Raw genomic sequence first — 72,089 nt, 5'->3', positions numbered from 1 at the left:
AATGCGGAATATGTGCTACACTTGAACATACAACTGATGCATGTCCCAGTTTGTATGATGATACTATGGATCATTTAGATGCTGTAGAAAATTTCACAGGTCTACCACAAAGGCGATATGACCCCTACGCTAACACTTACAACCGATGATGAACGGACCATCCCAACTTGAGTTATGTAACCAATCCATGGTATAACCAGCCATACCAAAATTGAGTTCCATAATAGCCATGAGATTCAGATAATTCTTTAGAAACTTTGGTCAATAAATTAGCAGCTAAGATGCTTGATTTTCAATAGAAAACCAAGGCATTTATAAGACAATTGACCACATCAATTGAGAAAATGAGTTCTCAAGGGAAGTTATCGTCGGAAATAGAACTAAACCTGAGACAAAACGTGAATGAAATGACGCTACAAAGTGGAAAGGTACTGGAACCGATTCTTGGCAGAAATCTTGGCCAAGAAATTGCCAAGGAAATGCCCAAAAATGACGAACAGGTCTGAGTGAAACCCCTATTGTCAAAAATTTAACCTTCATTTCCAGGACAATTAAATCAATGTTGAAAAGGTAAAGAAGACAAGAAGATCCTCGAAACATTCAGAAATGTTGAAACAATATACCACTGTTGGATGCGATAAGACAAATTTTGCGGTATGCTGAATTCCATAAAGAACTCTGCACCAACAAATGAAAATTAACAGGTAATGAAAAGGTAAGTATTGGTGAGAATGTATCTGTAGTGTTACAGCAAAAAATGCCAACAAAATGCAAAGATAGGGGCATGTTTGCAATACCATACAAAATAGGCCATTTGGGAATTCAGAAGGCTATGTGTGATTTATAGGCCTCAATAAATGTAATGTCTTTTTCTGTTTATGAATTACTTAATGCGGGTTTTTTGAAAAAAATAGGTGTTATCATTCAGCTGGCAGATAGGTCTATTGTGCATCCCAAAGGAGTCATCAAGGACGTATACGAACTTATTTTCAGCAGATTTTTATGTGATAAAAATGGAAGAGGACAACACTCTTGGATCTTCAGACCTCTTGTTGGGCCGACCTTTCCTTAGTACCGCTAGTACCAAAATTGACGTTCAAAGTGAAACTCTTACGATGGAATTTTATGGGGAGATCATGAAGTTCAATGTTTATGATGCTATTAGTCACCTAAGCAAAATCTTGAGTGTAAACCGTGTCGACATAATTGACTCATTAGTTGAAGAGACTTTTGAGTCCATTTATGAAGATAAATCTAAATTTATATTTGATGATTAAGAATCTGTTAATGAATTATTTTCTCTATCAAACACTAAACTTTTACCTTCTGTGGTGCAGACTCCAAATTTGGAATTAAAGCTACTTCTCAAACATCTTAAGTATGCATTTTTGGGGAAAGGTAATACTTTATTGATTATAGTTTCAAATACACCCTCTAAGCTCGAAGAAGAAAGTTTGATCTAGGTACTACAAATTCATAAGGAGGCGATTAGCTGCACCATTGTCGATTTAAAAGGGATAAGCCCTTTGACATGCACACACAGAATCTATTTAGAGGAAAATACAATACCAAGGTGAGAGGCACAAAGACGATTAAACTCGAATATGATGGAGGTGGTAAAAAAAGAGAAATCAAGCTGCTGGATGCTGACATAATCTACCTCATTTCTGACAGTAGATGGGTAAGTCCAATATAGGCTGTGGCCAAGAAAACGGGCGTGACAGTAAAGAAAAATGCTGAAGGTGATTGGTACCAGCCCAGTGCAAAATGGATGGCGGGTCTGCATTGATTATAGGAAATTGAACTCTTACACTAGAAAAGATCATTTCCCTCTTCCTTTTATAGATCAGATGCTTGAGCATTTAGCTGGTAAAACTCACTTTTATTGCCTTGATGGATACTCAGGTTTCTTCCAAATCCCAGTTGCACCAAAAGACCAAGAAAAGACCACTTTTACATGCCCATTCGGCACATTTGCATATAGAAGGATGCCATTTGAACTTTGCAATGCGCCGGCCACCTTCCAGAGATGCAAGATGAGTATATTGTGGAAAAAATTATCGAAGTTTTTATGGATGAGTTTACTGTGTATGGGAATTGTTTTGATGAATTTCTTAAAAATCTCACAATAATTTTGAATAGGTGCATAGAATTTAATCTTGTCTTGAATTATGAAAAGTGTCATTTTATGGTAGACAAAGGTTTGACTCTAGGTCATATAGTTTCAGCTAAGGGAATTGAGGTCGATAAGGCCAAAACTGACATTATAAATTTTCTGCCATATCCCTCTACTGTAAGGGAGATACGATCTTTCCTTAGCCATGCAAAATTTTATAGGTATTTTATAAAGAACTTCTCAAAAGTAGTTGAACCATTGTGCGAGTTATTACAGAAATACTAGAAATTCGAGTTCGACCCGAAATGCAAGGAGGCTTTTGATACACTAAAACAGAAGTTAGTGTCTGCTCCTATAGTATAAGCAGCACATTGGAATTACCACATTGAAATTGCGTGCGATGCAAGCGAACGCAGTGTGGGAGCCGTGTTAGGGAAAAAGATAGACAAAGAGCCTCATGTCATTTGCTATGCCTTAAAAACCCTAAATGCTGCTCAAAGCAACTACACAACCAACGAAAAAGAACTCTTAGCTGTTGTATTTGCTTTGGATAAATTTCGGTCATATTTATTGGGATCTAAGGTGATTATTTTCTCTGATCATGCAACTCTTAGGTACTTGATCACAAAGAATGAAGCAAAACCAAGGCTCATTAGATAAATTTTACTACTCCAAGAATTTGACATAGAGATTCATTACAAAAAGGGATGCAAAAACTTGGTAGCCGACCACTTGAGTAGGTTAAAAATACCTAATGATAATACTCCTATAAAGGATGAGTTCCCTGATGAGAGCTTATTTTCGACCGAAGCTCATTATCCATGGTATATGGATATAGTCAATCTCTTAGCCACAAGTTTGTTGCCTACTGAGTTAGCACGCTCCGTGAAGGATAAGCTTAGACGAGAGGCTCGATATTACATCTGGGATGACCCATACTTATGGAAACACTATTCAAATCAGATGACACGATGATGTGTTCCAGAAATCGAGGTAACCTATATCCATACTTTTTGTCATATAGAAGCTTGTGGAGATCACTTTAGCCCTAAACGGACTGCTTATAAGGTATTGGAGTGTGGGCTATATTGGCCCACAATTTTTCGGGACGCATATAATTTCTGTAAGTCTTGCAATAAATGCCAATATACAGGTAACATCACTAAACAAAATCAAATAAACCTATCCCGGTTCATGTATATGATATTTTTGATATATAGGGCATCGATTTCATGGGCCCATTTATTTCTTCATTTAGAAACGTATATATAATTCCTACAGTAGACTATGTTTCTAAGTGGATAGAAGCAAAGCCTACTCGTAATGATAATTCTAAAACTGTTGTGGAGTTTCTAAAACAAATTATTTTTTCTAGGTTTGTCACACTTCGAGCTCTAATCATTGATCGTAACACCCACTTTTGCAACAAAGTCATGCAGGCACTATTATTAGAATACGGAGCTCACCACCATATAGTTATAGCTTACCACCCCCAAATGAATGGTTAAGCAAAAGTCTCGAATAGGGAAATCAAGAATATTTTGGAGAAAGCAGTTCAACCCAACCGAAAGGATTTGAGTTTTCGGCTTAATGACGCTCTTTAGGTCTATCAGACGGCGTATAAAGGACTAATTGGCATGACCCCCTATCGACTTGTTTTTGGAAAAGCTTGCCATCTTCTGGTAGAGTTGGAACATAAAGCTTATTAGGATGTTCAACAATGTAACATGGAGTTAGAACCTACAAGAAAGGCAAGGAAATTAAACATCTAAGAATTAGAAGAAATTCGTCATGATGCCTACGAGAATGCTCACATTTATAAAGATAAGACAAAGTTGTTTCATGATAAGAAAATAACTCAGAAGCATTTTTCGATAGGACAAAATGTTTTGCTTTATAACTTCGTATTAAAGCTATTCCCAAGTAAGCTTCGATTTCAATGGCAAGGACCTTTATTGTGACTGAAGTATTTACACATTGTGCTGTTGAAATAGAAAGTGAAGAATCAGGAAAGCGGTTCATAGACAATAGCCAACAGTTAAAGCCATTTTACTAGAATTTTCAAGCTCACACAGTTGAAAAGATTCATTTGGAACCACTATAGAACCATTCACGGCGTCGAGCTAATGACGTTAAACAAGCGCTTGTTGGGAGGCAACCCAATTTTTGTTTTTATTTAGTTATCTTTATTTTATTTTATTTTATTTTTATTTTACTTTATTTTATTATTTATTATTTTATTTTTAGATGTTGATAAAATTTTCTTCTTCTGTCTAGGTAAACCGAAGCAAAAATAGGGACAAAAAGAAAGAGAAAAACAAAAATCTGAGGCCAAACAGCTTTTATTCTGTCCTTATTCCAGTGAGAAATAGTGCGTTCCTACCCCAGACTCCCCAAAACCTTTAGCCAAGCACCCATCAATAGCTAATCAAAACACCTAACCCTAAACATTTCACACCAATTTTTTTTTTCAAAAAAATTACAACACCCTCCCATCAGCCACCGAAACCCCTTCTCCTTGCCTCCCATTGCCAATTACCGCATACCATGGTGTAAACCTGTAGCCGTACCGTCATCGAGCCTTCTTTCACCGTCAACTCAAGCCAGTGCCGCTTATCTGCTCCCTAAGTCGTTGATTTGACCGACGGGGCGTCTTTCTCGTCTTCTTCTCTTTCACGAGTCTCCTTTCCATCGCTCCCGTACGACTCAACTTCCTCCCTGTCCTCCTCTCCACCGCATGTGTCGCCCCCTCTTTCTTCCTCTTTTACGCCGTACACAACAAACCCATCCCCTTACTCTTCTCCACTAGATGCATCCCCGCCTTCTCTCCGCTTCACGCGACACTGGTGTCCACTTCCTCTCCCCTGCGCGCCAACCACACACCATTACCCTCAACCCCTTTCCTTTGCCTTCCACCATCGTCGCCCCCACCCCTTACTTCGAACGCATCATTGCCACCCCCGGACGCGGCTCCTGAACCGTCGAGACGTCAAAATCGACGATGTCCACCACACTGTTCGACCCAACCAACAGAGGCACTCACAAGTTCTTCACACGACTCTGACGCCAGTGTCCCTGACTAGCCGGCTCGCTCCAATACTTCCGAGAGCCGCGAAGACAAGCAAACGCTGCCCCCTCGCAGCCGAACCTACCGATCTCGAGCAAATATTTTACCACCCGAGTGTCATTTTCACGGTAACTTAGAATTTGATACTACTACCAGCCGAAATAGGTATGATCATTTACGCCATAAACAACTCGTGCCTTGCAAATGTTTATCATTACCTGTTTTGATGCTTTACGTCTTGAAACTGCTGTTACTAATTATTTTCGCAATATTGGTTGGGCTGGAAATTTTGATATTACTCACTGTGCCTATTATGAGCTGGTTTTGGAATTTTATTCCACATTTCATTTTCAGCGATATGGTCAAATCTCATTGGATACACCCGGTGTTGTCAAATTTCGGTTACTGGGTACCATGCATAGTTTATCCCTTGCTGATTTTAATATTGAATCATCTTTTGTGACTGAGGACTATACTATGTCCACTAATTACAAAAGTAGCCTATGTACTTTTCTTGTAGATTTTAAGGCTGTCGAGGCCTTCGCTTTGTTAATTGATAATACCGAATTCATGTATAGCCCAAATCATCAAAGGATTTATGGTTTCGTAACCCCACCTTATGGTACATACAGTTATTTGGCTTACAATTTTTCAGACCATCGAGATGCTTTGGCTACCGTCTCGAAAATGGAATTATTCTTATTATAGTGTATGTATATCGGTCGTCCGGTAAATTTGGGCTATTGGTATGCGCTTCAATTTGAACATGTTATAAATGCAAAGCGTCCTCTAATTTTAGACACCTTTATTACACAACTGTTATTTTCTTTGCATTGTTCTAATGCTCCTATTGCAAATTTGCATTTTGCTTGTCAGGCTGATCCTTTGGATGCTCGATGCCTCGACTCGATGGGACTACTTCTTGGCACTCCAACTTCCTTCCATTTTGTCCCTCTAGGCGTTCGCTCCGCATCGACAGAACGAGTCTTTCGACAGTGAAATTAGAATGAAGTACCCACTCAAGCCCAACCTTCGATGATTGTTGAGCAACGCTTAGAGCGCATCGAGGCTCGACTCGACACTTTTAGCCAGCAACTAGCCAATCTCATTACTATTATACGTGAACGACAGTAATTACACAGGGAGTTCTAAACTTTTTCCACTTATTTGTTTATTTTCTTCCACATCGAAGGTAATGTGTTTTAAGTAGGGGGAGCTATTCCTCGTTATTATTGTCATTTTATCTGTTGTTTATGCCGTTATAATGTTGTTGCTTCTGAATCCTACCCATATTTTTTTTAGAATATTCTGCCTTTTTTCATGCCCAAGATTTTTTTCAGGAATTGCCCACTGTTTAACCTACAAGCATGACTTTTGTCTTCTGAGAAAATTATGATTTCGCTATAATTGATTTCAGCTCAACTATTTTATTTATATTATGTTAAAATAATTATGATTAATAGAGTTAACCCTAATTTACTTTTAGTAAATTTGATTAAGTCTAAATAAAAAGAGGACACTTAATACAATTGCATGCTTAAAGTATGTCCATGTCTGTTAAAGTGGTTGCTGAAATTTATTTTTGACACTTGATTGTTGCTCTTAAGTCCTCCAAAATTAAAATTTCGTTTAATAATAATAATGTTTCTGTGTATATGAGTGCAGCATAAGACGTAACTAGCTGAATAACCGGGGTAGGATGCTTGGGTTGTCATCCTTTTCGTGTCAAAAGGTTGTGTGACGTGTTAGGTAAAAATCTACTAACCGAAATTAATTTTTAAGAATGTGTTTGGCTGAGTAACCAGGGTGAGGTGCTTGGCTGTCATCTCTCTTTGCATCAAAAGGTTCGATACGTTCTTAAGGAAAATAAAAATTAGGAGTATGTTGGGCTGAGTAACCGGGGTGAGGTGCTTGGTTGTCATCTCTCTTTGCGTCAAAAGGTTCGATACGTTCTTAAACAAAATAAAAATTAGGAGTATGTTGGGCTGAGTAACCGGGTTGAGGTGCTTGACTGTCATCTCTCTTCGCATCAAAAGGATCAATATATGCTTAAGCAAGAATAAATAAATAAATAAATAAAAAGGAGATGTATTAATAAAATTTGGGGACTAAAGGTAGAAACAAATAGGGTGTCTTGATAGGTTTGGTAAATTACCTAATTTTCATGAAATAATCCATTACGATTTTGATTTTTGTGTGTATTAATTGGAAAACTTTTTCAGTTTTACTTAAAGCAAGCTAAGGGTTATCTTTATTTTTTATATGCATTTTGCCTAATTTTTATAAAACTTTGGAGTGGTACTTTTTTCATGGCAATTTCTAAATTTCACAGTGGATAGGAACCATACTTGAGGGGAAGCATCAGCTAAGTAGGGGGAATTTGATAATATTCTAGAACGACATATTTTTATGTGCTAATTGCATTTTTATTTTGAGTATGACCCTACTAATTTAAGCTATTTATCGTCTTTTATCTTTCAGGGACTAAATTTGAGGCAAAAGGGAACTTGAGAGCTAAAAGCGTGAATTTGAAGTTAAATTGGGCCAACATGCGAAGTAGGAGAGAAGTGGTGCCAAAAATTCAAAGTGTGAAAGATTTTGAGAGCAAAAGTGCAAAACAAGAGATTTTATAGCACAAGACTCTATTTACTGTTTAATTATATTAGGATAATTATTAAGTATTATTATTTAGATTTAATTTTAGGATTTACTTTCATATATCTTTAATTATTTTTAATTATATTTATTTATTTGTATTTATCTTTTAGAATTTAATTAGGAATAGGCTAGGGTTCTTAGTACTAAAATAGAGGATGGAGTGACACAAATTGGGGGAACCTTTTTTCTGTAAACACTCTCTCCCTCATAAGTTTAGCCTTTTTGTTCTTTTCATATTTTCTTCAATAAAAATTCTATTTTCATTATATTTATTTCTTTTTCCCCAAAAATCATGAGTTACTAAATTTATCTAGCCGAAGGTTGTCAAAGTTGCCCAGAAAAGGGTTCATGAGGCTTGGAATCCGTACATAGCCGTCTCAACAAATATTCATCATTTCTTCGCATTACGGGGCTGACGCTTCCGTCCTTATCCCTTAAAAGGTGATCTTTTCAACGTATGCAAAGACGGTCGCTTTGTATGTTTTGGGAAGGTTGCACAGTTGGTTCGTTAGCTTACTGCGTCAAAGGTCGATTCCCCCGAAGAAGTGCTTAACACTAAGGTTAACGAAAACCTGAATCTAGCACATAAACCAATGGCTCAAACGGTTCGACAACTGGCCGAAGCTCCAACAAAATAACTATCATTGTGCATCGCATATCCAACTATGGATACTAATTTTGAACTATAGTTAGGTTTAATCCAGCTACTACCAACTTTTTGTGGGTTGCAAAACGAAAATCCCTACAAACATCTAAAAGAGTTTCATATGGTTTGTCTTAGTATGAAACCTCACGGGTTAACTGAGGATCAAATTAAATTGCATGCTTTCCCTTTTTCCTTAAAAAATTTAGCTAGAGAATTGCTATTTTATTCACCTCTTGGATCTATTACAACTTGGGTTGATCTTTCTCGATTGTTTCTCAACAGATTTTTTCTAGCATCACGTGCGGCTAAGTTAAGAAGAGAAATCGTTGGAATAAGGTAGAAAGAAACAGTCTTTCTACGACTATTGAGAGTGATTTAAGAAGTAGTGTGCAAGCTGTCTACAACACGGTATAACAGAACAATCTCTTCTCCAATATTTTTATGAAGGCCTGAAACCCATGGAGATGAATATGGTAGACACCGCTAATAAATGAGCATTAGTCAACATAACTCCTTAACAAGCAAGAGACTTCATCTCCACGATGGCTGCAAATACTCAACAATTCTAAGCCAATCCTGAACCCCCTAAAAGGTTCACTAGCTAAGTAATTCAACCTTAGAAGATAAAGTTGATAGACTTACTAATATTGTGAATTCTCTTATTGCAGAAAAGGCAAAACCAGCCAGAGAATGCGGAATATATGCTATACTTGAACATACAACTGATGCATGTCCCAGTTTGTATGATAATACTATGGCTTATTTAGATGCTGTGGGAAATTTCCCTGGTCCACCACAGAGGCGATATGACCCCTACGCTAACACCTACAAACAGGATGGAGGGACCATCCCAACTTGAGTTATGAGACCAATCCACGGTATAACCAACCATACCAAAATTAGGTTCCACAACAGCCATGAGATTTAGGTAATTCTCTAGAAACTTTAATCAATAAATTAGTAGCTAAGATGCTTGATTTTCAACAGAATACTGAGTCATCTATAAGACAATTGACCACATCAATTGAGAAAATGAGTTCTCAAGAGAAGCTGTCATTACAAATAAAACTGAACCCAAGACAAAATGCGAATGCAATGACGCTGTGAATTGGAAAGGTACTGGAACCAATTCCTGGCAGAAATCTTGGCCAAGAAATTGCTCAGGAAAAGCCCGAAAACGATGAACAGGTCCGAGCAAAACCCCCATTACCGAAAATTCAACCTCCATTTCCAAGACGATTAAATCAATGTCGAAAAGGTAAAGAAAATAAAGAGATCCTCGAAAAGTTTAAAAATGTCAAAATCAATATACCATTGTTGGATGCCATAGGTCAAATTCTGCGGTATGCCAAATTCCTTAAAGAACTCTGCACCAAAAAATGAAAATTAACAGGTAATAAAAAGGTAAGCATTGATGAGAATGTATCTGCAGTGTCACAACAAAAAATGCCAGCAAAATGCAAAGATAGGGGAATGTTTGCAATACCATGCATAATAGGCCATTTGGGAATTCAAAAGGCTATGTGTGATTTAGAAGCCTCAATAAATGTAATGCATTTTTCTATTTATGAATCACTTAAAGCGGGTTTTTTTTACAAAAACAGGTGTTATCTTTCAGTTGGCAGACAAGTCTATTGTGCATCCCGAAGGAGTCATCGATGACGTATTGGTAAAAGTTAACAAACTTATTTTCCCTGTAGATTTGTATGTGATAAAAATGGAGGAGGACAGCACTCCTGGATCTTTAAACCTCTTGTTGGGTCTACCTTTCCTTAGTAATGCTAGCAGTAAAATCATCGTTTAAAGTGAAACTCTTACGATAGAATTTGGTGGAGAGATCGTGAAATTCAATGTTTATGATGCTATTAGTCACCTAAGCGAAATCTTGAGCGTAAAATGTGTCGACATAATTGACTCATTAGTTGAGGAGACTTTTGAGTCCATTTATGAAGATAAATTTGCATTTCTTTTTGATCATTATGAATCTGTTAATGAATTATTGTCTCCATCAAATACTAAACTTTTACCTTCTGTGGTGCAGGCTTCAAATTTGGAATTAAAGTCGCTTCCTGAACATCTTAAGTATGCGTTTATGGGGAAATGTAATACCCTACAGATTATAGTTTCAAATAAACTCTCTAAGCTCGAAGAAGAAAGTTTGATCTAGGTACTACAAAATCATAAGGAGGCGATTAGCTGGACCATTGCTGATTTAAAAGGGATAAGCCCCTTAACATGCACACACAGAATCTATTTGGAGGAAAATACAATACCAAGGCGAGAGGCACAAAGACAGTTAAACTCGAATATGATAGAGGTGGTAAAAAAAAGGAGGTAATCAAGCTGCTAGATACTGACATATTCTACCCCATTTCTAATAGCAGATAGGTAAGTCCGGTACAGGTCGTGGCCAAGAAAACGGGCGTAACAGTAAAGAAAAATGCTAAGGTGACTTGGTACCAACCCGAGTGCAAAATGGATGGCAGGTCTGCATTGATTATAGGAAGTTGAACTCTTACACTAGAAAAGACCATTTCCCTCTTCCTTTTATAGATCAAATGGTTGAGCATTTAGCTGGTAAAACTCACTTTTGTTGCCTTGATGGATACTCAGGTTTCTTCCAAATCCCAGTTGCACCAGAAAACCAGGAAAAGGCCACTTTTACATGCCTATTCGGTACATTTGCATACATAAGGATGCCATTTGAACTTTGCAACGCACCGACCACCTTCTAGAGATGCAAGATGAGTATATTTTCTGAATATGTAGAAAAAATTATCGAAGTTTTTATGGATGATTTTACTGTGTATGGGAATTGTTTTGATGAATACCTTAAAAATCTCACAATAATTTTAAATAGGTGTATAGAATTTAATCTTGTCTTGAATTATGAAAAGTGTCATTTTATGGTAGACAAAGGTTTGATTCTAGGTCATATAGTTTCAGCTAAGGGAATTGAGGTCTATAAGGCCAAAACTGACATTATAAGTTCTTTGCCATATCCCTCTACTGTAAGGGAGATACGCTCTTTCCTTGGCCATGCAGAATTTTATAGGTGTTTTATAAAGAACTTCTCAAAAGTAGCTGAACCATTGTAGAAAGACAAGAAATTCGAGTTCGGCCCAAAAGTATGGAGGCTTTTGATACACTCAAACAAATGTTGGTTTCCGCTCCTATAATACAAGCAACAGATTATAATTACCCCTTTGAAATTATGTGTGATGCAAGCAAACACAGTGTGGGAGCCGTGTTAGGGCAAAAGATAGACAAAGAGCCTCATTTCATTTGCTATGCCTCAAAAACCTTAGATGCTGCGCAAAGCAACTACACCACTAGAGAAAAAGAACTCTTAGCTGTTGTATTTGCTTTGGATAAATTTTGGTCATATTTATTAGGATCTAAAGTGTTTATTTTTTCTGATCATGCAGCTCTTACGTACTTGATCGCGAAGAATGATGCAAAGCCAAGGCTCATTAGTTAGATTTTGCTGCTCCAAGGATTTGACATAGAGATTCATTACAAAAAGGGATGCGAAAACTTGGTAGCCGACCACTTGAGTAGGTTGAAAATACCTGATGATGACACTCCTATAAAGGATGAGTTCCCTGATGAGAGCTTATTTTCGACCGAAGCTCATTATCTATAGTATGTGGATATAGTAAATCTCCTAACCACAGGTTTATTGCCTACTGAGTTAGCATGCTCCGTGAAGGACAAGCTTAGACGAGAGGCTCGATATTACGTCTGGGATGACCCATACTTATGGGAACACTATTTAGATAAGATGATACGATGATGTGTTCCAGAAACTGAGGTAACCTCTATCCTTACTTTGTTATACAGAAGCTTGTGAAGGTCACTTTGGCCCTAAACGGACTGCTCATAAGGTATTGGAGTGTGGGCTATATTGGCCCACAATTTTTCAGGACGCATATAATTTCTGTAAGTCTTGCAATAAACGCCAACAAACAGGTAACATCACTAAACGAAATCAAATGCCCCTATCCCCAATTTCTATAAGTCTTGCAATAAACGCATATAATTGATGTATGGGACATTGATTTCATGGGCCCATTTATTTTCTCATTTAGAAACGTATATAACATTCTTGCAGTAGACTATATTTCTAAGTGGATAGAACCAAAGCCTACTTGTAATGATAATGCTAAAACTGTTGTGGAGTTTTTAAAACGAACTATTTTTTCTAGGTTTGGCACACCTCGAGCTCTGATCATTGATCGTGGCACCCACTTTTGCAACAAAGTCATGGGGGCACTATTGTCAAAATACGGAGTTCACCACCGTATAGCTACAACTTACCACCCCCAAACGAATGGTCACATAGAAGTCTCGAAAAGGGAAATCAAGACTATTTTAGAGAAAACAGTTCGACCCAACCGAAAAGATTGGAGTCTTCGACTTAATGACGCTCTTTGGGCCTATCGGACGGCGTATAAGGGACCAATTGGCATGACCCCATATCGAAAGCTTTCCATCTTCTGGTAGAATTGGAACATAAAGCTTATTGGGTTGTTCGACAATGTAACATAGAGTTAGAACCCGCAGGGAAGGCAAGGAAATTGACATCCAAGAATTGGAGGAAATTCGTAATGATGCCTACGAGAATGCTCGTATTTATAAAGACAAGACAAATTTGTTTCATGATAAGAAAATAGCTCAGAACCATTTTTTGGTAGAACAAAAAGTTTTACTTTATAACTTCGCATTAAAGCTATTCCCAAGTAAGCTTCGATCTCGATGGCAAGGACCTTTTATTGTGACCGAAGTATTTACACATGGTGCAGTTGAAATAGAAAGTGAAGAATCAGGAAAGCGGTTCATAGTCAATGGTCAATAGTTGAAGCCATTTTACGAGAATTTTCAAGCCCACACAGTTAAAAAGATTCATCTGGAACCATCATAGAACCATTCATTGCGTCGAGCTAACGGCGTTAAATAAGCGCTTATTAAGAGATAACCCAATTTTTATTTTTATTTCTTTTACTTAATTTTATTTTATTTTTATTTTACTTAATTTTATTATTTATTATTTTATTTTTTTGACGTTGATAAAATTCTCTTCTTCTGTTTAGGTAAACTGAAGCAAAAATAGGGAGAAAAAGAAAGAGAAAAACAAAAACCTGCAGCCAAATAGCCTTTATTCCATTCTTATTCCAGCCAGGAATAGCGTGTTCCTGCCCTAAACTCCCCCAAACCTTTAGCCAAGTACCTACCATTAGCCAATCAAAACACCGAACCCTAAACATTTCACACCAACTTTTTTTTTCAAAAAATTACAACACCCTCCCATCAGCTGTCGAAACCCTTCTCCTTGCCTCCTATCATCGATTGCCGTATACCATGGTGAGAACCCGCAGCCGCGCTGCCGCCAAGTCTTTTTTCATTGTCAACTCACGTCGGCACCGCTTCTCTGCTCTCTAAGCCGTTGATTTGACAGACGAAGCGTCTTCCTCGTCTTTTTCTTCTTCGCGCGTCTCCTCCCTATCACCGAGGCACACTCAACTTCTTCCCTATCCTCCTTTCCATTGCATGTGTGGCCCCATCATTCTTCTTCTTTTCGGCTGCATGCAACAAACCCATCCCCTCCTCTTCCTCGCGAGACGCACCCACTGCCTTCTCTTCACTTCGCGCGACACTGGTGTCCACTTCCTTTCCCCCGCGCTCCGACCATACACCATTACCCTCAACCCCTTTCCTTTGCCTTCCACCACTATCGCCCCCACCCCTTGCTTCACATGTATTATCGCCACCCCCGAAAGTGGCTCCTGAACCATCACAATGTTGACGCCGACGATGTCTACCACACCTTTCGGCCCAACCAATTGGGGCACTCACAAGTTCTTCACACGACTCTGACACCAACATCCCCGACTAGCCCGCTCGCTCCAATACCTCCGAGAGTCACGACGACCAGCGACCGCTACCCCCTCGCGGCCGAACCTACAGATCTTGAGCAAATGTTTTACCACCCGAGTGCCATTTACACGATAATTTAGCATTTGATACTACTACCAGCCGAAACAGTTATGATCGTTTACGCCATAAATAACTCGTGCCTTTTAAATTTTTATCATTACCTGTTTTGAATACTTTACGTCTTGAAACTGCTGTTACTAATTATTTTCGCAATATTGGTTAGGTTGGAAATTTTGATATTACTCACTGTGCCTATTATAAGCTGGTTTTGGAATTTTATCCACATGTCATTTTTAGTAACATGGTCAAATCTCATTGGATACACTCGGTGTTGTCAAATTTCGGTTACTGGGTACCATGCATAGTTTATCCCTTACTGATTTTAATATTGCATTATCTTTTGTGACTGAGGACTATACTATGTCCACTAATTATAAAAGTAGTCTATGTACTTTTCTTGCAGATTTTAAGGTTGTCGAGGCCTTTGCTTTTTTAGCTGATAATGCAGAATCCATGTATAGCCCAAAACATCAAAGGATTTATGGTTTCATAACCCTGCCTTATGTTACATACACCGTTATTTGACTTACAATTTTTCAGGCCGTTGAGATGCTTTGGCTACCGTCTCGAAGACAGAATTATTCTTATTATGGTGTATGTATACTGGTCGTCCGGTAAATTTGGGCTATTGGTATGAGCTTCAATTTGAACATGTTATAAATGCAAAACGTCCTTTAATTATAGGCTCCTTTATTACACAACTGTTATTTTCTCTGCATGGTTCTAATGCTTCTATTTTAGATTTGCATGTTGCTTGTCAGGCCGGTCCTTTGGATGCTCGATGCCTCGACTCGATGGCACTCCATCTTTCTTCCATTTTGTCCCTCTAGGCATTAGCTCCGCATTGACTGAACGAGTACCGTACCGACTGAACGAGTCTTTCGACAGCGAAATCAGAACAAAATACCCACTCATGCCCAACCATTGATAACCGTTGAGCAACGCTTAGAGCGCATCGAGGCTCGACTCGACACTTTTATCTGGCAACTAGTCGATCCCATTACCATTATGCTCGAACGACAGTAATTACACAGGGAGTTCTTCTAAACTTTTTCCACTTATTTGTTTATTTTCTTCTACATCGAGGACAATGTGTTTTAAGTAGGGGAAGGTATTCCTTGTTATTACTGTCATTTTATCTGCTGTTTATGCTGTTATAATGTTGTTGCTGCTAAATTCTGCCCATATATTTTTTTTAGAATATTCTGCCTCTTTTCATGCTCAAGATTTTTACCAAGAATTGCCCACTATTTGACCTACAAGCATTATTTTTGTCTTCTGAGAAAATTATGATTTTGCTATAATTAATTTAATCTCTATTTTTTATTTATATTATGTTAAAATAATTATGATTAATAGAGTTAACCCTAATTTACTTATAGTAAATTTGATTAAGTCTAAATAAAAAGAGGACACTTAGTACAATTCCATGCTTAAAATATGTCCATGACTGTTAAAGTGGTTGCTAAAACTTATTTTTGACACTTGATTGTTGCTCTTAAGTCGTCCAAAATTAAAATTTTGTTTAATAATAATGTTTACGTGGTTATGAGTGCAGCTTAAGACGTGACTAGTTGAATAACCGGGGTAGGATGCTTGGGTTGTCATCCTATTTCTCGTTAAAAGATTATGCGACGTGTTAAGTAAAACTCCGCTAGCCGGAATTAATTTTTAAGAATGTGTTGGGCTGAGTAACCGAGGTGAGTTGCTTGGCTGTCATCTCTTTTTACGTCAAAAGGTTCGATATGTTCTTAAGGAAAATAAAAATTAGGAGTATGTTGGGCTGAGTAACCGGGGTGAGGTGCTTGACTGTCATCTCTCTTCACGTCAAAAGGTTCAATATATTCTTAAGCAAGAATAAATAAATAAATAAATAAAAATGAAAGGTATTAATAAAATTTGAGGACTAAAGGTAGAAACAAATAGGGTGTCTTGATAGGTTTGGTAAATTACCTAATTTTCATGAAATAATCTAAGTCGATTTTGATTTTTGTGTGTATTAATTGGAATAGTTTTTCAGTTTTACTTAAAAAAAGCTAAAGGTTATCTTTATTTTTCATATGCATTTTGACTAATTTTTATAAAACTTTGGAGTGGTACTTCTTTCATGGCAATTTCTAAATTTCACAGTGGATAAGAATCATATTTGAGGGTGATAAACCGTAATTTATACATATTTTTACCCCATGTTTAATGCATTTTATGGATGATTTCCCATTAGAATTGGTGAATTCGATGCTCCTAATGCTTTAATTTCATGTTTATACCTAGGAGAGCATAGGAAAGCGAAAGGAACGAGAAACGGGCCAAAAATAGAGAAAATGGGCCAAAGTACAAAATCAACACGCCCTGGACCTCCTCACACGGGCGGACCACACAGCCGTGTCAATTTGGCAGGCTCGAGCACGGCCTGAAGTAATCGCACACGGGCGTGTCCCTGCCGAGCCCAAGTTGAGTCCAATTCGGAAAAGGCTAATTTTAAGGACTCTTAGGCATTCCAAAGCATATAAATACACCCTAGAGGAGGAAGAAAAGGGACACACAGAATAGGGGGCAAGAAATTAACCCAAGAAAGCTGATTGATCCATCTCAGAAGCCGGATTCATCATCAAGACTGAAGATCTCTCCTCAATTTCCTTTCAGGAGTTTTGGGTTTTCTTTATGTTTTGTATTCTTTATTATTCTGAGATGTTTTCTTGTTTAGTTATGAGCTAAAACCCCTAAATACCTAAGGGGAATAAAACCTAAGACGAATCTTGTTATTATTTTCTAAATCGTATGACAAATATTTAACTTGTTCTTAATTATGTGTTCTTAATTCTTGTTTTGATATCCCAGAATACTGATTCAAGATAAGCCCTTATTCAGAGGAGGAATAGAACTTGTTTAAGAGTACATTTGTCATAATTAAGCAGAGTTGATTGCGCGCCTAGACATAGGGTGACAAGATTTTGCCGGATTAGGGTGAAACCTAATAAAGGGATCCATAGATCGAGTTAATGCAACCCTAGAGTGTTAATTAGAGAAAAGTATCAGATATTCAATCTAGGGATTAGACGTTATTAGTCTTGAATAGGGATAATAACATAACTTAGGGATCTTTACGGAACAAGTTAAATGAATAAATCGTCCGATTCGAAGCCAGAATAACAAGTACAGTCTAGGTGGATTTTTCCTTAGGTATTGCCTTCATTCAATCGATTTTCCCAAAAGCAATTTCCCAATTCTATTCTCTGTGAGTTCTTAGTTTACATAATTAGTTAGTTAAAACAAAAACCTCTTTATTCTTAGGCTAGATAATAAAAAGACAGTCATTACTAGTACTTTTAGTTCCTTTGGGTTTGACAATCAGGTCTTGCTAAAACTATACTACTGTTCAATAGGTACACTTGCCAACATCACGATAATAGTCAGTTTCAAGAACTAGTAATTATAAATATTTAAAACCTATCATGAAATCACGCGATCAGAAGGCAAGCATAAGCTAAGTAAGGGGAATTTGATAATACTCTAGAACAACATATTTTTATATGCTAATTGCATGTTTATTTTGAGTATGACCCTACTAATTTGAGCTATTTATGGTCTTTTATATTTTAGGGACTAAATTGGAGGGAATTTGAGGGCTAAAAGCATGAATTTGAAGTTAAATTGGGTCAACATGTGAAGTAGGAGAGAAGTGGTGCCAAAAATGTAAAGTGTGGAAGATTTTGAAAGCAAAAGTGCAAAACAAGAGATTTTATAGCACAAGACTCTATTTAATGTTTAATTATATTAGGATAATTATTAAGAATTATTATTTAGATTTAATTTTAGGATTTATTTTCATTTATCTTTAATTATCTTTAATTATCTTTATTTATTTGTATTTATCTTTTAGAATTTAATTAGGAATAGGCTAGGTTTCTTAGTACTATAAATAGGGGATGGAGTGACACAAATTAGGGGACCTTTTTTCTGTAAACACACACTCTCTCATAAGTTTAGCCTTTTTGTTCTTTCCATATTTTCTTCAATAAAAATTCCATTTTCATTATATTTATTTCTTTTTCCCTAAAAATCATAAGCCACTAAATTTATCTAGCTTAAGGTTGTCAAAGTTGCCCAAAAAGGGTTCATGAGGCTTAGAATCCGTACTTAGCCTTCTCGGCGAATATTCATCGCTTCTCCACATTACAGGGCTGACGCTTCCGTCCATATCTCTTAAAAGGTGATCTTTTCAACGTATGCAAAAACGACCACTTTGTATATTTTGGGAAGGTTGCATAGTCAGTTCGTTAGCTTACTGCGTCAAAGGTTGGCGAGCCTAAGAGACAAAATGGCATGGGATTCGCCATTGAGAAGTGATGATCTAGCATAAGATGATCCCACAGAAGCGATTGTTGTCTAGAGTCAGGTTCCGCTAAATTGTAAATCTAAATTCTTAGAGCTGGTGGTCGTAGGCGTCTTCTTCCACTATAACTGACTTATTCTGTAGAGAAGGGTCACCTAAAAGCCGAGGATTGAACCCAAGGCGGATAGAGACAACCGGAGGCTAGAATCTCTCTATAAGAACACCTTTTTTCAACTGTATTTATTTCTATTATTTTAATTAGAATTTCAATTAAAACTTTTAATTTTGTTTTTATTTTATTTTTTTTCTAGATCAAAACTTTTAATTCTATTTTTTTTATTTTTTTCCCATAGGTTTTTTTGGGCACGATTCTGACCAGGATTTTGATGATCAAGCAATTGTACAAATCCAGTCCCTGAAGATTTAACTCTACTTCCCTTATACTATTATTTTTATTATTTTCAATATTTTATAAGAATAGGATATTTTTGTGCTCTCAACGACTAAATCACCAAGTGTACTTTGTAAAATAGATGAGTTCAATGTAAAACTTCTCTTTGATATTCGTTACTTAACATTCATTACTTGTTTAAACTTCTCTTTGATATTCGATACTTATCATTCATTACTTGTTTAGTAATGTAAGCTCTTGTCCTAAAGGTTGAATTGCATTTTATCTCCTTTATTAAAAAAAATAAACAAATTAATTCTATACGTTAGATCAAATAATAAACTGATCATTTCTATTAAAATTTTCATCCATTTCTATAGTCAAAATTTGGTGCGACGACAAAATTACCAAACAGTTACCCGTCACGTATAACGTGTCCCTCATGTTAATGTATAGGGACCAATTCTTAATTGTAGAAATAAATAAATTTTTTAACAAAAGAACTAGTTTGCTCTTGGATTTAATGTACAATGACTAATTAACCCAATTTTGAGTTGAGAAACAAAATGCAATCCGACTCCTAGTATAAGAACCTCCATGATACTTTTACTTGTTTTAACGTTGCTTCGTCCAAGACAATCTTCCTAATAAAGAGCAGAGACATTTGTCAAGGAAGGGTTTATACAAATTACAATGATGTGAATCCACACTTGAACTACAGCAAAAAAGCAGTTATGGAGTCTAGGCATGGATTTGCAACATCTATCAGTGAATTAGTCTAAAAGCTATCTAACATTCGTCTTTGGCCAAGTCCTTATCAACTAATCCATTTAGAGAATTTTCTTGCATCTTGGTTCAACAAAAAAACCATTCTCAAGATTGTTGAAAGTTACAGTAATGTGAGAGCTTCAAGTTAACCTGTTACAAATACTGGATTTAAGAACTTTAACCATCATCTCCAATATATCGAATGCATAAAGTTGTTCTCATAAGCCTAATTACCTTCCAGGTCTAAATGTTCTTATAAGCCATTTTAAACATGATGCAGACTTGCCTATGATCAGTTAATATAAAATAACCGAGTCAAACTAGCAGAACCATCACTTTTAATCACTTCAAAATGACCATAAATGGCACCTTGCTATGCAATTTCAATCGAAGATGCATTGAGCAACAAAGCTATAGCAGTTTGAATTATCCAATTCCATGTTTTGAACCTAGCATGCTTTAAACAATAATGTGATCAGTGCTTTCATCATATATGCAGACCAGAATAGTGCAGAATACTACACAGTATATGCATTTTAGGTAACTGAGAACTCCACACCATGCAAGTTCAAATGAAAACTTCTCTAGTTGAAACTATTGAAGTTCTACACTAAGCTTAAAGGGTACTACTTGCAGAGTAAGAAACAAAGAGCCTGCCTTAGAACTAGATCGTGGGAGTCGCGTACATATCAACTAGCACTCGTGTTGAGACATTGTAAAGAGTTTTGGCTAATGACTTGACTAAGATTCAAACAAAACGTTGAAATTCTCACTAGAAACATTATGAATCTTTCTACTTCCAGCTCTCATGTCCAGTTAATACCATACCTACTTCAACAACAAAACTTACTGTTCTCAAGTCTGCTTTAGTCTTCCTTTCTGCCCTTTCCACCCACTTTCTTCTTGGTAGATCCAAAGTATCCTCTAAGTCCATTTTACGGTCCATAGACACTAAGCCTTTCAAGATTTGTGACCAGCCCTCTCAACAATGCTGTATCCAAAGTTTGAACTAAGTCCCCAGAGTGCAATGCGCCTTACCATTCCACCTAACACTTGGGCCTTTCCACCACTTTCTATTCACTCAATAGTTGCTTAATAGCAACATAAATTTGCAGTTCACAATCATATACAGGAGATAATCTTGCAAAGCATAGCCTTCTATTAACACCCTGACTAACATTCATCGTCCTAAGTGAAGATATAACAGGATACAAACATGTCCCAAGTCCCAACCCTGGGCTTAGGATTCTAACAGTCTAACTCATAGCATTAAAAAAAAAAGATTAGTCGATCAATTCAATCCTTCCCTAGGCAATGAAACAGAGACCAACCACATAAACAGAAACAAATACATATGAGTTGAAAGTAAAAAACGGGTAAAAAAAGTTAAAAACTCTGCGAATTTCAATAAATAACCAAGAACCCACTTCAATTTTCAAGCCAAGATGAAAACTTAAACATTCGAATAACTTCAATATATTTTGTCCCCTGAAATTTTCTCTAAAATGAAGAAAAAGAAGACTTAATTCTAAGCTTGCTTACTCTCCCATTACCGCAATCCAACCCACAACCACACTGCGGACACTCATAAAAGTTATCAATCGGAAAGCTTGCAGAGGCAATCCCTACTGAAAACTCCAGCTCGTCATCATCTCTAATAACCTCCACAATGTTGAGCCATACAAAAAAGACTTTAACGCTTATTCCACTAAGGTCTTTGAGCCTGTTATTGGATATAATTCCGCTGATCGTGGATTTGTATTTGAGTTGATAAGACCCTTCTAACGAGAAACTACACGTATCATCTAAGTAGGCATGGAATCGACCCGTGGATTCGTCTAAATCGTACTTTATTACTCCTTTGGGAAGAAGACCGACGGGGAAGTTGTAGCCTTGGAGGACATCGTAAGCTGACGGTGCGTCGCCAGTGACAGCGAGAGGCGATTGAACGAAGAGGAAGAGGAGGAGGAGAGATATAGGAATGGCGGTGGTGAGATTGAGAGCCATTTTTTGTTTCTTTTGTTATATTTTTTTATTCGCGTGACTGGAAACTAATGAGGAAGAAGATGGGCGGTGAAATGGGGAAAGGGCAGGTGGGTGCTTGACTGGTAGAGGGACTATAGACTCTCTAGACAGCATAGTGGCAAATTTGTCAACTTCAAAAATTAGACAACTGGGACGCAGTTTTCTAGTTTGGAATAGTGGTTGGTGACCGCCACGGTGCGGTGGGTGACCGGAGAATTTAGTTGGGACTTGGGCCCTAAATTAAGGTATTTAGAACCGCACCTCTGATGGTCACATTACTAATTTTCAATTTGATCCATTGGTTGGTTTATTCAATTGGATATCAACATTTTATTTTAAATTAATAACTTAATAATTTAATTAATTTGATCGACCAATTCGATTTTAAAAATAATACTTTAAATCATCACATTTATAGATATTAAGTAAAAGGCTTAAATCTAAATTTGCCCCAAACTATATTGTTTTATTATTGGTTAAAAAATTTAATATTTAAGTAAGAATTTTTTGTATTTTGAGATGAATTTTATAATTAGGCCTAAAAATAATTTAGGATAAGAGACATCTTTGGTGTGAAATATACTTTCTATAGAAAAATACCTACCCTTTTAGATTTTTGAAATATCAGGTAAATTCAATTGAGATATATTTAAATATTTAAATTTTAAATGAAAAATAATTATACATATGAAGATAATGCGCTTCACAATGCACTCAAACTTATGTCATTTTGCACTAACAATAATATCAATACCAATCAAACTAAGATTTAATCAATAATAATTAAGTATTATTTAAATATCAAAGTAAAGCTTTAATCACTCTCCAAACAAATTTTGACAAATTAAATATTTGAACTTATATTAAACTATATATTAATATTCATTATTATTTTTATTTAAAATTAATTAATTATCTCGTTTAGAAAGTTTTAATGAAAATAAATTGATTAAAATATAAAAATAAATGGAAAAAGTTGTCTCAAAGTTATATTAGGAGTAAACTACCAAAATAGTTACTTTTGTTTTCCTCAGGTTACATTTTAATCATTTATGTTTGAAATGTTACTTTTAATCACTTATGTTAACATGTTGTCACATTTTAGTTAACGGTGTAATGGTAAGCTGACGTGACACGTTAAATCATCATTTCAAACAAAAAAATTAGGTTAAATTATAAATTGGTCCCCATATTTTTTCATTTTGAGAAATTTATTTTTTTTCTTTTATGTTCTTTTAATGTTCCTTTTTTTTTCATTCTCTTTTGCTTCTCCTTCTATTTTCCTTCCTTCTCCATCTTTTTTAACGTAGAAGAAAAAAATTAAATTGCTCAAAACAAAATATATATATAGGGACCAATTGTATATTTTAACCTAAGAATTTTGTTTGAAATGCTGATTTAACGTGCCATGTTAGCTTACCGTTACACCGTTAATAGTAATTAACTCTCAGTGACTAAAATGTAACCTGAGAGAAACAAAAGTGATTATTTTAATAGTTTACCTCATATATATTTAAATTAAAATTAAGTTTAAAATAATTAACATTTGCACAAAAATATTAAAAAATTGTAAAAGAGAGGAAAAAAGTATAATTATCATTTATGATGGCTTTTATCTATGAGTGTTAAGTAGGGGAGAGCATAAGTTGGTTAAAGTCAATTTAATTATTAATCTGGTTAAATTGATTTTAGTTTAGACGGTTAAATTGTTGTAGGATTAACTTATTTGATTATATCAGTCAATTATTGATGATTGAATTTTTTTAATTGAATAATTTTTTTAACCAATTTAATATTTAAAATTTTTAATTATTTTAAATATACTTATATTTTATAATATAGATAAATGAGTTAAATATATTTATATTCTCATTATTTTAAATATATTTTATAATATACTTATTTTAAGTCGGTTCATTAATCTAATCAAACAATATTAAGTTAATTAATACCATATAAAATCGGTCTGTTCAACTATTATATAAAATTAGCGGTTAAGTTTATTAAAATTTCAAAAATTAATTGAATTAATCGTACTTATCAAACAAAAATTAAAATTTTTTACTTCTACCTTTGAATAAAAAAATAAATTGGCAAAACATTTTTTTGTCCTAAAATTATTTTTTAAAAACTTAAAAACAATTTATTTAATAATAATTTTATCTCAAAAATACTTTTAAAAGCAAAACAAAACTCGCCTAACAGTGCAGCAATAAAGCTGATTACCCTATTCATAATGGGGTATTTACAGTGCTTTGTCTTTTGTTTTCTCGTATCTTGTATCAATTCCTCCTTACATGAGATAATGAATCTTACTGATTAAAAAGGAACGAAATTTATTATGTTTCAAAGTCGAATAATAAAATCAATAGTTTCATGTGTCCACGTGAGAGGTATTTGATTAATTTTTAAGTTTAGATTTGATTCCATTCAAAAATTAGATTTAATTTTTTATTTAAATCTAATGCAATTTAAAAAAGGTAAACTTAAATTTGACTCAATCAATTCATTTAATTTTTTAGATTAATTTTTATTTAAAAATAAATTTTTAGAAAAATATAATACACTTAATGCACTAAAAAATACTAAAAATAAAATTTTTCTAACATATTAAAAATACATTAAAAATATTTATATTAAAAAAAGCACTATAATAAATATAATAAATGTTTTATCATATTAAAAAACAAAAACAAAAATAATAAATATTTTATTGTATTAAATATAATTTTTAAAATTTTATATTTTGGGTTGAGTTATTTATTTGAGTAATTTTTTTTTAAATTTTGGATAATGAATTTAATTGTTATTAGATTAGTGATTTAATATAAATATAAATATATAATTAGTATAATATTTTTTATAATATAATATATTCGAATGAAGCCGAGATGAGTTCAAACCAAAAATTTTTGTACAAAACTCAATTCATATAAATAAAATCTTAAATTTTATCCAAATTCATTTTCAGAATTTGTATTTTTATTAAACCCTCTTAATTTTCTTATTTTTCGGCGGTTGCCACTGCACATTTCACCTCTTGTTTTAAAATTTAATGTACAAGAATTATCCTACTGAATAATTGCTATAGGGTAGATGAGCTAATTTTGTTCCAAGTATAACGTAAAGTAGATAATAATGATGAAAAAAAAATGACACCTCCTTTTCTCTTAAGTTGAACAGTGAGTTTAACTTAATCCCAAGCATCTCAATCATACATGACAGTGAAATCTTTGATTAAACCTAAAACAATGTAACATAAACCTTAAAACTCTCTTAATCAAAACATACCAACTTAACTAAGCAGAGGATATCAGCTGTTGATTGGGTTTAATATTCTTTCCGCCATTAACAGTATCACAATCGAAGCCACATCCACAAGTAGGCCACTCACTGAAATTATCAACGGCGAAATCAGCGGATGCTACCCCAACTGAGAATTCAAGCTCATCGTCATCACGGGTTACCGACTGGATGCTGAGCCATAAAAAGAGGACCTTGACCTTGATCCCGCTCAAGCTGCTTAGCTTGTCCTTGGATATGACCCCAGTTATTGTAGACTTGTATTTGAGCTCGTAGTTGTCGATTGAATAGCTGCAACTACCGTTCAAATAGACGGAGAACTTGCCAGTGGTATCGTCTAGCTCGTAGCTTGATACACCTTTGGGAAGGAGACCTATGGGGAAGTCATATTGTTCAAGGACTTCATAAGCGGTAGGTGAATCCTCGCCGGTGGCGGATGAGACCAGAAAGAGAAGAATCAAAGAGAGAAATGCAATTGATGGAATGGGTTTTAGGTGGAGAGACATTTTCCTTTTGACTGTCTGGTTTAAGCTCTAATTCAGGTTCTACGGAGTTATATATACATACACACACGTGTATGTGATGAGATGCCTACTATTTGGTTACTATTCTAGTGTAAAATTAATATGATTTTTACATATTTTCTTAATTTTTTTTATGATTGATATTTTAATAATCTAACAAATAAAATTATCAATATAATTGTATTTAACATACGTATAAAATTTTGAATGAGTTTGATATCCCAATCATATTAATTTAAAATATTGTCTGCATTAATAAATATTTGATAGTTGAAAGCTTTTTACATAAAACAAATTATTTAAAATTTTGTTCTTTACTCCGAAATTGGCATACATGATCTATATGAATAGAACATGAATTATAACGGTTGGACTATTAAAATATCAATCGTAGAAAAAGTTACAGAAGTGTGTAAACAATGTTAGTTTTACATTGGTGTAAGTGGATTACTCACTTATATTTAATATTTATTATTAATTTCAATTAATAGTATATTTTAAAATGAAATACATAATATTTAAGGGCATTTGGTTCATAAAATATAAAATTACTTATGTAAATAGGGTTACCAAAATGCTAAGATCACTTAGCAATTAACACATTATTAGGTATATAATATTACCTTGTTTGGATTACTTAAAAACATATTTCATTAAATTATCATCATAAAATTTGATCATTATTGTTTCCAGCACAAATGTTGAAGCTTATTATATTATTTATCATAAGGATTGAATCAAATTAGTCACTCCATTATTAAATATATTAATTTAATTATTTTATTGTTAAAGAGAATTAAATAAGGTCAAATTGTAACAAAGTTAACATTTACGGTGTCACACTCTACACTTAGCTCGGTTGATGGATCCAAATGCATAATGATACATTATGTTGCCAAAGCAACTAGATCATCTCAATCTGATTATGAAAGAATCAAGTATATATGTAACACCCTAACCCGTTTTCGTCGCCAGATTAGGGTTATGAAGCGCTACAGTACAGATCAGGACATTTATCATAAAAAAGAAATATAAATATAAAATAAATGATAACAATCTATAGCTTATAAAAATCAGGGTAAAATAAACTTACGGGCCTTAAACTAAGCTTACAGGGCCCTAAAAATAGTTTGGGAACAATCCGGGACTAATTTGAATCAAAACAAAAAAATATGCAAAAAATTTAAAAATTTTAAAAACAGGGTCACACGACTATATGGCCAGGCCCTGTGGAATAGGCCAAGCCGTGTGGCTTCCCACATGCCAGTGTGGCCAGACTATGTAACTAACTATGATTGTGTGAAAAATCCTGTATTTAAAAATTAATAAGACACATGGACGTGTGTCATAGCCCAAGCCATGTGCACCTTAAAAAGCTTACAAAACAAGGCAAAACTTTCATCTAACACTTAGGTCCCAAGCCAAATCAAAATCAACTATTTCCATACTTCAAAACATACATTTAAACAAGCCTAAAACATGCCAAAACAACAACTTAAGTGCCTAGCCAAGTGTGTAACAGCCCAATCTCGATGAAATTGGAACAATGGTTTCAAGATCACAAATTCGAACCTAAAAATAAAATTTTATTTTATTTTATGGTCCGTATTATTATAGAAATGTCATGTGAAAATTTTGATAAGAAATTTTACCGATTATGTGCTTAATTACGAGAAGGACCAAATCTCATAAAATGCAAAAGTTGGATTCTAAGTAGCTAGAAAGATCAAATAGCTATGGAATTCAAAAATTAAGGTATTTATATGGTAATTAGACCATTATTTAAAGTATGTAGATATTTTGGTATGACTCATCTTTGGAAAATTTAAAAAGGTGTAGGGACTAAATTGGAATTTAATTAAATTAATTAATTAAAAAGATGATAAAAGAATTATCATCTTATTTTTCTCATCTTCTTCCCCAAATAATACATGGAAACCCTAGGAGAGAGAGAAGAAACATTCATGGCCAAATTAGGTAAGCATTCAAGCCCGTTTTTAATAATTTTGATATCTTTGAAATTGGGATAGCTTAATCTCTCTATTTGAGGGATTAATTTGAAAAGTTATCAAGGTATGAAAAATGGGTAATGGATGTATATGCTGGAAATTAGAAATTTATGACAGAAAATGAAATATTATTAATAGATACACAACTTTTACAAAGTGATCTTTGATGAAAACGTGATTTAGGGACTAAAATAAAAAGTTGTAAAATTTGATGAAAAATTCTAAAATTTTATAAATACATGTTCTGTAAAATTTGTAATGGGGCTTTGGTTAGGATTGGAATAGGGAGTAATTTGCACATGTTTCATTTTCCAGGCCTAGGGATGAAATTGTAACTTATGAAAAAGTTAGGGGTAAAATGGTAATTTTACCTAGGATGAAAATTAAGTCCACTAGAATGTGAAATATGATAAATTTATGTTAAATTTACTCATATAGATCTGGATAGACCAAATTTGGAGCTAGAATGAGGAAAGAGGAAAATGTCGGATTAGTAGATTTTACGTGCATGAACGTTATCGAGATAAGTTCGTGTAACTAAAATTGTGTTTATTTACATGCTTGCATTGATTGTCTTCATAAAAATTGTATAAATTTCATAAATATATGAAAATAATTGCATATCCGATCAAACTCGATAAATGAAAATGTTTGAATTAAATGATAATGCCCAATAGATGTTAAAGGATAAACGATGAGAATGTCATTTATATGCTTGAAATGAATGTGGAATGTATTTATTTGAATTATATGAATGTTGTGGATGTATGAAATAATCACATGCCCGATAATGCTTGAAAAATGCTTGAATCCCGGTTGAATAAAATGAAAATTTGATGGATATGTGATTTTCCAAAATGAATGAGGTCCTGCATTTGTTGCTGACGGGATTTAGCTCGGACAAGTAATCCTATTGACCTTATCATAGAAAAGGATTTAGCCCGGATGGGTAATCCAGATCAAGCTCCTTAGAGCATAGGTCATAAAAAGGATTTAGCCTGGACTGGTAATCCTGTTGTATACATGTGTGGCTCGAGAGTGTACTCTCTGATATAGTACCTTATGGGTACCGTTGAATATGAATTGATGAATCCTGATTTGTACACCACGAGTGTACTACCTGTGTATGCATTGATATTTCAGATAAATTCAACGGGTAAAAGTTCTTGACATGAGAAGATATGAATAAGAAATGAGTTATTACATATATCGGCCAGAAATACATGAAAATGACGATACGTGATAATTGGTCTATGGAAATATGAAATGACGATATTGTACATAGAATTTATTTGATGAGTATGTATATCCTTGATTATAGCCTTATACACCTTGAGTGTACTAATCGTGACCTTGATATTTCGATTAATATAAGTAAAGTTCTGATATGAAATGATCTGAACTCAAGATGAATTAGTATGAAATTATACTTGTAATAATGAGATAAATAATGCATGTTGAATGAATACATGTTGTCGAAAGCATATGTGCTTGGAATCTTGATTGTTGTTGAGCCCATATATGTTTTGATGTTATTATGGATTATATGACTAACATGGGCAATGAGAATGTGTGTAGGGCTTAAGGTCAAATTGATTGAATATGCCTTACATAGTTACCTCATAATAGAATGAATGGTAAGTTAAGTACTATGCTATTCTGTTTTAGAGTAAATCGGAAGCTCGTTGGATTGAAAACTCGGTGGATATCACTCACACTATCCATCAGCCCATGTCGGTACAGTATGGTAAATCAATTATGGTTGTAATGGCATGTATAGGTTATATTGGTCATATTGGCATGTAAATGTAAATGATGCTTGTAAGCTAGCCATTGGAGTGGCTAGTAATGATTTGTTTAAATATACTTGTAATGTCAAACTATGGTAGCTACTTAAATGTTAAGTAGTTGATCAAATCATGTTTAATATATGGATTGAACTAAGGTAAGATTGTAGACATGTATGCATGAAATGATATGCCATGATGCATGATGGAATTTGCTAAATTTGAAAGCTTGAATTGGTTGGTTTATGGATGTGAGTTTAAGTGCAGGTCATTAGTGTGAATTTGGGTGAGAAATGAAGCTAGAAATGACTTTATTTTTGTCCACACAGCCAGGTACATGGGTGTGTGGTTAGACCGTGTGTCCCCTACACCTTAATTTTGAGAAACAGAATGCTCAGAATTGAGCACACGGGCAGAGACATGGGCATGTGCCTCAGCCGTGTGTACTACACGGCCTAGAACATGAGCGTGTGTCTTAGCCATGTGAAACCTGCACCTAATTTTGAATTAAATAATTTAACCACATGGCCTAGCACATGGGCGTGTGGCACGGCCGTGTGCACAAGTCAGAGAGTTACACGAGGTCGAACATGGCCTACAACACGGGCATGTCCCTTGGACCACACGGACGTGTGAGCCCTGCACCTTGAAAAATTTTTAAAATGTCGCAAAAAATTCTTAGAGTTCTCGATTAAGTCCCGACTCGATTCTAATACTCGTTTTGAGCCTCGAGGGTCCATTTAAAAGGACAATATAAATAATCTCGGTTAATGAATAGAAATTTTACGGGAATTATCTAAAAATGTTCTGAAAGTTTCGATAATGCTTCGAAACCCTATTCTGACGACAAATACGGGTTAGGGGTGTTACAATGTGTCCTTATTGACACCATAATTCAATTAGCAACCTCAATTCACTTTACACATCAACTAATTTGCATTCAAATTCATAAGTTAATATATAAAACTCATACCAAACTTATCATTTCTTCTTAATTATTCATATTCATTCATACCATGATTCAAACACTTAAATAAGGTTTATATCAAATGACCAAAACAACTTTATATGAACGTATTCACACCAAGATTAAAGGCACATACACAAGTAAGCTTATACCAAGCTGAAAATATAACATTTGAAATAAGTATCTAAACAAATATAATAACACCTATTACATGTCATATAACCCAAAATAAGCGTATCAAAATCTACCAAAATGAATCTGGATAGTGTGATCTATAAGTTGATCCAATCGTCCGACTCCATAAAACGTTATCTACAAGGAACAGAAAAGAACATGAGTAAACTTCACTAGAGCTTACTAAGTTTAATGGTTAACACAATAAAACATACTGAATTAAACATAACAATTTTAATAACAAGATTAAAAGTTAGATTTTCATGTCAACCACAATTCAAAACAGGTGAGTTTATACATAAAGAAGTACGAGATCATTCATTATCAAGCCACAATGCTATTAGAAGATTCATGAATAATTTTTTAACAATTCAATAGTAAGACATTTAACATAAGAAACATTGTTCGATGAACGATATATGGATATGAGTACACAGTTATCCATCCGAAACACTCCAAACACTCAAACGAGCCAATCCAATCGATAACACGCCTTGACATCAAATGCTTAACCCGTAGGCTAACATCCCTCTGAAAACACGCCTGGGCACTAAGTGCCAATGCCAAAGGCTTTACATTCACCCTCAGTAACACGCTAGAATCACTGTAATATATTGCGATAGTCCACAACAAGTGTTTTCGATATATTAAGTGTAAAATCACAAGACAGGAATCATCGTCTTATCTCAAATCAATTCCCGTACAGCGCACACTATAACCTATTAGCATGCCAATCGTACTCTATCCTATATTCATTCGACTCAAGAGTTATCATCACTAATCAGTATTATAAACGATTCACTACTTCAATTCTAATTAATATAGCATCTAATATATAGAAAATTGAACATTTGAAAATCAAGTTTTTCACTCAATATGAAATTAAACCGGACGAACTTACCAGGGCTAAACTGTAGAGTTTGCAATAGTTTAGGGACTATTCAACAACTTTCCCTTTTGTTTGATTTTCTACTTGATCTTGATATATAATATAATTTATTTCAATTATTAATCTCAATTTAATATACCATTCAATTTAATACATATAACTTCCTATTTATATTTTTACACATTTGCCCCAAACTTTTACATTTTAATCAATTTGGTCCTTAAGACCAAAACAAGCTTATTTCTCATAATTAAACTTTAAACCCATTGAACCTAAATTTTAACCATTCTAAAATAGCCCAAAATTTTTTAATTTATCTAGAAAAACCATGTCTATTTTAGTTTATTCTCGATTTAATCACTAAACACAAAAATTACTAAAAATCACTTTACAAATTTAATGTCATCTAATAATCAAGCTTTCAATAAAATCACATAATATCAAAAGTACTCAAAATCATCAATGATAAATTTTTAAATGTTTATCAATTTCACAAATTAGTCTCTAAACTAGTTGGATATCAATACCACGATCATAAAAATATAAAATTAATGAGAATTAGATAAGAAACGAGCTTACATGCAATAGACCAAATGACCAAGCATTTAAAGTTACTCCTAGTTTCTTTCTTCCCATTTTCGGCAAAAACAAAGGAAAGGGATAGCCTTTGCTTATTTTATTTGATTATAATTTAATTAAATATTTACCACTTTGCCCTTAACTAAACCATATAAAATTAACATTTGCAAACCCAAAATCGTCCATATTCAAATGTTAGGTTCTAATTTCAACATTAATCCCCCACTTTAATTATTTATACTATTATGTTAAAATAAATCAATAAAAGTAACTTTTTCACCTTTTACAATTTAATAATTTTTCTTTAATTAACTAATTAAACATCAAAATTACCTAACCAAATTTTAATACACCTATATAATCACTCCGTAAATATTTAATAAAAATATTTACGGGCTCGATTTATAGAAACGAGGTCTCGATACCTCATTTTCTAAAACTACTTTACTTTAGAGATAACCCACTTGACCTTAACTAATCATTCAATTAACTAAAATTATAAATTCAAAATTGACTATAATACTATATTTGACTTGTAAACATTAAATAATAGTATTTACGGGCTCTCTCATAAGATTTGTGTCCCTTAAACTACTATTTCTGACACCACTAGAAAATAGGCTGTTATAATATAAACATGGAAAAATTTATAACATTTTCAATTATAATTATGATCATGCTTTATCAATGTTTAATGACCACAAGTCTTGAGTCTATACGGGGTAAAATACCGAGTGAGGACTCAAATCCAACCTTAAATATAAAAATTCAACTAAATGTCTCAAGGCATTGAGGGTCATGTCTCGAAACAAGCTTACCTTGTTTTAGACCCCTGGCTTCGATGTTTTCCTGTCTCGAGACATGGGGGTTCATGTCTTGAGACTTTGTGCATTGTGTCTTAAGACAGGCCTTGATACTCACCTCTCCTATTTTGGACTTTACATTCGATGTTTCCTATCTCGAAACATAGGGGTCTAAGTCTTGAGACTTATCCATTCTCGAGACAATTACCCAAAAATGTTAGAAACAAATATTTTATTCTTGACATTTCAAGAAAATAACCTCATTGTCTCGAAACCAAATGACAATTTCACCTATTATACACATTTTAACACATTCAAATGATTTCCGTTATAAGCCTTACCTAGGCTAACATAATACCGATTCATAATACATCAATTTATATGTCTAAAACATATCTAAGACATTCAATAACATAACATTCAATGTATTATACCTTAACTTGGTTAATTAATTGACTTAATACCTATGAACATGCACATTTGTAATATCCAAGGCAAATCCCACATCGGGAAAACATGGTAGAGACCTGAGCTATATAAAGAGGTAGGACCACTTAAGTGGTAATATGCCTTTTAGGGTGTATGAGCGCTCCCAAGAACAAAGTTTTGAGGGCCATGTGTGCCCAAAGCGAACAATATCTTACTGGGCTAGGTGTTGGCTATGATATTTAATGGTATCAGAGTCAAGTTCAAACTCGAACTATGAATTTTAAACGGGTTTGAATGCATATTTTAAAGAGTATTTTAGAAAAGTATTTTGCTATTAAAATTAAAAATTAAAAATTCAAAATTCAAAAATGCGAGACTCTCGAAGCCGATCTAAGATAAGTACTTTCTATACTTGAAACTTTAGATTATGAAACCTTAGACTATGAGATGATATACTTATAGATAGTGAAACTCTGATTGAAAACACTAAGTGATAACATAAAACTTGTTTCTAAAAATTGTCAGATAAAACTCATAAAAATTTATCGATAAGCGTCATAGATAACCATGGAGTACAAACTCGTATTGCACATCGTCCTGCGGCTTAGTAAGAGTCATATACTATAACACCCCTATCCCGTCTCTATTATTGGATTAAGGTTACGGAGCATTACCAAGCAAAATAGAACATTTAACTTCACCACAAAATCGATTATACAAGTAAATGCCAATATACATAACAATTAAATCTAACCATGGCAAAAATACAGGTATGGGCCTTTAATCGAGCCTACGGGTCCATAAAAATAGTTTGAGAACAATCTAGGATAAAACGAAACAATTCATAAAATTTTAGAAAAATCTTAAAAATTTTGGAAAATAGGGGTCACACGACCGTGTGGCCAGGCCATGTGACATAACTCAGACCATGTGTGAATATTCGAAGTTATGACACATGACTGTGTTCCAGCCCGTGTGTCTGCCAATATGGGTAGTTGAAATAGGGCCACACGGCCGTGTTGCAGACTTTGTGCCAAACCATGTGCAACATGTTCTTAAAATCAAATTAACACAAACAACCGTGTGGTGTGATCGTGTGTAACACACGATCGTGTGCAGCTAAATTACTTCATTATTAAGCCAAAACAATCATTTTAACTTGAACACCAAGCCATCTTATTTCTAACCAAAATGACCTATTCAAAATCACATTTAACATATCAAGAACATATCAAATTCATACAATTTTATGCCAAACCAATGTGTCACCATTGACACCACAATTGTTAATCATATACCATTATCATATCACTTAAAAGATTACCATCATGCATATGTTATTCAATTAACCATTATGTAACCATTTTCTAGTATCAAATATAAACCATAAGCAAATCTAACATGACCAATACCAGAGCCTAGACCATTAAGCAACTCTACTATTTTCAGACCATCAAGGCTACAAAGAGTGTTGAGCTCATGTGTGGGGCAATCATGAAATGGGAGCATAATAGGAATCTCCCATCTCGAATCAACATACTATATGTCAGCTGATAAAAATAGCCCTAATCCTTTATTGTGGCAGAAATGACATGGCAAGGATCCTTGAGGTGTAAGATCCTAACACAACTCTAGTGTACTCATTTTCAAAAGTAATCTATTTTCTATGACAATATCTAAAAATGAATAAGAATATTTTCTTTACCAGTAACAACATCTAATGACTTCTTCAATCTCTCCCTAACATCAATACCATTTGAAGAGAATTACTCTCAATTGGAATGACAAAAAACTCTTTTGATGATGAGGCAAGATTCAACACAATCAATCTTATATCCTTAATTTCCTTCTAAATATGTTAAGAAAGAAATGATTTGGTTAAAATTTAATCAAAAAATGCAACTTTAACACAAAAAATTGGCAATGACTCATCTTTATTAGGGACATAATTCTTCTGCACTTTATAAGTAACAACAACAAGAGCCATCAAGAGGAGAAATCATGGTGTTATAAGTAACAGCCCGCTTGAATTTTCCGTAGTGAGACATTCTTGTTGAATTGAATATGTAGCACCCCAAACCCGGCCCAGACATTATGGCCAGATCCGACATGCCACATCGAAGCGTTCAAAACATTTTATATTGTTGATTTAGAAAAACTTACTTAGTGTTTTAAAAGATAATTTCATTATAGGTTAAAGTGAATGGAAGCTGTGCACCAGGTAGGAAATCGGAAGAGAGGATGTGAGTCCATCGGACTGCTTAAGTACCAAGCTCCCTTCGGATCCAATCCTAGACATGCATACCGCCATTGCCACACCTTAATGTCATGTATATTTCTAGGAAACCGATTTGATTAAGTCCTTTTTAGGAAAAGTGATTAATTTTGGAAAATACTTTCATTGCTGAAGCTTTGCTTGTTATCGTGGTATTTTGAAATCAATTGTTGTTTTTGAAAACGCGCCCTAAAGCTTTCCAACTTCAACAGTTAAAATAAGTAATACTTATTTTAGTAACACATATTAAAACCATCAAGAATAATTAAGCGGCCTTCTTACATTTAAAAAAAACCCAAAACCTCAAACATAAATAAAAGGATATCCAGTTCACCAGAAGAAAATCAAACTTTCAGAATGGGTGGCCACTCTGAATTCCCTCACAGCTCCAAGCCCACTATGGTTGGGGATTACCTGCGTGGATGAAAATAAAAGGGGTGAGTTTGGGGAAACTCAGTGTGTAAATTAACCCAACCATAGCCTATATCAGCTCAAACCACAGAAATAGAATAAGTTGGCCTTAGCCCAGAACAGAATTCAGAATAAAGCCCATAGGCCCATAACAGAACAGAACAGATATTACATGTTTATGCAGAAACCCAACCCAGATTCATCCATAACACCCCCGTACCAGCCTTACACCATGTGGAGAGACTACTCGACCCACCCAACCGCTACACACCACAGAAATCGCAGCGAGGCTGCCAGATATTGTGACGAAGTCACCAGATACAGATATTGTGACAGAGCCACCAGAACAGATATATGTGGCAGAGCCACCATATCAGATAATTGTGGCATATTTGTGGCAGAGCCACTAGATCAGATAATTGTGGCATAGCCACCAGGACGCTTCCTCCATAGTATAACCCAAGTCCCCATGCAACAGATATATAATCATGGCATACATCATACAGAATCAGATCGTCATGCATTTCAGTCAAAAGTAACCCTAGGGGTATAATGGTAATTTTGCATACATAGGGGTATTCAAGTAATTTAACTATTCTTAAGGTTTTCATACATAACATAGCCATTTACGTACGATCAGAAACACTTACCGCGTTTTCTTACCAATTTGGGCCCGTTGGCCCATTATCCCGTTTTGGCCCATTAAGCCCAAAAATATCGAAATGCACAGAATCGCGCACTCTGCAGTCTTATCACTTTAATTTACCATATACATCAAACTATTAATCTCATGAGCATTCACACACTCGCAAGATCTCAAAATACCGGCTTTTCGACATTTCGGCTTTTCGGCTTTTGCCAATCTAGTCTATGAGAGGGTGTCAGTTACACACCTGTTTGCGACGATATGCTGATGAGATCCACACACGAACTGCCTACAATTGGATTACTAACACGTTAATCTAACTATTCAAACACGAACTACGTATTAACCCTTTACAATATTCGGCCAACCACACCTACAGATCATAGTAAGCTTATAAGAAATCAATAAGCAACTCATTAACAAATTTTTGTCAATGTTTACCACTTAATCATAATTTCACTGCAAGCTGTCTTCCTGAGCAACAGTCACTAAATCATTTATAACTGGAGCTACGAAACTCCAAATCAAGTGTCGTTAATTTTCCCTAAAAATAGACTCATATATCTTCTATCCAAAAAAATTTTCAGAATTTTTGGTTTGGCCAATCAATACCAGATTTTTCTTAAAGTTTCCCATGTTTCACTGTTTGACTAATCTGACCACTCTTCATTACGAATCAAATTTCTCATTGTACAGAATTCAAAATATGTTCTCGTTTATTTCATTTGAAACTAGACTCATTAAGCTTTAATTACATAATTTATTCACCTTCTAACTCATCTCTCACAATTTATGGTGATTTTCCAAAGTCACATTACTGCTGCTGTCCCAAGTAGATTTATTACCAAATCACTCTTTCACACATAACTTGCATGCATGTTATTTAAACATGTATATCACCAATCAATCATCACATATCTATGATTTTACTTAAGTATAATCTCCATTTCATCATTTTAAAGCACAACATGTTAGCCGATTTTTCCCCTTAGCATCTAAGGCACATGCATGCATTGTTTGGCTCAACTTCACCTATCTTCCATTTTTCATCAAAAGAACATGAAACAACAACCATTTCCTTCATTTTAATTCATGACTAAATACTCACAACACAACTAAAAACCAAAATATGCTTCAAGAGTTAAGGTAGAATCAAGAAGAACTCATGAACATCAAGATAGAAGCAAACTACCATGAACTTACCTTCAATTTTCTTCCCCAAGTGACCGAACATTAAAGAGCTTTCTCCTCTCCTTTCTCTTCTTTAACTTTCGGCTATGATGAACAAAGATGGACAAAACTTTGTTCTTTCCATACCTTTTTTTTAATAAAATTTCATATTTCATCCATTTAATTCTTTAATACAAAAGACATGAAATTCCCATCATGGAACATTTACCTAACCCATTATCATGGAACATTTACCTAACCCATTATCAATTTGTATCATAAATTATGGATATCAAGTGCACATTTTGTCTACAACAACATGATGGCTGGCCACTTCATGTAAAATGGGAGGTTTGTCATGCAAATCCTCCTATTTTGCACTCCTATTTATTTGGCCACTTCAATTTAGCCTATAGCATTTTTCAAACATTTTCACATAGGTCCTATTTCATAATTTCACCCCCTTTTTCTTATGGAAGAAAAAAATTAACTAAAATTGCAGGGTTCTATCTTAAGCTTGGGCCTTCTAGAGGCCTACTAGCATAATTAAACCTATGCCAACATTCACAGAATTCCCGAAAATTGGGGTGTTATAGAATATATATATATGGAATTAGCGCATTAAGAAAATATATCAACCAACAATAGCAAACCATAACCAAACTTTATTTTATTCATTAATTCTAGCAACCAAACTATGCTATATAATTTTAAACAAATCAATTGAAAGAGAAGATTAAAAATTTTAAAAAAAATCTAAACATTTCGAAATTCCAGGAGGTCGAAAGCCCTCTACTCGAATACATCGTTATCATCAATTAGGGGCTTGACTACCCATTGTTCATGGATTCAATTTCTATGAAAAAAAATGCAAGAGTAAAAACCAAACCCTAACATTTTAATTCAATGGAAAATTTGGGATAAAAAATTATGAAGATGATGAGTAGATGGTCGTAATCAATTAGGGGCCCAAACACCCATCATTGGTAGATTCAGTTTTTCTGAAAAATAACCTAAGTCAAAATTAAACCCTAATATTTTAATTCTATAGAAAATTTTGGTATAAAAATTAGGAAGATGATGTTTTATAAAATTATAAGATCGAAAAGAAAGGTTTCAACAAATTCATGTTACTTTAAATACTCTACATTCACTAATAAAAAATAGAAAAAAAATCCAAGAGACTTGCCTGCTTCTTTAATCTAAACATATTATCAAATTCTTTAACCCTTTAAAATAAGATCAAAACTTGAATATAACGGTTGGAAAGAGCATTGTAACAATGCTGATATCAACCACAACTAAAAAATTATCTAAAATAATATGATATTCACATCATATATTCTGAAATCTTAATATTTATCGAAAATATGAGATCACCTATTGAAGATAATTTTTGGAATGTAAAGGTAAAAACTTATTAGGGAAATCTCATATTACACCTTAAAAATATGGGTACACTACTCAAATAGTTACTCTAAAATTACTTCATTCATGTTTTAGTCACTCTAATTTTTTTTTGTCAAATATAGCAGTGCCGTTAGTAAGTATTATTGTTTTGATCATTGTCCCATAAAAACCTAAATAGAAAACTGACTAGGATGTCATGTATTGCTGATTGTTCTGTCAATTGTGTATATCTTTTTACAAATCATTAAAGTAGTTTATAAAAAATATATTTAACATTAACTAAAAGTTTTTACTATTTATAAAAGGACCAATAGTAGTCCTTAAACCCAAAATCGTTAAACCTTAAACTCTATTACCATTCTTAAATCCAAAATCAAACTCTAAACCCTAAAACTATTAAGGTTCAATGATTTTGGATTTTGAGACCACTATTGGTCATTTTATAAACAATAAATTTTTTTAGTAATATTATTATTTTTTAAATAACCTTAATAACATGTAATAATATATAACAATTTGTAGAATAATAGTAAGAAAGGAAAGCCTGGCTCCAAGTTGTTTAAGAATAGTGGTGTTGTAACACCCTTTACCCGTATCCGACGCTGGGACAGGGTTTAAGGCATTACCGAACGTAAACGTAAACAAACACACAAAATCGGGCCATAAAATTTCATCCAATTTGAAACCTTTCAACCACATGCAATTTGGCCCTTTAAAGGGCCTACGGCGCCCAAAATGTACACCGGAAGCGATTTGAGACTAAATCAAGAACCTTCGGAACCTTTTTGACACTTGGAAAATTTTCTTGTTTTGGAGAGTCACACGCTCGTGTGGGTAGGTCATGTGGTCACACACACCCATGTGGCTTGGGGCACACCTGTGTTCTCAGCCTGCGTAACTCTCTGACTATGACGTCATTAACCAAAATAAGGTCACACAGCAAAGTCACAAGCCCATGTGCTTAGACCATGTGGCGAATTAAATTCCAAAAATTAAGTGCAAACTTCACACGGCCTGGGCACACGCCCATATCCTAAGGTCGTGCCTGTCACACGGCTGAGACACACGATCGTGTCTCTACCTTTGTGTTTACTACTGGGCATTCTGTTTTGCATTAATTATGGTGCAGGGGACACACAGCCGGATCACACGCCCATGGGGCAGGCCGTATGTCATACACGGCCTAGACACATGCCCGTGTGTCTACCCGTGTGGACAAATTTGAGGCTATTTTCCAAGCCATTTGTCACCCTTAAAATGCTCATTTACTCATTTATCTTAGATGGCATGCAACATAGTATATTTAGTCACTCACAAACTCATAAACATGATTAATCCATGCCTTTGTAATGTCAACAATCACATATCCAAACCATCATATTTTCATATGACATTCCACACCAATTTCATATTCACTCATCATGCTAAACCTACTTTAACTTACTCAATTGTACTATACTTTTAGTCATCCTTATTAGCAATGATTCATTCACTTAACACATGTGCCATTCATCACAGATCTCATCCACAAGCAATCACATCAATCATAATACATTGCATGCATACATAATTGATTAGGGTTACAACCCAAATGATCAACATGAATCATATCACATGGCCATATGCAAAGTGAATCAAATGTTACCATATACCAATACATTTGGCTAAACCAATATGACATATAACAAAAAGACCAAGCCCTTATACGTGCCATACACAAAATATTGAGACTAACTATTCCCAAATGTCCCGTTGATAGTGTGGTCGAGCCTCCGACGTCCTTCGATCCCTGAGCTATCTTGGCAATACTCGGTACAAAATATGGACAATTAATTCGATTTAGTCCAAAATCTTGTTCTTTCCTCGGTCTAGGTCCGGACCCCGTTTTTCTTGATTTTCAAGCTTGAAAAGTTGAAAAACTCTAGCTATGGAGAGTTTGAGAATTTCGGCCATGGAATGAAGAAGATGAACACAATTTTGACTTATTTTTCCTCTTTTATTCTTTTATTAACCAAATGACAAAAATGCCTTTAAGGCATTTCTTTCAAATTTTTCATATTCATGCCCATTTTTGTCCATAATTATAGAAATTGGACAAATTACTATTTAAGGATCTCTAATCAATAATCCATGGCAATTTCATGCCTAAGGCTTCTAGAACTCACAGTTTGCAACTTTTGCAATTTAGTCCTAAATGTCAAATTGGACACTTTATCAATAGAATTTCTTCATGAAACCTTAACACAAGCATGCAATCATATCATAGACCTCATGAGGATCATAAAATAATTATTTTTATTTTGGATTTGTGGTCTCGAAACCATTTTTCTGGCTAGGCCCTGATTTGGGATGTTACAGGTGTTGTTGAGTTTCTTGATCCTTTGACTTAGGATTAGTCAGTTCTATTTCTTGATAGGGGCAGGGAAGGGATATAACTCAGTGGTAGAGTGTCACCTTAACGTGGCGGAAGCAATTAGTTTGAGCCTGATTATCCCTAAACCTAATATGAGTTTTTCTATTTTGCCTTGTCCCCTACCGTGATTGAATAAGAACTGATAAGAGGCTCGTGGGATTGAGTGAGGGGGTAGGAATGGCTGTATTTCTGGGAGCTAACTCTAGGCGAATATAAAACGCATGGATATAAGACAATTTTGAATTGGCTTTGTCTACGAACAAAGAAACTATAAGTAATGCAACTATGAATCTCATAGCGAGTTCGATCTTGGCTCAGGATAAACGCTGGTGAAATGCTTAACACATGCAAGTTGGACGGAAAATGGTGTTTCCAATGGCAAACAGGTGAGTAACGTGTAAGAACTTACCTTTGGGAGGGGAACAATAGTTGCAAACGATTGCTAATACCCCGTAAGCTGAGGAGCAAAAGGAGGGATCCGTTTGAGGAAGGGCTCGCATTTGACAGCTAGTTGGTGAGGCAATAGCTTACCAAGGCGATATCAGTAGCTGGTCTGAGAGGATGATTAGCCACACTGGGACTGAGACACGACCTAGACTCTTACGGGAGGCAGTAGTAGGGAATTTTTCGCAATGGGCAAAAACTTGACGGAGCAATACTGTGTGGAGGTAGAAGGCTCAAAGGTCATGAACTTCTTTTCTCGGAAAAGAAGCAACAATAGTATCTGAGGAATAAACAATAGCAAACTTTGTGCCAACAGCCACGGTAATATAGAAGATGCAAGCGTTACTCGAAATAATTGGGTGTAAAACATATGTAAATGACTTTTTAATATGTTACATCCTAATCAATTTTCTATTTAGGTTTTAACGTCATAATGATCAAAACAAAAATGTGCTATATTTCATAATAAAAAAATTAAAGTGATAAAAATAATAATAAAGTAAATTTAGAGTAATTATACGAAGAATTTACCCCAAAAACATTATATTCCTCGAACCAAGCACAGCTTCGTCGGGTAAATTCTACTTACATAAAAACGAAGTCTTTACCACGGCTCCAATTGCGACTTTCAGAAAACGAGGAAGTCTCCATTTGGCAATTGCAGTCTCAAAATTACTAATAAGCCCTTACTATTTTCCATCGTCTCAGTGCCGTTTTCGTCAAACCGAAATTAACAAATGAAAAAAAGAAAAGAAAAAGAAAGCTTACCCTCGTCACTCTGTCCAAAAGCTTCCGATTCACCGCTCCCCATCTCTCCCTCTCATTCTTAAATCACGGCGCCATCACCATTACCGTTAAAAGAAATGCAGTCAACGAGGTCGCGCCGTAAAGTAGCGCCAGCAGCTGCTGATGGCGGCGACTCCGGCGTCAAATTGGAACAACTCCTACTTTCCTCCGCCATCTGTAACGGCGAGGACCTCGGTCCTTTTGTCCGCAAAGTGTTCGCTTCTGGAAGGCCTGAAACCCTCCTCCATCATCTTCGTCACTTTGCTCGTTCAAAAGAATCGGAAATCGAAGAAGTTTGCAAATCTCACTACCAAGATTTCATCCTCGCCGTCGATGATCTTCGATCTCTTCTCTCCGATGTCGATTCTCTCAAATCCTCTCTCTCCGACTCCAACTCAAGGCTCCAATCAGTCGGCGGTCCTCTCCTTTCTTCCCTTGATTCCTTTGTCGAAGCTCAAAATGTTTCCAAGAACGTAAACTCCGCTTTGCAATCGGTAATTTTGTGTATTAAGCTGACGGAGCTTTGCTCAAGAGCAAACCTTCATCTCTCAAACGGCAGTTTCTACATGGTGTTGAAGTGCTTAGACTCGATCGAAAACGAGTTCCAAGATAAAACGCCTTCGTCCTCTTTAAAAAGGATGCTGGAGAGGAAGATTCCAGAGATTCGATCTCACATCGAGAGAAAAATCAGTAAAGAGTTCGGCGATTGGCTAGTTGATATTCGCGTGGTGAGCCGCAATTTAGGGCAATTAGCAATCGGACAAGCCTCGGCTGCTAGGCAACGCGAAGAAGATCTGAGAATCAAGCAAAGGCAAGCCGAAGAACAGAGTCGACTCAGCTTGAGAGGTTGCGTATACGCTTTAGAAGAAGATGACGACGACGGTGGACTCGGAGGAGACGAGAACGACGGTTATAATAACGGTAATAACGGATTGTTTGGATTTGATTTGACTCCTCTATATAGAGCTTATCATATTCATCAAACTTTAGGACTCGAAGATCGATTTAAGCAGTATTATTTTGAGAATAGGAAGCTTCAATTAACGTCGGATTTTCAAGTATCTTCTATGACCCCATTTCTTGAATCTCATCAAACATTTTTTGCCCAAATTGCGGGGTTTTTTATCATAGAAGATCGCATTTTAAGGACAGGTGGGGGTTTGGTTTCCAAAATGGAAGTTGAGAATTTATGGGAGACTGCTGTTAGTAAAATGTGCTCGGTTTTAGAGGATCAGTTTTCTAGAATGCAAACTGCTAATCACTTGTTACTGATTAAGGATTATGTGAGTCTGTTAGGAGTTACTTTGCGTAGGTATGGCTACCCTGTTGATGCATTGCTTAATGTATTAAGTAAGCATAGGGATAAGTACCATGAGTTGTTATTATCTGATTGTCGGAAGCAGATTGCGGAAGCTCTTGCTGCTGATAAATTTGAGCAGATGTTGATGAAGAAGGAGTATGAGTACTCGATGAATGTGCTATCCTTCCAGTTACAAACATCGGATATTGTTCCAGCATTTCCTTATGTTGCGCCATTTTCATCTACCGTGCCTGATTGTTGTCGGATTGTGAGATCTTTTATTGAGGATTCTGTTAGTTTTATGTCTTTTGGTGGGCAGTTGGATTTCTTTGATGTTGTAAAGAAGTATTTGGACCGGCTTTTGGGTGAGGTTTTGGATGGGGCTCTTTTGAAGCTGATTAGTTCATCTGTCCATGGGGTTTCTCAGGCAATGCAGGTTGCAGCAAATATGGCAGTTTTGGAGCGGGCTTGTGATTTCTTCTTTCGTCATGCTGCACAGCTTTCTGGCATTCCTTTGAGAATGGTAGAAAGGGGTAGGAAGCAGTTTCCTCTTAGCAAAGCCCGTGATGCTGCAGAAGACATGCTGTCTGGGATGCTCAAGAGAAAGGTTGATGGTTTCATGACTTTGATCGAGAATGTGAACTGGATGACTGACGAAGCTTCGCAGGGTGGTAATGAATATGTGAATGAGGTCATAATATATTTGGAAACTTTGGTTTCTACCGCACAACAGATATTGCCTCCTCAAGTTCTTAAAAGAGTTTTACAAGATGTACTTTCTCACATATCAGAGAAGATCGTCGGGGCTTTATTTGGAGATTCAGTGAAGAGGTTTAATGTAAATGCTATTATGGGGATTGATGTGGATATTCGGTTGTTAGAATCTTTTGCGGATAACCTATCACCTGTATTTTCTGAAGGGGATACAAATCAATTGAAAAATGCACTTGCAGAGTCAAGGCAGTTGGTCAATTTGCTTTTGAGCAATCATCCAGAGAATTTTCTGAACCCAGTAATTACAGAGAAGAGTTACAATGCCCTGGACTACAGGAAAGTTGTGACAATTTCAGAGAAGTTAAGGGATTCATCAGATCGGCTATTTGGAACCTTTGGGAGCAGGGGTGCCAAGCAGAATCCAAAGAAGAAATCTTTGGATGCATTGATAAAAAGACTCAAGGATGTGAGCTGATTTTGGCAAGGAGATGTATGTATGTCTATGTTCTTTTACCTTTTTCAATTGCAATCGCGGTTATTTCTTAGTAGTTCATTGCTAATATATTTACTTGATATTAAGGCACAGCATTTATTTATTTATTTATTTTCTTTCCTGGTTGTTTTAAATTAACAGTTGTGAGTTGAAATTTTTGTTGTATTAAATTCTTTTTCGGCAATGAGTGAATTTGTTCGTAGAATTGCATTAAGAATAAGACCCTTTGTGCTAAGCTATTTTAGTTGCTTGCTTTTATTTTTTTTGGTCAGTTGGTATGCCGCCAGTTATAGGATATGGAAATGCTTGATTTATTTGTACCATATAAAGGGCGTGGTTGTTGCCCTACATGTATCTCATGTATAAATGGGGCACATAGTATACACACATATATGAGTATGGGCATTTATTTATACATACATATATGTGTGTGTGTGGATTCCTTGTGATTGATAATTTCTGTACAGACTGCTTTCTCGAGTCTCTGCGGTGTTCTCCAGCTATAGTTGAGACTTTGCTTGCCCTTCTCCCCCCTGCAGGTGGTACATTTGTTATATAATGTGGTGTCAATAAGGGATTATGCATTTACACAACTATTTAAATCAGATATCGCAATATAACAAGATAAAGTGGGAGAAACTGGGTCTCAATAATGATTTGAAATGGGGGAATTCATCAAAATGTTAATATAGACTTCATGTATGGACTTGAATAAGATGCAGACACGAATGTTAATAGTTCACCAGAGTCTCTCTTCGAAGCTCTTTCTGCTAAATAGGCGCAGGGCTTGAAGAACGGTCCATAAGTCTTTGACCATTTCTCCAATTTTGAACATATATATTTTGGTCCAAGAGTATCAGCCCAGAAAATGATTCCTCCCCTAAGTCGATTCATCATTCGTATCGAAATTAGGAATTATACATTTGAGTATCGGAAAGAATTAAAAAAGCAACAGCGGCACAAACCACAAACCTATATTCCGGGAACCCCATGCCTGTAACAGAAGCAACGTCGAGATCTGATGCCTTGACAACAATTTTGTCCTCAAGAACGCAGCATGCCTCGTTCACAACAGGGAAGAGAATCATTTCAACTATCTCTTCATCGGATAACTGCATCAACTGTTAACAAATTCGAAGCCATCGAATGTGGATGCACACATAGAGAAGTGGAAAGGATAGGGAGAAAATTTCATGTTAGAAAATTCATAAATTCATACAGAGAAAAGCAGTATAGTACTTGTAACAACTACTTCGTGCAAGCCTGCTTGTTATCTTCTCAAACACACAACCTGATGGGAAATATAACTGAACTTTAAGAAGTTAAAGAACCTCATAATCAATGCTGAGACCGGAGATGCTCCTTGCCTCGTTTACATACATCTTAATATCAGGATTAGGGGTAAACTTGGACTCCCCGTCATAGATGTAGAAACCTTTTCTAGTAGTTTCATCTGAAACAGGAGACAGTGATGGAGGATTCCAGATGTCGATTAAATGGTTCAGTTTCTGGTCCAATAGCGTGCCAAAAAGATTGTCAGCTACTATAAGGAAAAGAGCGGACAATGTACCTGCTTGGATGTTCTCTTGCATAACAGAAATCAGCTTCGACAACACATTGAATCTCTCTCCAAAGTTCTTGCTGAGTTGGATCTTCATTGCAGTTGCAACCTCAAAACCAACAAAATCCATCATTCTGCATCAACAACATAAAGTTTAAAGCCAATCTGATGGATACATAAAGTTTAAATATGTTGAAAGTACCTAAATGGTCCCATAGTCATTCCAAATGCTGCAACTGCCTGGTCAATCTGATAGAGGTCAACTCCGTGCTCAACAAGCATCATGGCTGCTTGTGAATAAGGAATGAACATTCGGTTAATTGCAGAACCACTGGAATTGTGGACTACCACCGGGGTTTTCCTCATCGTCTTTCCGATAGCTAGCAAGTCAACAATGACTTGAGGAGATGTTTTTTCTGTTCGAATTATCTCCATGACCGGCAGGAGATGAGCTTGACTGCATCAAAAGTTCACATCAATGATAGGTTGGAAACTAAACAAAAAGAAGCACAAAGCAAACCTACCCGAAAAAATGAGTCCCGACAATACGATTTTGGAAATTTCTTCTTTCATTGATTAAATTCAAGTTTATCATGGAAGTACTGCTAGCAAGTATGCACTGTGGTGGGAAATAACTTTCAAGCTCAGCAAAGATCCTCTGCTTTAAAGAAATATTTCCACTAACAGCCTGCTTAAAACACAAGGAATTAAAAAATATATGCATTTAAAAAGGTCAGGTTGATTGACAACCTTAAATCTACAAATATATTTATTGTTATTCTTCATTTTTCTTTCTTTTTTCTGTTCATTCATAACTTCTCAGCTTACTATAAATAAGTTCTATTTATGTTTTTCCACTTTCCCATTTATTTTAGACATATATCTCTTCTATATCAAGAACTTGTCACTGTATTTTTTGGTGATAGATCCAGGGACGGGTAGTAGGAGTGGCCGAAAGGAGATAGATGTCGAAGGTAAGTGTACTAGGTGAATATGTTGAGGACATGCCTAAGACTTGCTGAAAAATAGGTCTCTAGACCAAAACTTTATGAATTTTTAATTTTTTGGCATGATTTTAAGGGTAAATTAAGTGATTGGACAATACAACAGATTATAGTATGCTTCTAATATATTTTTTTCTTTAACCTTTTTTGGGTTTCATATTTTTTATTAAAAACCAACAATTGGTATTAGATCTCTTATCTTAAGGGATCTCTGAGTTGAGAGAAACACATAAGTTTTAAACATAGAAGCTGACACAACGTTTTCTCATATTGTTTCACCAATTTTTTATGGTGATAACTATCAAGCTTGGGTTGTTAGAAAGACAGTCTATCTTGATACGATGAATCTTGAGGAAGCAGTAGAAGAAGACTACGATGTTCTGTCATTACTAACAAATCAACCAATGAATCAACTAAAGTGTGACATCTCGTTTTCAGTGAAATTGGAACAGTGATTTCCGGACCACAAATTTGAAGTCAGAAAAATTTATTTTATTATTATTTTAGGTTCTACTATATGATAGAAATAACGTATAAAAATTTCGTTAAGAAATTTTACTGTTTACATACTTAATTTGATAAAATGGACTAAATTACGTAAAGTGCAAAAGTTGTATTCTAATAGCTAAAAGTATTAAATAGCTATAGAATTTTAAATTGGAGGTCCTTATATAGTAATAAGCCATTAAAGTTGTTAATGGATAAGCATGAATAGTCATTGTTGGAAATTGAATGAATTATTAAGGTTAATTTTGGAAATTAGTGATTAAAGTTATAATAAATAAAATAAAATAAACTATTATCATCATCTTCCACAAAATTAAAAAAGAAAAGAAAAGAAAAGAAAACCTAGCCATGGAAGCTTGAAATTTAGGCAAGCTTATTTTGCTCAATTAGGTATGTATTTTTGTTCCGTTTTTTATAATTTCTATATTTTCAGGATCGTTATAGTTTAATCTAGCTAGCTTGGAGATTAATTTGCAAAACTGTTAAAGTATTAAGGTTTTGGTATTGATAAACATACTTGAGTTTTGAAGTTTGATGATAGAAAATGAATGGTTGTTGTTAGACAAACAACTTTTGTAAAGAAATTTTTGGTGAAATCATCAATTAGTGGATAAATTGAAAAAGGTGATAAATTTATAGTAAAATTTGTGAAATTGTGAATTACATGGGCTACTATTAATATGTATAAAAATTGGCTAGGCTTGAGTAAGGATTAAATTGCATGAAATTCATTTTTCGAGCCTAGGGACTCAATTACAAAGGAATTAAAAGCATAGGGAAAAATGGTAATTTTGCCAAAATTTCCATGTTGGATTAAATTGAATGAGAATTATATTGAAATGAGTTAAATTCATTCATATAGATGCTGTTAGGCCTCGTACAGAGTTAGATCGAGGCAAAGAGAAAATATCGAATTAGTTGCCTCCGTATCTACGTACACATATTGAGGTAAATTTGTGTAACTAAATTGTATATTTATATGTTTTAAATTGAATTATAGGCATGTGATTTATATAATTGCCATGTATAAATACCAATTTCATACGATTACTGAGTCCCGTTTGAACCTTAAAAATTTATAGGATACAAATGACATGTCATTAGGGTTATCGATTTGGTTGGGGTCCTATATATGTTGCGGACACACCACAACTCGTACGAACTTCCAGATTTGCAGCTCGTGAGAGCTTACCGATTCTCAGCTCGTATGAGCTTACCAATTCATAGCTCGTGAGAGTATATCGATTCATAGCTCGTATGAGCAAATATGTACATGAATTGACGGATTATAGTTCAGTACACCTCGTGTGTACTACCCTTGTATCCAACGATATTTTAAATGGTTTAATGGACAATGTTCTGTTATGAGACAATATGAGTTCGATACGGACTAGTATAGGTACATACATGAAATACATGGAAATGATATTGCATGATATATTGAAACCAGAAATGGATGATACATGTACATGAAACTTGTTTAGTGGTCATATTCATCCATGTTTATTGGCTATTATATGTGTTTTACATGGTTAACATGTCGAGTATATGTGTGTAACAGCCCGATTTAGGGCCAAAACGGAATAGTGGTTTTGAAACCATAAATATGAGATAGAAATAATAATTTTATTATCATTTTAAGGTCTATGGCATGATTTCATGACTGTGTGAAAATTTTGTTTAGAAATTTTATCGATAGAGGGTCCAATTTGATATTTAGGACTAAATTGCAAAAGTTGTAAAATGTGTGCTCTAGTTCACAAAGGTACTAAGTACTTGTGAGTAATGGGTTTTTAAAGTGGAGTTCCTTGTATAGTAATTAGACCATTATACTAGTTTGGACAAAAATACCTAAAGGAAGATAAAACATCGTAGTTTTTAATGAAGGGTAATTTAGTCATTTGGTAAATAAAATAATAAAATGGGAAAACAAAGCCAAAATTTGGTATCATCTTCATCAAGTTGGTTGAAACTCTCATAGACACCATAGCTAGGGTTTTTCCAAGCTTTCAAGCTCAATAGTAAGTGCATTCAAGCCCCGTTTTTAATGTTCTTTACATTTTTAAAATCCTCGTAGCTCGGTTTACCTATTTCTACCATTATTTCGAGTTAGGGTTTATGTTTAAAAATTTACCCATGAATTATATGCATGTATTTTTATGTTTGATGGTAGAATATGAATGTTTGAGGTTAGGAGAACGATCTTTTCTAAGCGATTTTTAGCGAAAACTAGCAAAACAGTATAATCGGTAAAAATACCTAATGCTCATAAGTACATGTTAGAGTGAGAATTTGATGTTGTTATAGAAGAGAAAAATGTTCAGCATGTCATAAAACATAAGAATAAGGGCTGAAATTAAATTTTTGAGCCTAGGGGCAAAATCGTAATTTTGTAAAAGTTAGAGGGCAAAAATGTAATTTTTGCATAATGTGATTTTTGGATTGAAATAAATAGTATGAGTGTTAAATGAGCTAAATGTGTTGTTATAGATTAAGAAAGGCGTGGAATCGACCTCAAACGGGGGAAGGAAAAGGTTTTGGACTAAATTGCAAAATTTTCATATTTTGCACCGAGGTAAGTTTGAATGTAAATAATACATTAACTTCATTTACATTTTTGTATTTCAGCCTATTTTATATATTTTAGTTGATTTTGAATCATAAATCGACTATTGGAAGAATGAAAATAAGTAATAGTGTGAGAAATCCCGGTTGAACTTTTGGAAAGATTGAATAATATAGATGAAATATAGCTAGGTCACATGTATGGTGCTGAGTGCACATCATGTGTACAAGAGAGCTACGAGATACTATGTAGTAGTTAGGTCACATGTGTAATACGGGATGTATCCCATGTAGACAAGAGAGCTACGGGAGAGGATAAATGTAGCTAGTTCGCATGTGTGATTCCAAGTGAAGGACACCATGTAGACAAGAGAGCTACGAGATAAATTGGCTAGGTCACATGGGTGGTACTAAGTGTTCATCATGTGTACAAGGGAGCGAATTATATGAAATATGATGGTGGAGCTGTGTGCTGAAACCACCAAGTATTGAGGATTGATCCGAATTGTTCAACGGGATGATTTTATAGTGACATTGTAATCATGAACCTACACTTGTGATGTATGAAATGTGGTGAAAGTGAATTGTGATATGTAGGCTAAATGAGGTAAATACAAAGAAAGTGTGAAAGAGTGAATTAGCATTAATACTGTTTTGGACAGTTGCAGTGACGTGAATTTGAAAAATCACCAAAAATAGTATGAATTTAATTAGAGGCTGAATGAGATATGAATTTAAATCTTAATGAGTTTATTTTCATGTAAAAGAAACAGAGCAAGTAAAGGAGCTCTATATTTTGAGATATTTATATTTGTGTGTGACTTGCTCAGAATGACTATGTGATCCCCTGTTCTAACTTTTAAAAATCATTAAAAATTTTAAAAAACTAATTAATAAATATAGTTTATATTTCTAGATTCCTTATTGAGTCTAGTTTTAAATGAAACAAATTTCATGGCTATTTGAATTGTGTACTGGGAGAAATTCAATTCGTAGTGAACAGAGGTCAGATCAGTTGATCTGTATAATAGGGGAAATTTTAACTAATAAACTGTACTAATTGGCTCGACCAAAAATTCTAGAAAAAAATTAGTAAGAAGTAATATGAGTCTAGTTTCAGGAAAATTTTACGAATTTGAATTTCGAGTTTTGTAACTCGAGTTATGATTTATTTAGTGAGTATGACGCAGTAGAGACAGCTTGACCAAAGTGGAGTAAATGGTGAAATTAAAAGTAGATACACTTGAGTTATTGTGTAAACATATTAGATTCTTTATTCATTATTTACATACTTGCTTACTAAGCTATAAGCTTACCTTCTTTTCTCTCTTTTGTCTTATAGTGTCGTCCAGCTTGCACAGGAGTCAAAGATCGTTGAAGATCTGCCTATACTATCAATATTTTTGGGTATTTGAACTAAACATTTTGAATTATGGCATGTATAGTAGACTTAGTTATTTTGTTACGTGTCATAATTGTCTAGGTTTTAAAATATTAAGTATAAATTTGACCGATTATTTTGTACGAAACCTTTGAAATTGGCTAAAATTATTAAAGGCATATGTTATAATGATTCATGATCTAATTGTATGCCATATTTTTGTCTTGGTTTTATTTAATGGTATGTACTATGATTCGGTAATACCTCGTACGCTGTTCTGGCGACAGATACGGGTAAGGGGTGTTACAATGTGTTTAGGCTTTTGGCCAAATTGGCTTGGATATGTTTTGTATGCTTACCTTAAATGTGATTAAATGGTAAGTTAATTTCTTTGTTATACGAACTTACTAAGTTTAAATGCTTACTCCGTGTTATTTTTCGTGTTTTATAGTAATTCAGAAGATTTTTCGGGTTGAAGCTTGTCGGAGCTATTTCACACTATCCACTGGCTCTCTTGGTACTTTTAGATAATTAAATTTGGTTATAATGGCATGTATAGGTTATTTTGGCCTATGTTGGCATATAAGTGTTTTGTTGAGATTAGCCACTTAAATGGCTTGTATTTGGTATATTTTGATGTATATATATGTGGTCTTATCATATTGATGTTTGTTAGAGTAGTATATTTGGTACCATTTGGGATTATACATATATGTATTTGGTTATTTAGGTAAATTTGGATGTTTGGTTGACATGTTTTTAAGTTGTCATTTGAGGTGCCTAAGATCATATTGGTTGTATGTGGTGATAATACATGTTTAAGACTTGATTTTAGCTTGTTTTGAATACATTGTTATGGCTTGTTGATGTGCAATATGTTGAGTTTAGGTTGGTGTCAAATTGGGTGAGAAATGTGGCTTTAATGGCCTATTTTTGTCTACACGGGTAGAAACAAGGATCGTGTGTCTCAGCCGTGCATGACACACGGCCAAATGACACGACCGTGTGTCCCTTATATCTTCTTTAAAATGCAAGTCAATATGCTTATACGGCCTAGCACACGGGTATATGGCTTGGCCGTGTGACATAAGTCAGAGAGTTACACGGGCACGGGCACAGGGTGAGACGCAGCCATGTGTCCCTATTTCGAATGTCCACACGGCCTAAGATACGGGTGTGTATCTTGGCCGTGTGACCCCTACAACTTTGAAAAATTTCAATGTTTTTTGAAAAATTCTTTGAGTACTCGATCTAGTCCTAACTTATTTCTAACGCATATTTTGGGCCTTGAGGGCTCGTATAAGGGACAATATGTTTGATTTCGACTAGTTTCTAACATGAATAATCTATGATATAAAATGTTTGTATTTTCTGTCTGTTTGATTTGTAATATCTGGTAATGCTCCGTAACCCTGTTTCGACGATGGATTTGGGTTAAGGATGTTACATTTATTGGTATCAGAGCTAAAGTTTAGTTGATTCTTGAATTGAATGTAGTGTATACGAGTCTAGCTATACATGTCATTATATAACCTGTGATAATGTGATATCTCTTGACCGTTTTAAAACATGTTTTTACATAGCAATAACATCCAACTGAGCTGATTCCGATGAAGTAGAGAGTAACGCTCAAGCCTCCGTTCAAGGAGTAGTTTCGAATGGTACGACGCCCGTATTTGAGGGTTGGAGAGGAGAGGCTAAATAAGCCTTCTTCCAGATAATGAATGAGTGGTTTACCGAAATTGTACGAACGAACCCGATTGCTTAACAACTTTCACCCCCTCATGTTCCTCAACTGGTTCCCGTTATTCCTCAAAGTACAGAACCTATCAGAGTTGGTAAGCCTCCTGTTGATAAGATCTGTAAGTACAGTGCTAAAGAATTCTGAGCTACTACCGATGATGATTCTGAGAGAGCTAAATTCTGGTTAAAGAATACCATCAGAGTTCTTGATGAATTATCTTGTTCATTGGATGAATGTGTTAAGCGTGCGGTATCTCTATTAAAAGATTTGGCTTACTAATGGTGGAATACATTGACTTCTGTAGTGATGAGAGAGAGTATTACTTTGGAATTCTTTCAAATTGAGTTCCGTAAGAAATACATCAGTCAGAGGTTTCTCGACTAGAAACGTAAAGAATTTTTAGAGCATAAACAGGGTTGTATGACAATGTCCGAATATGAACAAAAAATTGTTTAATTGAGCAAATATGCTCGAGAATGTATTCTGACTAAGACTGCAGTATTTAAGTGGTTTGAAGATGGCTTAAACGAAGATATAAAACTATTAGTCGAGATACTTAAGTTGAAAAAATTTGTTGTACTAGTTGATCGCACATATAAAGCTGAATAGCTGAGCAAAGAGAAAAGACACGCTGAGACTGAAGTCAGGCATTCAAATAAGAAATTGATAGGAAAGTCATACCAATCAACATCGAAGAAATAAAAAAAATCACTACCGTTCAACTACTTCTGTGGGATACTCCAGTAGAGACAAAGGTACCCGACGTTCCAGTCCTAAATCTCAGGCTACACCTGTAACGAGTGTCGGTAATGCTAGAAACACCAGACCTAAGTGTAAGCACTATAACAAGCCACATTATGGTGAGTGTCGAATGAAGAGCGGAGCGTGTTTCAGATGTGGCTCATTTGACCACTATCTTAGAGATTACCTAGAGAAATTTGAGAAAGATAATATTCAAACTTTATGGCCGAGCACCACAATTGCGAAAGGTATACCACCTCGTAATCCTGGAAATGTGAGTGGTAGCCGTGGTGTGACGAAAGAATCTACTATAAGGTCTGAGGCACAAACACCAGCTAGAGCTTATGCTATTCGTGTGCGCGAAGATGCTTCTACGTCAGATGTTATTACCGGTACTTTATCTCTTATTTATACTTATGTAACTGCTTTAATTGATCGCGGATCGACTCATTAATATGTTTGCACAAATTTGTGTCTAGTAAAAATTTACCCGTTGAGTTCACTGAATTCGTGGTTAAAGTATCAAATCCTCTAGGCCAGTATGTGTTAGTTAATAAGGTTTGCAAGAACTATCCGTTAATGACTCAAGGCTAAAGTTTTCCAACTGATTTGATGCTATTACCGTTTGATGAATTTGATATGATTTTAGGCATGAATTGACTAACTTTGCATGATGCTGTGGTAAATTGTAAACCAAATTTTATCATATTGAAATGTCAGAATGGTGAGATGCTTCATATTAAATCAAATAAACCGAATGGGTTACCTATTGTGATATGACTATGCCAGCACAGAAAAATGTGGGAAAAGGTTGTAGTGCTTACTTTGCTTATGTATTGGATACTATAGTGTCAGAGTCGAAGCTTGAATCAGTGTTAGTGGTTTGCAAGTATCCTGATGTGTTTCCACAGGAGTTACCTAGATTATCGCCGGTCAGAGAAGTCAAATTTGCTATAGAACTTGTACCGAGAATAACACTGATATCGATAGCACCATATAGAATGGTTCTTACAGAGTTAAAAGAGTTGAAAGTACATTTACAATAGTTGACTGATAGGGGCTTTTCTCAACCTAGTTTTTAACCTTAGGGTGCACCAGTTTTATTTGTTAAGAAAAAGGACGGATCAATGAGATTATACATTAACTACCGTCAGCTCAACAAAGTTACAATCAAGAATAAATATCCATTGCCTCGCATTGATGATTTGTTTGATTAGTTGAAAGGTGCCACAATATTCTCGAAGATTGATTTTCGTCCTGGCTATTATCAGTTACGAGTGAAAGATTCAGATGTGCCAAAAACAACGTTCAGAACCAGGTACGGACATTATGAATTTCTTGTGATGCTATTTGGTTTAACTAGCTATAGTATTTATGGATTTGATAAATGACTGTATTTAGATAGATTTGTTGTGGTATTTATTAATGATATTCTGATATATTCCCGAAATGAGACTGAACATGCTGAGCATCTGAGAATTGTTTTGTAAACTTTGTGAGATAAACAACTATTTGCTAAATTTAGCAAATGTGAGTTTTGGCTTCGGGAAGTTGGTTTTCTGGGACACATAGTATTGGCTGAAGACATCAGAGTTAATATGAATAAAATTTCAGCAATGTTAACTTAAAACCACTGATAAATGTATCTGAAGTCAGAAGATTCCTCGGATTAGCTGGTTATTACCAGAGATTTGTAAAAGGGTTTTCGATGATAGCTACACCGATGACACGACTATTACAGAAAGATGTGAAGTTTGAATGGTCTGATAAATGTCAGCAAAGTTTTAACCAGTTGAAAGCCCTATTGACCATGTACAAGCCCAATTTTGGGCCCTAAATACCCACACTAAACCCATTAACCCAAGTCCATTACAGCCCAAACACCCATAGCCCAAACACAAAATAAAAAAAAAGAAAAAAACCTAAACTAAGAAACCCTATCCCACCACCTCCAGTCACGTCGACAACAAGTGGCCTCTGCTCCACCGCCTCTGCACCTGCAAGCATTAAGTGAAGGAATAGACAGATATTAAGCAAAAATAGAAAAATGTAATAGATATAAAAGACCGAGAGAAAACCATTGGGTCTCTCGTCAATTTTTTTTAGATACAAATAAAGCATTCAATTTTTCTAGCAAGAAAAACAGCAATATTATCCATCAAAAGAAAAGAGAAACAGCATCAAAAAAACTAAAAGCCCTCAGAAACAGAAGCCATAGGCACAAGGTGATTCGTTTACTTTCCCTTTTTTATTGTTATTTCATAACCAAATCTACCTATTAAATGCCCTTATAAAAGTATAAATATACAACATAAACAAAGGAAACACATTTAAAAACAAGAAAAGGAAAATTTTTTACCTTTGACCGCCGTGCACGGCGGTCACCGGCGCCGGAGACACGGCAGAGGACGGTGGAAGACCGCCAGAGCGCTGACCAAGCTCGAACTTGCAGAGAACACAAAGAAAAGGCTTAGTTTTTTTTTTTAGAAACAAACAACAAAAATGATTTCAAAGACAAAATTTTGACTTATATAGATGATACAAAACGGCGTCGTTTTGATCGGCACCCATAAGCCCAAAACGACGCCGTTTAGCTACCCTGACCCGAGAACCGGCTCCGACCCGCCTCAGGATCCACGCGTTTTCGTATGATGGTTTAATTACGCGCATGGTCCTTCCGCTTTTCACACGTTTTGCAATTAGCTTTTTATTTCTTTCAAATTGGCTTCAAAATTCATCACGTCTTTTTAAGGGTGCGGGCAAATTACCCTTTTGATCCTCTGCAGTCGCGAGCGCATTCAATGGGGTCCCTTCTTTCATATTTATTTTAAAATCAGCCCCAAAACTTAATATGTGTGCCGAATTTAGTCCCTTCTTCATATTTAATATTGTTTCTATATTATTTTTACTCTTTGTTATTTTAATATTATTCATTATTCTATTTTACCTTTCTTGTATTATTATTTTTAGCATATCTTATTATTATTTAGACATTTTTTAAATTAATATTACATATATATTTTATAGTTTTTTATATATATTATTATTGTTCCTAATATATCTTTTAGGTATACATATTCAAATACTCCATTATGTACATTTTGTTATGTCTATCCTTACCTCTATATTTATTATTAATATTAATATATGTTTTATTATATATCTTTAATATATATACGTATACATTTATATATTATTGTTATTATTAGCTTTGATATTATTGTTTTGTTAATACATTTGTGTCATATATACATACTTTTAATATATATTTATATATTATACTTCATATTATGCCTGTGTAAATTAATATCGTATCATGTATATCATTTTGTTATAATTTTTATACATTGTAAATGTCATATTATGATCTACCATGTATATTATGTATGTCATGTATATGTTTTAATATATTATGTGTATTTTGTTTTGTATTACACGTATATGTTATGTATATATATTTGATTTTATCATATATTTATTTTCCATATATTTATGTAATGTTTTTATTATTATTGTCATTATTTTTACATTTTTATTATAATTACTATTATACCTCTCACCGTTATCATTATTGCATTATTACTTTTATTACTATAACCTTCTTTATATGTAATTACCTATATGCTATTGTTTTTATACTAACTAATTTAAAATATATATATATACGTATTTTAGCGTACTTATGTCACTTATATATCATTATTCTCATTATTATCGTTTCGTCACCTATTTATTTATACCTTTGTAAATTATTTCAAACCTTAAATCATTCATTATTTGTATCATCATAATTATCATTACTAACATATATATACTATGTAATTTTATTTCGTATACATTTTTATATATACCATGCATATGTGTCTTTTAATATCGTACTATTATTTATATATGTTTTTTTATTTCTTATTGCTTTTATTGTTACATAGGTACCTTGATACGTATATGTATGCACTTTTGTATCATTATTATCGCTATCATTGTCATTTTATTTCGCCGTCTTTATATTTATTCATTCGTCAAATTACTTATGTATTTGATCATTTCATTTTTCTCATGCATTCGTTTATATTTACGTATTACTAACCTTGCTTCTATGTCATCCTTTCATAATTACTCGTTACTATCACTCATTATTATACGTTATTATTAATATCATAATTTGCTTTTATGTATTACTATAAATTACATTATGCTTTTACTCAATGCCTTAAAACTAATTCTTTCATAAAAGTGATATTCCGTATTTGGTAAATCGAGATAATCGTGCCCTAACTTACTAGGTTTTGATTTTTCTCATTTAACTTAAATAACGGAATACCCTTTTAAATCGCTATACGGGTTTTGAAAAATGCTTATTCTCAAAGATGCGAAGTGTTGTGCCCTAACTTACTGGGTATGACATTTTGTCATCTCGAAATAAGAATTTGTTTTGAAATAAAGGCAATATTCGGTGTTTGAGAACTCGGGAAAACGTACCCTAACTTACTGGGTTTCGATTTTTCTCGCTTACTCTAAATAATCGAATACCCTTCTAACAAATTAAAATACGTAAGTTTTATATAAAAGGTAAGCTCGCTCTCAAAAGTTCAAGATGTCGTGTCCTAACTCACTGGATGTGACATTTCATATTTTGAGACGAGAAGGTCTTTAACACTTGAACTTTTTATAAAAGAGGGATCGTATTTCAAAATTCTTTCAAGTTTCTAAATTTTCGACACTAAGACACTAATTAATCAACTAGGTACCAATTTTGGGCGTATCGAGGGTGCTAAACCTTCCTCGTGCGTAACCGACTCCCGAACCTGTTTTCTTGATTTGCGTAGACCAAAATTGTTGTTTAAATAAATCAAACTATCTATTAAAAAACAATCACTTTTACGAGGTGACCTGATCACACCTCGTCAAAAAGGATCGGTGGTGACTCCCGTTTTTTTGTTTTCATTTTCAAAATCCAAGTCGATTCCCGTTTTTCAAAAAAATGGTTACGACAGCTTGGCGACTCCGCTGGGGACACGAATGAGAGAGTCAAGCCACAAGTTGATTAACTCTTGTCTTTTTATCGAAAATTGAAAATTTGGTTTTGAAATACGATCCTTTCATTGTATTTCATCAGCTATTTTTGTGGTACAATACCTGCTGCGTTGGTTCGAGTCTTTAAATAGTTTTGCATAGTGTATTGCATGACTGCTGTGGTCACACCCCTTTAAGTGGGAGTGAGAAACTACTCCTTCGTGAGGTTTTCACCACCGTTCAGGATAGTGGATCGCTTTCGGGATACATCCGTACCTATGTCTTCGTGAGATTTTCATCTCCATGCAGCCATAGGAAAATGTATCCCCCTGAACTGAACTCGGTCTGTATGAGCCTATAATGGGTGAAGATCGAGGAATCCGCTAGTTCAGGTACCCTTACTCTAGAACCAAACCCCATATAGCGAGCCTTAGGAACCCACCCTAGGTAGAGCCACTCCAAAACCCTAGTAGTTACTTGAGAAAGTGCTATATTTATTATGCTTTGTTTGCTTTGAACTGCGTATAAATTACTGACTTGGTTTGTTTTACTTTGATTATATTTGCATGGCATTTTCATTGTAAAAGGTGTTGATTCGCATTCGGTTCCTAAATAGATAGCATAACATGGAAAATGGGTTTTTTGATAAAGTAGAAGACAACGCGGCTGTCCGGATATGGGCTGAGACAACACAACAAGAGAAAGGATACAGTCTTACCGAGGGGTACGTGTCAGAGTTATGAAATTTTACTCGGATCAGCATAACTCAGAATAATCTCCAAGAGATGAAAGAAATTTGGGGTCAGTGGGATGATGAGGTCAAACAGCTATTCTATTGTCATTACGGTGATTTACCTTATCTGCTCGATGTCAAGGTAGATGAACACCTGTTTCGAGCCCTTGCCCAATATTGGAATTCCACTTACAGTTGCTTCACTTTCGGGAAAGTAGATTTGGTACCTACTATGGAAGAATACACGACCTTGTTCCATTGCCCAAAGATTCAGGTTGACAGAATTTATGCCAGACCTGCTAACGTCCCAGCATTTTCAAAAAAGCTAATGAACATCACAGGGATGAGTGAACAGTGGGTGACAACCCGGATCAAACAAAAAGGAGATTATAAATGCATTCCTTGGAGGAACTTGATGGATCTAGTCTTAGCACACCCCGACGTGAAGAAAAGGGTAGATGTCTTCGCCTTGAGCATTTATGGACTGGTCATCTTCCCCAAAGCTTTGGGGCATGTAGACGAGGCTGTTGCTGACTTTTTTGACAGGCTTGGTAAAGGAACCACAGCTGTACCCGTAATCTTGGCTGAAACTTTCAGATCATTAAATGCTTGTAGAAGAGCGGGTGAAGGGAGATTTATTGGATGTGCACAGCTCTTGCTATCCTGGTTCCACAGCCATTTTTGGAAAGTGGAAAAGGTCTCGTATCGTATCTTCTCTGAAAATTACTCTCCGCTGAAAGAGTTAGTGGCTACACCGAGGCGAGATGATGTGACAGAAGAAAATTGGATGACGGTTCTCCAAAATCTGCAAGAAGAAGATGTTGAATGGAGAGCCCCGTGGATGGTTCCTGATGAAATATTATACCGATGCGGAGACTTCGATTGGGTTCCCTTGTTAGGAGTATGGGGGGCCGTCGAGTATGCTCTTCTGCTTGCATTGCGACAATACAGATCCAGACAATTTACACCACCAACATACGGGTTAGCCCAGTGCGAGTTCATGTTCACAGGGAATAATTAGAAAAAGTAAGTTCATGAGATATCAAATGCCTGGAACCAGACTCGTAGAATGAAGAAGTTTGCTGCCAATCCCATGACTACTCCTGAGTACGACTGATGGTGGAATCAGAGGATTAACGACAACATCCCTACATCAGATCAAGGGAATCTTCAGTCTATAGAAGAGCACTTGAAAGTAATCCCATCTGAGCTAGAAATCATCAGGCAAAATTTTGAGAGAAAGAGTCTGGAGCTAGAAAAAAGGATCGAGCAGTTGGAAGAAGAAAAGATGCAGTTAGGGTTAGATGTCGATGTCCAGAAACTAGAAGCTGAAAAACTCAGAAAAGGGAAAAACAAGGCTGAAGAGGACTTAGACAGTGTGAAAATGGACTATAAGAAGTTGCGCAGATCAATGAGAACCGCTGGGTTAGGAAAAACATCTGAACAATGGCGACATGAAGTTAAAGAAGAACAAAGCAAAGCCAACCAGTGGGAGAAAAAATTTCGTGATGCTCAAGCTCGAGAAGGTGCTCTGAAAAGAAGTTTGATAGAAAGCCAGAATGAAAAAGAAGGGTTAAAGATCCGAGTATCAGAGTTAGAGAGGTCATTGTATCAGTATTGCTCGCGTAACTCTGCAATCGAGTTGAAAGCTAGTCAGAACAGAATCGAAGAATTAAAAGAGAATATAGAAGAACTCAAAACAGCGCTGCAAAATTGTGAACTTCAGATAGAACTCCTCCAGGTAAATAACGAGCGATGGAAGGAGCAACTTCATCAATCTCAAGACCAAGTCAGGAGCAGGGACTACGTCATGGGCGAAGCTTTGACTTAAGTGCGAGAACTGGCTGATCACTTGCAAACATTAGCAGTAAAAGCCGATGTGCTGAGTTTAAAATACGAGTCAGAACCGGACCGAGGACGAAAGCTAGCTTGGCTTCTTAGGCAGGTCAAGGCCTTAAGTATCAGGGCCAAGCCTTATATGTAATCTATTTTATGTAAAGAAACTTGTTTTCTAGAAAAGTTACTCTAATGAAATCGAATTGGAATCAACGCTTTTTTTGCATTCATCGCATTCATTGCATTCATGCATCAGCATTGCATCATATGCACTAAAACTCACAAGAAACCCTAAAAATCATGGCAGTTACCCTGGAACATCGTTACGGTACAAGGGGAAAAACAAGGGCAATGGACCAAAGGTTAGAGAGATTGGAACAAATGCAAAAAGAGATGCAGGATCAATTACAAGCACGTATACAAGAACAGCTTGCCAAAATCCAGCAAGATATGAGGGACCACATGTTGGAGTCCCAGAAAAGCATGATGGACCAATTAACTCGTCTATTGGCTGGCGGATTAGAAAAAGGGAAAAGCCCTTTGATCAATGCGGGAGAAGATAATGAAGATCTTACCTACCCTCCGGGTTTTACCGCAGCGGACGTTCAGATACAACGTGATATGTACCCAAGAAGACCATCGGTCACAATTAGGCCTCAACCATTTCAGGCCGGTGTTTCGGCACCGATAAATTATCAGGCCGGCTCGGGCTCTAATCCGGGGGATAACCCGACCAATCCTGTGGTCCTCAATCTTGATGAAGTAACAGAAGTAGAAAAGACAAGGGTAGAGCTCCCGAGAGAGCTTAAAGAAAGGTGTAGATGGTTGGAAGAAAAATTTAAAGAAATGAAAAACACCGACTATCATGGTGGAATCGACGCTAAGGAATTAAGTTTGGTTCCAGACCTGGTACTCCCTCTTAAGTTCAAAACTCCGAAATTTGAGAAATACAACGGGACTAGCTGTCCCGAAGCTCATATCACTATGTTCTGTAGACGAATGGCAGGCCATGTCAACAATGACCAGCTATTAATTCACTGCTTCCAAGAAAGTCTGGTTGGGGCCGCTTCTAGATGGTACAACCCACTGAGTCGCGCCCAGATCAGCTCATGGAAAGATTTAGCAGAAGCCTTCATGAAGCAGTACGGTCATGTGGCAAACATAGCCCCTGATAGAATCACTTTACAGAATATGGAGAAGAAGCATAATGAAAGCTTTAGGCGGTACGCCCGGTGATGGAGAGAAGTGGCCACATAGGATCAACCCCCTCTGTGGGAAAAGGAAACCACTATGCTCTTCATCAATACCCTGAAGGCACCTTTTATTAACCACATGCTGGGTAGCCCAACCAAGAGTTTTTCGGACATAGTAATGTCTGGAGAAATGATAGAAAATGTCATAAGATATGGGAAAATAGAGGCTGGGGAAAACGCTAAGAGGTCAGCACCGAGAAAGAAAGAGCACGAGGTCAATAATGTGAGCTCATATTCGAAATCAATCACCGTAAGCCAACCAAGGTCAACAACTACTGGATAGCAGGGCCCACCCAAACAAGAGCCCAACACAAAATAAAATAGGGAGAAACTTCAATTTACGCCCATTCCAATGACGTACAAGGAGTTATACCAGAGTTTATTTGACGCACATGTCATGTCTTCCTTCTATCTAAAGCCAATGCAACCTCCATACCCCAAATGGTATGACGCAAATGCCCAATGCGAATACCATGCGGGAGCCACAGGACACTCGATAGAAAACTGCACCACTTTTAAGAAATTGGTTGAAAGACTCATCAACATGAGGATTGTGAAAATTGATGATGTATCCAATACAGAGAACCCATTACCTAACCATGGGGATAAGGGAATAAATGCATTAATCAAGAGTTCGGGGAAAGAAATTAAGATGAGTACTGCAGAAGTGAATACTCCGTTGGAGGAAGTTTGGAAGAAAATGGTGGAAAGAGGGTTGATAGCATAGAATTCAAGGGTCAGACCTCAAGAAGCGAAGAATTATTGTGAGTTCCACGATCAAGAGGATCATGAGATTAAAAAATGCAGCCAATTCAGGGCTTTAGTACAAGGATTGATAGATAATAAGGAGCTCGAATTCTTCGAATATGTCGGGAGCCTAGAAGAAGCAGATGTGTGTGCCTTCGAAGAGGGGTCGACGAAGGATGTTTACAAAGTCAACCACCCAGTGGTTACCATATCACGTCCGAGAATGAATGAAGCCGGGGCACGAGTTGCACCAAAGGTCGTGATCCAAAATCCCGTTGCTTTTCCTTATAAAGATAGCAAAAGGGTACCGTGGAACTATAGCTGCAATGTGACATTCCCGGGAGAGGAGACCCCTATTAATGCATCAGAGAAAGTTCAAGACGAAGGTTTTTATACATGCAGTGGAAGGCGTTATACCCCAAATACAAAAGTCGAGCAGGTTAAAGAAAAATCATTAGCAATTGAGCAAAAGAAAGAGAAGCCGGCGGGGCCTGAACCAACTGTTAATGAATCAGTGACTGAAAAAGAAGCCAAGGAATTCTTAAAATTCCTAAAGCACAGCAAATATAGTGTCGTAGAACAGTTGCACAAATAGCCAGCGCATATATCGGTACTGGCCTTACTTTTAAGTTCCGAAACCCATCGCAGCGCATTAATGAAGGTGCTGAATGAAACTTATGTTGCTAACGATATCTCTGTAAACAAACTGGACCGCTTAGTCAACAATATAAGTGCCGACAACTTCATATTCTTCAATGACAATGAGGTACCGCCAGGGGGCCGAGGATTAACTAAAGCTTTGCGCATTACGAATCACTGTAAAGGGTACACGTTACCGGGGGTATTGATTGACAATGGGTCTACACTGAATGTCCTACCCCTATCTACGCTGAGTAGGTTGCCAGTGGATAGTTCCCATATGAAGACATGCCAAAATGTAGTGAGAGCATTTGATAGCACGGAAAGGAAGGTAATGGGGAGAATTGAAATACCCCTCTTAATCGGGCCGAGCACATACGAGGTAGATTTCTTGGTCATGGACATTAAGCCTTCGTATAATTGCCTATTGGGGGGACCGTGGATACACTCGGCGGGGGCAGTCCCTTCATCGCTGCATCAAAAGTTGAAATTAGTGACCGAAGGTCGGTTAGTAACAATCAATGCTGAAGAGGACATCATCGTGACAATAACCAGTGATGCCCCATATCTGGAAGAAAATAATGAAGCAATTGAGTGTTCTTTTCGATCTTTGGAGTTTGTAAACGCGACGTTCATCATCGAAGGAAATAAGATCCCAATGCCCAGGTTATCTGAGACTACAAGAATGGGACTACGGCTAACTATTGGAAAAGGGGCTCTACCCGGAAGAGGACTCGAGAGATACCTCCAGGGAAGGATTAATGTACCAATGATGAAGGACAAACAAGACCATTTTGGGTTAAGGTTTAAGCCGAACATGAAACAAAGAAAGAAGGAACTTGAGAAGAAGCAAGAAAGAAGGAGAGCGCGATTGAGCGGGGGAGAAATCGAATGGGAACCAATGATCTTCCCCCATATATCGAAGACTTTTGTGTCTGGAGGGGTCATTCATTCCAAGCGGAGGACGTCGGGAAAGGAAATCTTGGAAGGAATGATGGAGAGTTTGGACATCAACGCCACATATGAAGAAGAGACGGGGGTAGAGAATTTGTCAGGCATTCGCCCTATGAGCCGGGAAGTGTTCTGAATAATTGGACTGTGGAAGAGATTCTTGTAGTCTTTAGAACTAACTCAGAGTAATGTTCAAAACACACTTATTGCTCTAGGCCTAGGAGTAACAAGTGTCCTTTTGTGAAATAGGCTTATATTCTAAATTATTATTTCAATGAAATGCATCATTATGACTTATTCCGTGCAAATATTCTTTTATTCTTTCATTCATGATCATACTACATATATCATTGTTCTTAGATTATCTTGCTCTTTGCATCTTCCTTCACACCTACAACAGGTCTCCAGATATCAATGATGCGAGTGACGTTACTACTAATTCAGAATCTCCTTTTGAGCGAGATATGTGTCTGGAGGGATCCCAAGACTTTGAGGATGACAGAGACTGTAACTTATCCCCTGATTTGTTAAGGATGGTAGAACACGAGAAGAAACAGATTCTACCCCATAAAGAGACCGTAGAAGTCGTGAACTTGGGAGATGAACTAGAAAGGAGAGAAGTAAAGATCGGAGCTTGCATCACCACAGAGACAAAGCGGGACCTTATTAAGTTACTTCAAGAGTTCAAGGATGTCTTCGCATGGTCATATCAGGATATGCCTGGGCTAAGTACTGACATTGTGGTACGCAGGCTCCCCATCAAAGTAGAATGTAAGCCAGTTCGGCAAAAGCTTCGAAGGATGCGGCCCGATGTTCTGTTGAAGATAAAAGAGGAGGTCAAGAAGCAATTTGATGCTGGTTTCTTACAAGTAGTTAAGTACTCGGAATGGGTAGCCAACATCGTCCCCGTCCCTAAAAAAGATGGAAAGGTACGGATGTGTGTAGACTACGGAGACTTAAACAAGGCCAGCTTGAAAGATAATTTCCCGTTGCCTCATATCGACACCTTAGTGGACAACACGGCAGGTTACTCACTCTTCTCCTTCATGGATGGTTTCTCGGGGTACAATCAGATTAAGATGCATCCTGAAGACATGAATAAAACCACATTTGTGACCATGTGGGGAACTTTTTGCTATAAAGTAATGCCGTTCAGATTGAAAAATGCGGGAGCAACATATCAGAGAGCCATGGTAACCCTATTTCACAATATGATGCATAAAGAAATTGAAGTCTATGTTGACAACATGATCGCCAAATCTCGGACAGAAGAAGAGCATGTGCAAGTCTTGAGGAAATTATTTTTAAGGTTGAAAAAATTCCAGTTGAAACTCAATCCCGCAAAATGTACATTCGGAGCTAGGTCAGGAAAACTACTAGGATTCGTGGTCAGTGGAAAAGGGATTGAGATTGACCAGACAAAGTCAAAGCCATACAAGAGTTACCTCTACCACGTACTCAGAAGGAAGTTTGAGGATTCCTAGGAAGACTAAATTACATCGCTCGGTTTATTTCACAACTAACCAAGAAATGTGACCCCATATTCCGTATCCTTAAGAAACATAACCCTGGTGGTTGGGACGAGGAATGCCAGAAGAATTTCAACAAAGTTAAGCAATATTTGTCTAATGCCCCAGTGTTGACACCACCTAATCCAGATAAGCCTTTGATACTGTATTTGACGGTATTTGAAAATTCTATGGGATGCGTACTTGGCCAACACGATGAATCGAGAAGGAAAGAAAGAGCGATATATTACCTCAGTAAAAAGTTTACTGAGTGTGAGACGAGATACTCGTTCATTGAAAAGTTGTGCTGTGCTTTGATCTGGACAACCCGAAGACTGAGACAATACATGTTGTACCATACAACTTGGCTGATCTCTAAAATAGATCCTCTGAAATACTTGATGGAGTCGACTGCCTTGAACGGGAGAATGGCCCGATGGCAAATTCTACTTTCTGAATTTGATATAGTCTATGTGAACCAGAGGCCGTAAAAGGGAGTGCGATAGTAGATTTCCTAGCCAGCAGAGCCCTAGAGGACTACGAGCCTCTGAACTTTGATTTCCCAAATGAAGATCTAATGTGCGTAGCAACCACTGAAGAAGACCCTCAAGAAGGTCACCCTTGGAAGCTAAACTTTGACGGAGTATCAAATGCCGTGGGTAACGAAACCGGGGCAGTTTTGGTGTCCCCAAACGGAGATCATTATCCATTCACTAGTAAATTGGATTTTGACTGCACGAACAATATGGTAGAATACGAAGCATGCATCATGGGAATAAGTGCAGCCATAGAATATAAAATCAAGGTGTTAAGAGGTATATGGAGATTCTGCCCTAGTGATTTATCAACTGAAAGGTGAATGGGAGACAAGAGACCCCAAATTGATCAATTACCGGAGGTTGATCCTTGAGTTAATTAAAGAGTTGGATGATATTGTCTTCTACTACCTCTCATGAGAAGAAAATCAGGTGGCTGATGCCCTAGCAACTTTAGCTTCTATGATTAAGGTGAACCAACCACAGGATGTGAAACCAATCCAAATGAGCATTTACGAGGCCCCGGCTCATTGTTACAACCTCGAAGAAGAAGAGGAAAATTATGATCACCCTTGGTACCACGATATCCTACGATATGTGAAGAATCGTGAGTACCCCGACCAAGCTACTGAAAATGACAAAAGAACGTTGAGAAGACTGGCCAGTAACTATGTCTTAGACGGGGAGATCCTATACAAAAGAAGAAAGGATCAGGTACTGTTAAGATGTGTAGACGTTATTGAGGCCAAGAAAATCTTGGAGGAAGTCCATGAGGGCGTCTGCGAGACACATGCTAATGGTTTTACAATGGCCAGGCAAATTATGATGTTCGGTTATTATTGGTCTACCATGGAAGGAGACTGTATTAACTACGCCAAAAGATGTCATAAGTGCCAAATCTATGGAGACAAGATTAATGTACCTCCCTCACCTCTGCATGTCATGACTTCGCCATGGCCTTTCTCGACGTGGGGCATGGATGTGATTGGGCCAATTTCTCCAAAAGCTTCAAATGGGCATCGTTTTATCTTTGTGGTCATCGATTATTTCACCAAATGGGTGGAGGCCACTTCATATGCCAATGTCACTAAATCAGCAGTTAGCAAGTTCCTGAAAAAGGAAATCATCTGTCGATATGGAATGCCGGAAAGGATCATATCTGACAATGCATTGAATTTGAACAATAACACGATAGCGGATGTCTGCAGTCAGTTCAAGATCAGACACCACAACTCGTCACTATATCGCCCGAAGATGAACGGTGCAGTCGAAGCAGCCAATAAGAACATCAAGAAGATTGTAGGAAAGATGACAGAAACTTATAAAGATTGGCATGAGAAGCTACCATTCGCTCTCTATGCTTATTGAACGTCTATCAAAACTTCTACTAGGGTAACGCCTTTCTCATTAGTCTATGGAATGGAGGCAGTTTTACCTATCGACGTCGAGATTCCTTCCCTCAGAGTTTTGTTAGAAGTAAAGTTGAATGAAGCAGAATGGATCCAGTCCCGATATGATCAGTTGAATTTGATTGAAGAAAAGAAGCTACGGGCTATTCGCCATGGTCAGAAGTACCAAAAGCGAATGATGTGAGCTTACAACAAAAAGGTTCGTCCCAGAGAGTTCCACGAGGGAGACCTAGTACTGAAAAAGATCCTGCCCATACAAAAGACTTTAGAGGAAAATGGATGCCGAATTGGGAATGGCCTTTTGTGGTGAAGAAAGCCTTTTCTGGCGGAGCATTGATATTGGCTAAAATGGATGGCAAGACCTTATCCAATCTTGTGAATTCGGACTCAGTTAAGAAATACTTCACCTAAAAAAAAAAGAGGAAAGGCCAGGGTGAAAACTCGCAAAGAGCACCTTGAGACCAAAGGGATTTTGAATTGAAAACCCGTAAAGGGCGACTCAAATTTTGATCAAAGGTGGGGCATGCGATGATCTTATGGTTCCTAAATTAACAAGAAGGAGAGATGTTATATCTTGGGGCATCTGCAAGAGTACTCTAGATCCCCTAAACACATATTGGGCAAAAAAAAGAGTCCTCAAGAAGTCAGTACAGAGAAACTCACGCTGCGATATCTGGGGCACCTATTCCATTTTATTCATTTTGTATTCCAGCAATGTTTATTGACTGTAATTAATCTATTCCCTTCAAATGTTGTTTCTGATAAATTTCAGTTTTGTCATTGTTATGATTTTTTTTAAGCATTTTGTATTGAAATGATGATTAATGGACTAAAGCCATTTTCGCAAAAAGAGTTCTGCATATTACTCTGAAAGTTTGATATTCTTGGAAATCAATTTGCATAAATAAAGGTGTCTTACGATTGAACCTTCACTTAGTGAAAACATGTTAAAGTTAATCGAAATTGTATGGTAGACTAAGCTTTGAACCAACTATTCCATTTGATTAACTGAACACATCTCACACAATGATTTCAACATCAGTCAATGCATAGTATCTAGGGACACTATTATAGCCATGTGTCTATGTCCTCTTTTCATGAGTGCTGTCAGAGCCAAGCCCTGAAGCTCCTAGAAGCGGCCACACTTCCACTCACATAGGTAGATCCCATCAAAAGTGTTCCCGTAATTATAACACTCTAACATATTTATGTTATGGGTCCATTAAGAGTACATTACTCATCCTTCCCTCATTATTACGGGTACCTAGCACTTTAATCTTAGGATGGATTTATTTATAGTGCTAACAGTCACATACTAATGATGTACTTTGTCTCATTGAACTCAAGACTTGACGTTATACCAAGCGTTGAGTCGAGTTTCCATCATGGGTGACTCTAATTAATAGGCTTGAGTCCCATCCCTTTTGAGGTCCTTTTTACTGCATCTCTAGCAAGACTTTTTGTCAAAGAATCTGCCAAATTTTCACTTGACCTCACATAATTAATAGTGATCACTCCATCAGAGATTAATTGTCGGACATAACTATGTCTTAATCCAATGTGTCTAGACTTTCCATTATATACTTGGCTATATGCCTTTGCTAGAGTAGCCTCACTATCACAATGGATAGAAATAGGTAAAATTGGCTTAAGCCATAAAGGTACATCATAAAGCAAATTTCTTAACCATTCTGCTTCTTTAGATGCAGCGGCTAATGCAATAAATTATGCTGCCATGGTGGAATCAGTAATACATGTTTGTTTCTTGGAACCCCAAGAAATGACTCCTCCACCAAGAATGAAGATCCACCCACTAGTAGATGCATGATCTTCCAAACTTGTAATCCAACTAGCATCCGAATACCCTTCTAAAACTGGAGGATATCCATTATAACACAATCCATTGTTAATAGTTTTCTTTAAGTACCTAAGTACTCTATTTAAAGCTTGCCAATGCAAACTACTTGGATTACTTGTGTATCTACTCAATTTTCCAATAGCATATGCAATATCTGGTCTTGTACAAGTCATTATGTACATAAGACAACCAATTAGACTTGCATATTTCAATTGATCAATTTTCCTACCAGCATTAGATACTAATTTTAATTGAGGATCCATGGGTGTAGATGCTGGTATACAGTTGAAAAGATCAAACTTTTTAAGCACATTTTCAATGTAATGTGATTATGATAAAGCTATAGTGCTTTCATTTCGGGTTATTTTAATCCCAAGAATAACATCTGCTACACCCATATCCTTCATAGCAAAGTTGTTTGACAAGAATTTCTTTGTGTTTTCTATTTCTTCCAAATCCGTGCCAAAAATGAGCATGTCATCTACATATAAGCAAATTATAACACCCTTTCCATTATCAAATTTACTATATATACACTTATCGGATTCATTTATTTTATAGCCATTAGCTAAAACA

General features: G+C 35.8%; 5 protein-coding genes across 6 annotated transcripts; 2 read left to right on the top strand and 3 right to left on the bottom strand.

The window, feature by feature from the left end:
- Positions 1-21,353: 21,353 nt before the first annotated feature.
- On the bottom strand, positions 21,354-22,253 carry LOC107925513 (uncharacterized). The gene has a single exon (XM_016856236.2). The coding sequence runs from the start codon at positions 21,981-21,983 to the stop codon at positions 21,477-21,479; it is 507 nt and encodes a 168-aa protein (XP_016711725.1). The 5' UTR covers positions 21,984-22,253; the 3' UTR covers positions 21,354-21,476.
- Positions 22,254-25,143: 2,890 nt separating this feature from the next.
- Positions 25,144-25,840, bottom strand: LOC107925517 (uncharacterized protein At5g01610). Its single transcript, XM_016856238.2, has one exon. The coding sequence runs from the start codon at positions 25,808-25,810 to the stop codon at positions 25,301-25,303; it is 510 nt and encodes a 169-aa protein (XP_016711727.1). The 5' UTR covers positions 25,811-25,840; the 3' UTR covers positions 25,144-25,300.
- A 16,954-nt stretch (positions 25,841-42,794) lies between these two features.
- LOC107925645 (exocyst complex component SEC15B) lies at positions 42,795-45,711 on the top strand. Its single transcript, XM_016856356.2, has one exon. The coding sequence runs from the start codon at positions 43,098-43,100 to the stop codon at positions 45,507-45,509; it is 2,412 nt and encodes an 803-aa protein (XP_016711845.1). The 5' UTR covers positions 42,795-43,097; the 3' UTR covers positions 45,510-45,711.
- A 93-nt stretch (positions 45,712-45,804) lies between these two features.
- On the bottom strand, positions 45,805-47,470 carry LOC107925646 (peroxisomal fatty acid beta-oxidation multifunctional protein MFP2-like). Of its 2 annotated transcripts, none has more exons than XM_016856357.2 (3): positions 46,859-47,470; positions 46,500-46,648; positions 45,805-46,407 (listed from the first exon to the last, which is right to left on the bottom strand). In XM_016856357.2, the coding sequence occupies exons 1-3, from the start codon at positions 47,219-47,221 to the stop codon at positions 46,203-46,205; spliced, it is 717 nt and encodes a 238-aa protein (XP_016711846.1). In that variant the 5' UTR covers positions 47,222-47,470; the 3' UTR covers positions 45,805-46,202. The 2 variants fall into 2 exon arrangements, with proteins under 2 accessions (XP_016711846.1, XP_040938872.1); XM_041082938.1 differs by having other exon boundaries at positions 46,522-46,648; positions 46,859-47,459.
- Positions 47,471-60,828: 13,358 nt separating this feature from the next.
- LOC107925602 (uncharacterized) lies at positions 60,829-61,797 on the top strand. Its single transcript, XM_016856316.2, has one exon. It carries the CDS (start codon positions 60,829-60,831, stop codon positions 61,795-61,797), a length of 969 nt encoding a protein of 322 aa, XP_016711805.2.
- The last annotated feature ends 10,292 nt before the right edge of the window (positions 61,798-72,089 follow it).

This window comes from Gossypium hirsutum, chromosome A12, assembly GCF_007990345.1.
Source record: "Gossypium hirsutum isolate 1008001.06 chromosome A12, Gossypium_hirsutum_v2.1, whole genome shotgun sequence".
Classification (NCBI taxonomy): Eukaryota; Viridiplantae; Streptophyta; class Magnoliopsida; order Malvales; family Malvaceae; genus Gossypium; species Gossypium hirsutum.
The sequence above is the reverse complement of the archived record's forward strand: the minus strand, read 5'-3'. Positions and strand labels throughout refer to the sequence as shown.

Coding starts and splice junctions, on each gene's coding strand:
- LOC107925513 (XM_016856236.2), bottom strand. CDS start 21,983: ATGGCTCTCAATCTCACCACCGCCATTCCTATATCTCTCCTCCTCCTC.
- LOC107925517 (XM_016856238.2), bottom strand. CDS start 25,810: ATGTCTCTCCACCTAAAACCCATTCCATCAATTGCATTTCTCTCTTTG.
- LOC107925645 (XM_016856356.2), top strand. CDS start 43,098: ATGCAGTCAACGAGGTCGCGCCGTAAAGTAGCGCCAGCAGCTGCTGAT.
- LOC107925646 (XM_016856357.2), bottom strand. CDS start 47,221: ATGATGGATTTTGTTGGTTTTGAGGTTGCAACTGCAATGAAGATCCAA. Junction 46,649..46,858: donor GTCTCAGCATTGATTATGAG/GTTCTTTAACTT, acceptor ATTTGTTAACAG/TTGATGCAGTTATCCGATGA. Junction 46,408..46,499: donor ATGGGGTTCCCGGAATATAG/GTTTGTGGTTTG, acceptor GAATCGACTTAG/GGGAGGAATCATTTTCTGGG.
- LOC107925602 (XM_016856316.2), top strand. CDS start 60,829: ATGAAAGAAATTTGGGGTCAGTGGGATGATGAGGTCAAACAGCTATTC.